The sequence below is a fragment of the Vicia villosa genome, linkage group LG3 (genome assembly GCF_029867415.1).
Source record: "Vicia villosa cultivar HV-30 ecotype Madison, WI linkage group LG3, Vvil1.0, whole genome shotgun sequence".
NCBI classification, from domain to species: domain Eukaryota; kingdom Viridiplantae; phylum Streptophyta; class Magnoliopsida; order Fabales; family Fabaceae; genus Vicia; species Vicia villosa.
In genome coordinates, this window is record NC_081182.1 from 73,934,674 (window position 1) to 73,989,486 (window position 54,813).

General features: G+C 34.4%; 2 protein-coding genes across 7 annotated transcripts; one reads left to right on the forward strand and one right to left on the reverse strand.

Annotated features, from left to right (window-relative positions):
- Window positions 1–33,223: 33,223 nt before the first annotated feature.
- Window positions 33,224–36,050, forward strand: LOC131661891 (uncharacterized). 5 transcript variants are annotated; one of them, XM_058931543.1, is made up of 5 exons: window positions 33,224–33,583; window positions 33,666–33,800; window positions 34,140–34,989; window positions 35,070–35,600; window positions 35,786–36,050. In XM_058931543.1, coding segments are annotated over exons 2-5 (1,491 nt in total). In that variant the 5' UTR covers window positions 33,224–33,583; window positions 33,666–33,798; the 3' UTR covers window positions 35,894–36,050. The 5 variants fall into 5 exon arrangements, with proteins under 5 accessions (XP_058787526.1, XP_058787527.1, XP_058787525.1 ...); XM_058931544.1 differs by having other exon boundaries at window positions 33,224–33,577; XM_058931542.1 differs by having other exon boundaries at window positions 33,224–33,544.
- A 935-nt stretch (window positions 36,051–36,985) lies between these two features.
- Window positions 36,986–45,385, reverse strand: LOC131661890 (ARF guanine-nucleotide exchange factor GNOM-like). Of its 2 annotated transcripts, XM_058931541.1 has the most exons (4): window positions 45,113–45,385; window positions 44,696–44,784; window positions 43,526–44,294; window positions 36,986–41,189 (listed from the first exon to the last, which is right to left on the reverse strand). In XM_058931541.1, exons 3-4 carry the CDS (start codon window positions 44,264–44,266, stop codon window positions 37,509–37,511), a joined length of 4,422 nt encoding a protein of 1,473 aa, XP_058787524.1. In that variant the 5' UTR covers window positions 44,267–44,294; window positions 44,696–44,784; window positions 45,113–45,385; the 3' UTR covers window positions 36,986–37,508. The 2 variants fall into 2 exon arrangements, with proteins under 2 accessions (XP_058787524.1, XP_058787523.1); XM_058931540.1 differs by lacking the exon at window positions 44,696–44,784.
- Window positions 45,386–54,813: the final 9,428 nt, after the last annotated feature.

Genomic DNA, 54,813 nt, shown 5'->3' on the forward strand with positions numbered 1-54,813 from the left:
ATTTAAAATACTTTTTGAATATGCATATTCGAAGACATCCTTGCATATTGGATATGCATATCTGAACTCACTCTTTTTTAAAGATTTTTTATTTTAACGTTAGATTTAAAATATTAGGTGTTTATGTGCATATTCAAAAAACCTCAAAGAAATTGAGAAATTTGGGATATTGGTTAATTCGCATATGTATCTCCGAATTAACCCATATCCCAAATTTCTTTTTATTTTATTTTAAGAGGATATTTATTTATAATATAATTAAAGTGAGTTATTATTAATAAAGAATAACTTAAATATAAATTGTTATAAAAAAGAAATAAAATTTTAATTTTGTAATAATTTATTTGTCACAAATTTTTTTAAATTATAAAAGTAATTATTTTTTAAATGACTATAACATTATGCATCTTAATTAATGAAATTATCATGTTAAAAATGTCCTCCTTTTAACATTATAATTATTAATTTATATTAGTTTTTTTAATTAATTTTACATGAAAATAATGTGTTGATTTAAATATTTAATATGTTGATATTATTATTATATACGAATTATAATGATATGTATTTAATTATATATTTTGATTTTAATACAATTAATGATACTATTAACTATATTAATTCATCTTGATTTTAATTTTTAATAAATATTAAATTATTTCGGATATGTATATCCAAAAAAATTTAATACAAAAAATTGAATTATTTCGGATACAATGAGAGTTTCCCTTCCATAATGAGAGTTTCAATTACATTATTTAATGAATAATACAATTACACAGTTTTCCAATTCAAACCATTACAGTTACGATTTGAATCAAAGATTAGAGATTCAAGATGAACTTCACAATTCATCTTCAATATAAATAGAAAGAAAAAAAAACATTGTAAACTTGGTAATTAACGAAAGTGTGATATATCACATTTTTAAAGAAATTTATTTTTAGTTTTTGTGCATAAATGATAAACATTTTTATAATAATAGTATCCCGTTTGTTTTAACTTTCTTTTAAAATAATTTTTATATTATTATATATTAGAGTAATGCTATTTAGTAGGAAGGAAATTGAAGAAGAAATGCAAGAATGAAGACATGTTACTATATTATAGGAAAATTTTTATTTTATTTTTAATTTAATTTTCTTTTTAATAGGAATCATGGGGTGGTAGTGTTAATGAATGGTTGAGATTTATTCTTGTTTTTATGTTTTTTTTAACAATTAGTATTTTCCTATACATTTTGTTAAAACAAAATTATAATTTTTTTTTAAAAAAGTGTTCAAATAAAAGTTAATTTAAATAATTATTTCTAAAATGTTATTTTAAATATTAAATCATTTTTCTATAATATTTTTTGGATATCAATTTTTTTAAATCATTTAAATTTGAAATTATTTAAAATAACTTTTGATAAAAATCATCTTTTAGATATATATTCTTGAAAATATTATGATTTTAACTATACTTTAATCTTCAATAATATATATTTCTATTATAGAATATTAAAATTAGTATTTCAATTTATAAAAAAACAAATATAATTTTTTAAAATATTTTTAATATATTTTTATAAAAACCATTTTTAAAAAATACAAAAAAAAAATTATCTTCTAAAACTTAAACAAACGGATCCAATATTATGCATACATGTCTTTCTTTTTTAGTAAAAAAAAATAGAAAATTTAAATTAGTTACGATATGATATTTTACCATAAATTAGACATGATTGTGAGTACGGCTTAAAATGGATCGAGTTGAGTCGAATTCTTCTCGGCTCGACTTGTTAAAAATTGGTCCGGCTCAAATATTTGTTCAAGTTCGTCACAATTTTTTCAGTTCAAATTCGAATCATTAGAAGTTCACAAACAACTTGGTTCAACTTGTTAGATTTATCTCGTTAGGTTCAACTCGCTTACTTCACACACTTAAAAGTCATATTTTTAAGTTTATTTTATTTATACAAGCGTCCAGACGGGCACTCCCGTGCCCGTCATCTGTCCGCTTTTTTTAATGCGCATAGTAGGGGACAATAATTACATGTACATTTTTTATGAGGGTTTTATTTTACATCGCATTATAAAAATAGAGTTATAACACACAATTATAGCAAACATTATGTTTAAATATTTTTGTGTTAACGTATGGAATAGTATTGGGTAACGTATCTCTCTCTTTCTCTCCACCTCTCTCTGTCTCTCTCTCCCTCTCTCTATCTACATCTCCATCTCTCTCTCCCTCCTCATCTTCATTTCTCTCTATCTCTCCCTCCCTCCATCTCTCTCCATCTCTATCTCTTTTCATCTCCCTCTGCCTATCTCTCTCTCTCCCACTCTCCATCTCCATCTCCATATCCATCTCTCTCCCTCTCTCTCTCTCCATCTTCATCTCCATCTCTCTCCACCTCCCTCGCCCACTCTCTCTCTCCATCTCCATCTCTCTCTCCTTCTCTCTTTCTCTCTCCCTCTGCCTCTCTCTATCTCTCTCCATCTCCATCTCTCTCCATCTCCATCTCTCTCTCTCTAACTCCATCTCTCTTCACTCTCTCCATCTCCATCCTTTCTCCCTCTCTCTCTCTATCTCTCTCTAACATTGTAGAATACAAAATAATTATAGTTATTTATCGATTTCAATAAAAATTAAATATGAATGCATCCAATAATATTTGTGTTCAAACTGGCATATTTGTTCCCATTTGTTGCCTTTTTTTAGTTTGCTCATGCGTCAAAACACGAACGGGTATTTTTATGTAAAATTTATCATATGCATTCCCGTACTCATCTGTTTGTCACTTTATAGCGCACACATCCAAATCTCTCTCTCTCTCTATCTCTCTCTCTTATTTTTTTTATTGGTCTCTGTTTAATGCACTAACATATGAATTGTTAGTGTCCGTTCACAAACAATCTCTCTTCAAACTGGTATTTCCGTGCCCGTTTGTCCGCTTTCTTAGTATACACGCGTCAAAATATAAACAAATATTTTTTATTAAACTTTAATTTAAATTTAAATTATTTGTATGATAAATTATGTGATATGCACATTTATTATGTTTGTTTCCTTTTTTTCCATGAACCTAAGAAGATATAAAATACATCATTCTTAATTCTAGTTTTGAATTAAATTGTATGTTAACTTAAATTAGTATGTATTAGAGATATTAGTTAGATAGCTTTTCAGTTACAGTTAGAATTAACACTGTTAAATAATATCCACTCAGTTTGTGTGTGGTTGTTAACCGTTAAGTGTGATAACGGAAACTGTGTTGTATATAAACAAGGCTTCAGCTCCTTGAAATGCTAATTTGAAAATCATTTCTCATCTTATTTCCCTTCCATCTATTCCACTGCACTTCATCTTCACGGAGTGAAGAATGATGCAAAGATTAAACTCTAACATGGTATCATTCGCTTGTTACGATCTTCCGCGCTTCTCTAATCTCTAGATTTAGTTCGTTCTCTTGTTGTGTTCTTGGATCTAGTTCTTGAAGCTCATCAATGGAGTCTGATGGAATTCCGGATTCGGTACTCAAATCGCAAGAATTCTCCACCGGTGGCGCTGCAACCAAATCCACCAACTCCTTTGGACCGAAACTCTCAATTAAGCTTCAAGACAACAACTATCTCCTATGGAATCAACAAGTGGATGGAGTTATTCTTTCCCAGAAGATGCATAAGCTTGTGGTGAATTCGGTGATTCCGCAAAAGTACAAGACGGCTCAAGATCGTGTTACAGGTACGATTTCTGAAGAATATGAACACTGGATTGTGCAAGATCAAGCTCTCTTCATCTGGTTATTATCTCAATCTCTGAATCTGTGTTACCTAGGGTTCTTGCGTATAAACACGCCTTTGAGGTTTGGGACAAAATTCATCAGCATTTCAATGCTCAGATGAAAGCTAGAGTTCGCCAATTGCGCGTTGAACTCAAATCCACCAAGAAAGGAACCAAATCTGTTACTAAATATGTGCTGCGAATCAAAGCTATTGTGAATTCTCTTCTAGTAGTTGGTGATTCAACAAATGAACAATATCAGGTTGACTCTATCTTGCAAGGGCTTCTAGAGGAATATAATCCCTTTGTTATGCAAATGTATGGCTGTCCCACACCTCCCACCCTATGTGATGTTGAAGCATTGTTGTATGTGCAAGAAGCACAATTGGACAAATTTTGTGAGGAGCTAGCTGCATCGACCATAGATGCGAATGCGGCTCATATAATTCATGAAACACATGGCTCCGGAGGAGCTTATTCAGGCAATAGAGGCAGAGGACGCTTTCAACACTGTCATGGTCAAGTTCGAGGCGGAGTTGCTGCTGGAAATCGACCAACTTGTCAGTTATGTGGCAAGTATGGTCATGAGGTCTCCACCTGCTGGCATAGGTTTGATGAGAATAATATGCCTCCAAGTGCCAACAATAATGTACCTACAAACTCTGCACAAACTACTACTAAGCAAGAAGATTCATCTGCTGCTTCTCAAAACACTCAAGTTGTGGTAATGATGGCTACCACCGGGCTTTCGATTGGGTATACTACAGAGTACAACTTACCCTCAGAGTTAGAATCTCAAGCTTGGTTTGCGGATTCAGGTGCCTCTCATCACCTAACTCCCTTTGCTCACTTGTTACAAAATTGTAAGCCATATGTAGGCACTAGTAAGGTGTATGTTTGGAAATGGTCAAACTCCAACCATAGCATTTGTAGGATCCACACACTTGCACTCCAGTCTACGCCCCGCACATAAATTAATCCTCACCAATATTCTACATGTTCCTTTTATCACTAGAAACTTGTTGTCAGTCTCAAAGTTTGCTAAGGACAATAATGTTAATTTTCAGTTCCTACCTGACAAATGCTATATAATTTCTCAGGCTTCTAAACAAATACTTGCTGAAGGAATCCTTGATGCCTGTGGCTTGTACTACTTTTCTCAGTTGCATTTGGAGCCTCAAAAGTTTTCAAACCAAAATAAAAGCTTGAGTCTTCAATCGGGTATCCATAGTTATGTTGTTTCTCATTCTAATGTCAATAAGGTAGCTGTGTGTAATACTAGTACTCTATGGCATCAAAGGCTTGGCCATGCCAATTTTAGTTCTGTTGCTGCTATACTCAAATTGTATAATATTTCTTCATCCAATAAAAATCATCCTTTTTGTTCTGCATGTAATCTTGGTAAAGCACATAGATTAAATGCTCCACTCACACACAGAGTCTATCACAAGCCTTTTGACATGATATACATTGATTTATGTGGCCCTTCTCGATGTCCATCTAGATCAGGTTACAGATACTACATAGCATTTGTTGATGGTCACTCCAAATACACTTGGATTTACTTACTCAAGAAAAAGTCTGATGCTTTTCAAGCCTTTAGGCTCTTTCATGTTTTTGTCCAAACACAATTTTTGACCATTATCAAAGTTGTTCAATTAGACTTTGGAGGTGAGTTTCGACCCTTCACCAAGTTCTTAACAGAATTAGGAATCTCATATAGACTCACCTGTCCTCACACCTCACACCAAAATGGCTTAGTTGAGAGAAAACATAGACAGATAGTAGAAATGGGACTTACCTTGCTTGCTCATGCTTCCCTCCCTATTTCCTACTGGGACTATAGTTTTACAACTTCTGTCCATATCATTAACAGGATCCCTTCATCCTCTTTACTCCAAGCTAACTCACCCTTTCATGCCTTGTATGCCAAAAACCCTGATTATACTACCATGAAGGTCTTTGGATGCTCATGTTATCCCCTACTCAGACCTTATAATAAGCATAAACTTCAATTTAGAAGCCAGAAGCGTATTTATCTTGGAGTATCCCCCTAACACAAAGGTTTCAGGTGCTTGAGTCAGGATGGTAGAATTTACATCTCAAAAGATGTCACATTTAATGAACAACTTTTTCTAGGTTCAGGTTCTAAAACTCTAGCATACCCTACTAGAAGTCTGTCTAGTCCAGGCTTTTCATCCCATATGCCTTTATTGTCTGCTCCACTAGTGAATCACACAGTCCCTAATGAGCTGGAACTAGCTGACAACCCTATCTCCAACACAGACACAAATAATTTAGTGGATAACACCATTGTCATGTTGAGTAATGACTAGCATCAAACTACTCCTCAGTCTCCTCTGACTGCTCAACAGTCTGCTGTACCACAGACTGCCTCTAGGCACAGTTCTCAAAGTGTTGGTGATAGGTCTAGTAGTCCTGGTGTTCCTACACATTCAGACCGTCATGTTCTTTCTTCCCCTGAACTTGTTCAATTTTCCAACTTGTCTCCTCTACAGACTACTGCCAACAACTCTCATGAGTCTAATTCTACTGGCCATATAAGTGTTCCTCCTAATACTCACCAGCTTATGTCACAGCCTGCTCGTAATACACAGGATCTGAATACTACATTAGCAAACTCCTCTCAAGATGTAGATAACACCACTCAGTCCTCTTTGTCTCCTTCCATAAGCAGTAACATATCTCCTCCTCATCTTCTCCTTAACTCTCATCCTATGCTGATAAGGGCCAAGACTGGTAAGTCTAAACCCAAAGTGTTCTTAGCTTATACTGAGACTGAACCCTCTAGCATTAAACAAGCCTTGTCCAAGCCATAATGGGTTAAGGCCATGACAAAAGAATACAATGCTCTTCTGGCCAATCACACTTGGTCCTTGACTACTCTTCCTCTTAATAGACAGGCAGTTGGGTGTAAATGGGTGTTCAAAATTAAGGAAAATTCAGATGGAAGTATCAGCAAGTATAAAGCCAGGCTTGTAGCCAAAGGCTTCCATCAAGAACAAGGATTTGACTACACTGAAACATTCTCTCCAGTTGTGAAACCTGCCACTGTTAGAGTCATCCTAACTCTTGCTATCACATACAAGTGGGACAATCAACAAATAGATGTTAATAATGCTTTCTTGAATGGGACTCTTCATGATGATGTCTATATGAGTCAACCCCCAGGCTTTGTGAATACTGATAAATATCTTGTGTGTAAAGTTCACAAAGCCATCTATGGCCTTAAACAAACCCCAAGGGCTTGGTATGAAAAACTTACACAGGCACTCTTACAGTTTGGCTTCACATCCTCTAAATATAATACCTATTTATATGTTTACTCTAAACATGGCACAACTATGTATGCTCTGGTTTATGTTGATGACATTCTTATTACTGGTTCTAATGCCACTCTCATTCAAACTGTGATCACTAATTTACATAATGTCTTTCCTTCAAAGAGGTTGGGTACACCTAGCTATTTTCTTGGCATAGAAGTCAGGTTTTACAGTGATGGTTCCTTGTTCCTCAACCAGTCCAAATACATTCAGGATCTGCTAGCAAGAGCTAAGATGTCTAATGCAAATGGAGTTCCTACTCCTATGTTAAGCAACTGTAAGCTGAGTAAACACGGTAAGGATTATTTTTCTGACCCTCACTTGTATAGATCAGTCATGGGTGCATTGCAGTATGTGACATTAACCAGGCCAGACATTGCTTTCAGTGTGAACAAAGCTTGTTAATACATGGCCAGTCCCTTAAAATCTCACTGGGCTGCTGTTAGGAGGCTACTCCGATATCTGGGTGGTACAACTAAACTTGGATTCAAGTTATCTCCATCTCTTTCTGCCTCTAAGTTCTCTCTGCGAGCCTGAAGTGACTCTAATTGGGCTAGCGACCCTGATGACCGCAGGTCAACATCTGGCTCCTGCATATGTTTCGGTCCCAACTTAATCTCGTGGAGCTCTAAGAAAAAATCACTTGTTGCACGCTCAAGCACAGAAGCTGAGAATCGTGCCCTAGCACATTCTACCTCTGAACTTCTTTGGTTAGAATCACTTCTCTCTGAGCTATGTATTCCCTTTCACACACCAGCACTCCTATGTGACAACCTAAGTGTTGTTATACTTTCACATAATCCTGTTCTGCATGCTCACACTAAACATATAGAACTGGATATTCATTTTGTACGAGAACGTGTTGTTGCTGGAAAAATGTTGATCAAGCATATTCCTGCTGCTTTCCAAATTGCACATACACTAACCAAGCCGCTTGGTACTAGTGCTTTTCAGGATCTCCGGGGCAAACTCAAGGTTGTGAGCTACACTCCCCAATCTTCAGTTTGGAGGGGGCTGTTAGAGATATTAGTTAGATAGTTTTTCAGTTGCAGTTAGAATTAACACTGTTAACTAATATCCACTCAGTTTGTGTGTGTGGTTGTTAACCGTTAAGTGTGATAACGGAAACTGTATTGCATATAAACAAGGCTTCAGCTCCTTGTAATGCTAATGTGAAAATCATTTCTCATCTTATTTCTCTTCCATCTTTTCCACTGTACTTCATCTTCACATAGTGAAGAATGATGCAAAGATTAAACTCTAACAGTATGTATTATGTGATATGCGAAAAAAATGGCTCCTTTAGTTTAGACCGATGTTAAAAAATTATAGAATTAATTATTTTATCTATCTACATACACGACTTATAGTTTGTAGGCAAAATAATAAACTTATATATATATATATATATATATATATATATATATATATATATATATATATATATATATATATATATATATATATATATATATATATATATATATATCATATGAGAATGTGAGAATGAATATGAACCATTGGATTTTAAAATAAATGATGGAGATTATGTATGAATTTTTTTTCTCTCTTCTACATCATTTATTTTAATAATGGAGGAGAGAGAAAAAAAGATTCACACATAATCTCCACCATTTATTTTAAAATCCAATGGTTCAAATTCATTATTACGTTCTCATATAAAAAAGACATTTTCATATATATATATATATATATATATATATATATATATATATATATATATATATATATATATATATATATATATATATATATATATATATATATATATATATATATATATATATATATATATATGCATAACTTATAGTTTGTAGGCATTTGTAATATTTATTTAATTTTGATTTATAAACTTTCTGCGAAAATTATAAACCAAGTAAAATAATCATAGAATTGAATTAAAAAGGAAAGAAAATAATATGATTAAACAACACTTGATTGCTCATATGAATGGAATCGTATAGTTTTCTTTGACAAATTAATCAAATTTTAAAGAAGAGAAGAATGAATTTGGCATGGGGAAAAATGCCAAAAATAGATTGAATCATTTTGATATAAGAAAAGAATATTAAGTCATCATCATTTTCTTCTCTTCTTGTCTAATGTATCTCTTTATTTGCTCCAATTAATGCAAACCCTACTATATATTGTTATGACATAGAATTTTAAAACATATAAAAGAAACCAAATGATTGTAATTGATTCAATTAAAATTATCTTCATTTATTTGTTAAATGAATCTCTTTTTACTTAGTTGTAAGAATTTACTGAATTTTCTCCAAAAGTTAAATACAGTATCAGTCATGATTTTTTTTAGTGTTTATGCAAATTAATTTTTTTTTCAAAGAAGAGTATTTGGCAAAGGATTCAATTAATGTGTGGAGTAAAACATAACACAGACAGAATAAAAAACAGTACCATAATGAATGTAAGTATGATGAGTATCTAAATATGAAAGAATGAAAACTGTGCCTCTATGAGTTTGAAAATATTGATATGAAACAACGTTTGAGAGAGAAATTGCTTACCAGTGCCATGAAAGATGAAAGAAGGAAGTTCTTTATTCATGTTTGCATTGTTTCACAATGAAAATGCTTTGTTATTTATCAATTTACTATTACCGGTAGAAAAATATTCCCAAGATGATAACTATTTGGTAGTTAATGTTCAGTTTACATGAATATATTGGTTTCTCCTCTCCTCTTTCTATTCTGTGGGCAGTTATTCTGAATGTTATATTTTTAGTAAATGTAAGAATTACTTTAAGGGTAATTTTGGAACAAAAATAGGCCTGCCCAAACTCATGTATCCCCTATATATATAGTTATAGATTTATGTTGAATCACATCAAAGCATCTAAATCACGATTGAACCATGAACTCACAAGTCATGAATACTTTCTAGTGTAAAGGAAGTCTCATAAAGTTTAATTTATTATTTAGGGAAAATACCCTTTTTCGTCCTTTAATTTTGTCTCGGAGTCCATTATGGTCCCTTAACTTTTAAAAAGTTCAATTCAATCCCTTAAGTTTAAAAAATGGAGCACGTAGGTCCTTTCCGTCTATTTACTGCAAATAGACGTTTGGATCTGCACACGTGGCACATGTGGCATCTGAGTTGTCATTTTCTCTTGAGCACCTTATTCTTCCCTATGTATTCGTTGTTTTTTTTCCAGATTTTATCTTCCATGAATTCTATTTTCTTCAACCCAACCAACACACTCATGAAACAACCCAAAAAATTATTCAAAAAATTCATCAAACCCACAATATTCTTTAACTTTAAAACTCAAAAAATTTGTATTTCCATTAACCCATATAGCATATTAACTTTATTATAATCAATTAAAGAAAACATACAAACCCAGAGGAATAAAGATGCCGAAAAGAGGTTTAGAGATGAGTGGTTTTGGTTCTGGTGTTGGTGGGTTTAAGAATAACTCAAGTATGCAAGAACTAACCCTAAGCTATTTGTGTAGAAATAAAAAATTGAGTCTTGCTGATAAAGAGCTTCATGGTGACAGTTTTCTGAATTCGTTTGATAGAATGAGTCATAAGGGTAAAGACGTTATGGTTTCTGAGCATTCAAACCAAGATGGGAAATGGGTTGAGAGAGATTTTATGAGTTTGAGTGAAACAAGAGAGGATTCTTCAAAGAGATATGTCGAAGAAGAAGAAGATGTTGAAAGAGAAAGAGAGAGTGTTAGGGATAAGAAACCTAAGATTGAGACATTGAATTTCTCTTGCTTTACCTGATGTGTCAATGAATCCTTCAGAAAAACAAAATCTTTCTCATCTGGGATGATGCCGGAGGGGGTTTGACCGTTTGAAACTGCATTGAACATTTAGTACTTGGAAAATATTGTAGTTTTGAACTATTAAAAATGTGTAGGCAAAATTGGGGAAGAAGATGAAGATCATTAATCTAAATCCAGAAAATATTTAAGTGATGGATTTTTCCGTCGCTAAGCCACGTGGAATTCCACATCAGCGCCACATGGTGTTATAGATTGACTTTGACTAACAGAATGGACGGAAAGGACAAACGTGGTCCAGTTTGCAAAGTTAAAGGATTGAATTGAACTTTTTAAAAGTTAAGGACCATAATGGACCCCGAGGCAAAGTTAAGGGACGAAAAAGGGTATTTTCCCTATTATTTATATAATAAATCAAATTTAGTTTTAACTTTTCATCTGCATTAGTTGATCAATATCTACTTAAGACATGTTTTTTTTTAAATGAAATTATATTGATGCAAAAGAAGATTGATACAAAACAATAGGGGTGACAACCACCAAACCCTATCAAGAGGCACTAAACCTAAAGAATGGCAAGCCAAGCCAATTCTTAACAAAATCTGCTTGTATACAAGTAGGTATTGAATAATAATAAGTTAAATCAGTTAAACCAAGGCCTAAGTTAGCAAAAGCATCATCACAACTGTTGTCTTCCCTATAAAAATGGGAAAGAAAAAAGTTCCAATTAGATACTATATTTATACAGTTAATCCACCGATTCCTTATATGCCAAGGAACCAAAAAAGGAGACTTGAAAGTCTTAACAACCGTTGTTGAATCGGTTTCCAACCAAAGATAATTCCAATTATTCTCATAGGCGAACTTAATTGCAAACATCGCACCAGAAAGTTGGGCAATGAGAGAAGTGGAAGTACCTAACCCGATGGCAAAAGCACCAAGAAAGCCACCATCACTATTGCGCACAATACCCCCACAAGTAGAATTCCCATTCGGAGGAATCGAGACACCATCACAGTTAATTTTAATCCAATTCAAAGGTGGAGGATTCCAAATAACCTCAATAATTCTCGGAGCACGAGGAGGCCGGATAGCAACCCGGAAACTCTTTAGAGTCATAAACTCCTGCATATCAATAAAAGATCCAATCGCGATACTGGAAGCCAACGAAACCGCATCTATAATACTAGAAAGAGATAAAGAAATACTAACTCCAAGATTTTGGAATCTCACCTTGTTGCGAGCTTGCCAAATTGTGTTAAGAACAAAAATCAGTGCGACACAATGTAAAGCTTTACACTGCCCACAGTTCCGCTTGCTAAGCAAATTTTTCACATCATCTCAACCTTTAATTGAACCATGGGAATGAAACATCTGAGTAACCCAAACCCAAAGGCGAGAAGCGAAGTTGCAGATGAAAAATAAGTGATGCGAAGATTCTTCCTCCTTACATAAATCACACTGCGACGGAAAGCCAAAATTCCTCCGTTTCCATTGATCATCAGTAGCAATTTTGTTATGAAGCAATTTCCAAACCATTCAAGATTTTGAAGGTGGTATAGTTTTAGCCCAAATCCAACGCCACCATTCCGAAATAATTCCTTTAGGCCTCTTGAAATCATAACTGATTTTAGGAGAAAGATCCCCATTGGGAGAGTGCTTCCAAACTCTAGAATTTGCCTAACTAACGTGGGGAATGTGGGAATTACGAATACTCAATTGAATCGATAGAGGAATAGGCGAAACCAATTTTGAAAAATCCCAATCACCATCGACGATAATACTGCTCACCTTTTGATCGACCAAGCCCATCGGATCAACCGCCTCTAGGTGAAGCGGATCGCCGCACCAATTGTCAAACGAAAGATTAATGGATTCACCATTCCCTAAGCACCAGGCACAATTGTCGAAAACAGTATGAAGCTCAGATTTTAGACTAGCCCAAAGAGAAGAAAAGATATGATGATTTATGAATTTTCCTTTTCTCAAAGTTCTATTTCTCAGCAACACTGCCTAAGATTCTGAGGAGTTAACCAAATCCCAAGCAAGCTTCAAATTGAATGCTTCATTCAGCTTGACAAGGGAACGAAGACTAATACCTCCTTCGGCTGATGAAGCACACATCTTCTTCCAAGACACAGTGATAACCTTACTTTTAGCGGGATCCCCACTCCAAATAAATCGTTTGATCGCCCGCTCGATGTCTCTTATAAGAGAAATAGGCCACTTATAAATGTACATAGAATGCGTTAACATGCTTTGAATGATGGACTTGAGCTCCACTCTGCCGGAAAAAAAGAGCAACGAGCCTTTCCAAGAGGAAAACTTGTTCATAACTTTATCCACAATGGGCCACAAAAATACCGCTTTTGGTTTGCCTTTAAAAATTGGTACCCCGAGGTAGACAAAGGGAGTTGCACCAATTTGAAAGCACGACATCTTTGACAGAATATTGAGCCTAGAAGCTGACATAGCCCACCAAAGATAATCGACTTGCTGCAATTAACATGTTGGCCAGAGATCGCAGCATAATCGTTCAGAGTAGAAATGAGAACTTTGATATTGGAAATTTTGCCTTTACAAAAGAGGAAAACGTCATCAGCGTACAGGATGTGTGAAGTAACAGTAACACTGTAAGGCACATTGGAAAGCTCAAGTAACTTCGAAGAAACCAAAAAATTATCTTTCTATTCAAGACTTATTCCGCAAGACAGAAAAGTAACGGAGAGAGCGGGTCCCCTTGGTGGACACCGCGAGAGCAAGAGAAATACCCTTTAAGACTACCATTGATATTCACCGAGAGCTGGGCAGAGTGCATAATGCTATTAATCCAAGAACAGAATTTAGCATTGAAACCAAAATTATGCAACACTTTAAGCAAGAAATCCCACCGTAGAGTGTCAAAAGCTTTCGAGATGTCCACTTTGAGAGCGATATTACCACACCAAGCCTTAGAATCAAGTAAGTTAAATGCCTCAAATGCTAACCCAATGCAGTCCTGAATCTTTCTATCGTGAATAAAATTGCGTTGCTACTTAGAAACCAACAGTGGCATGATGGCTGCAAACATGTCCGTGAGCACTTTAGAAATAATTTTAAACTTGAAATTGGCCACAGAAATCGGACGAAATAGATCAAGCGAGTTTACCCCTTTGATTTTGGGAATGAGGATAATAGAATTAGCATTAAAACCCGGAAGCACCCATCCAGTAGAGAAAAACTGAAGCACCGCATGTGAGACGTCTTTCTTGATTATATCCCAATAGGTCTGAAAGAAAGTCGCTCCAAAACCATCTGGACCGGGAGCATTGTCCTTATTCAGACTAAAAACATCCACAGAGATTTCCTCAATAGATGGAATGTTGGTTAGAATTCCATTAGTTGCCACATCAACCAGAGGAGGAATGTTGTGATCCACCATAGAGAAATCCTGCACAAAAGACAAGTTAGCATAAAAAAGGTTTTCAAAGTATTGGATAGTGTGATTGGCAATCTCATAAGGGTCTGTGATTGGAGTGTCACCGGACATCAACAGGGAGATGGGCCTGAACTTTTGCTTAATTTTGGAGATTCTGTGAAAATACACCGTGTTGCGATCCCCCTCTAAGCTCCACTTAATTTTGGACTTACTACGTTAGTACTGTTCTTCCATAGCAAGGGCCTTAGAAAGCATGATTTAAGCATCAACTTCCCTAACCTTGAGAGGGTCGTTTAACCCATCCACCTGAATGTTGTTTTGAATATTCATAAGATTTTCTTCCTCAAGTTTGACATTTTTAATTATGTTCCCAACAAAATGTTTGTTCCAATCTTTAAGATCTCTTTTCAGAAATTTTAACTTGTTGGAGAGAATAACCATAGGGCACCCGACAAACTTCCGAGCCTAAGCAGAAATAACAACCTATTTACAGCCATCATGAAGAGACCAGGAGCTCAGAAACTTGAATTGCGAAGTTGTACGCGCAAAATTAACGTGGAATTCCAACATAAGAGAATGATGATCCGAACAGATCTTGGGGAGGGAAGAAACAACAATGAAATTATAAAGATCAATCCAACTCGGGTTCCCAATGCAACAATCCAGCCTTCTTTCGACCAAGAACTGCGGTTCCCGTTTGTTAGACCAAGTGAACTCAGCACCCAAAGTAGGAAAATGAAAAAGAGAATTGCAATTAGTCCAATCTCGAAAATCCTGAATAGGCCTATTCGCCGGACTAAGCTTACCTCTGTGCTCATGAGCACCCATTATAGCATTGAAATCACCAAAAAAAACCAGGGAAGAGGATGGAGCATTTGAAGATCAGAGAGCACACTCCAAAGCTCCTTCCTTTTGTAAAGGTTTGTATTAGCATAAACCGCAACAATCGATAAAACTTTCTTATTCAAACAAATCATAAAGGCAACGAATTGATGAGATCTAGACAGGACTATAGGATCATACTCCTCCTTACAGATACACCAAAGAAACGACATATCCAAATCATTTGTGGAGAAAAGCTTGAAACCAAGACGGGAAAACCAGTGATTGGACAGCTTATCAAAATCAATTATTGGTTCGGCTATTAAAACAAAATCAGGGTTGTGATTCTTCAGAATTTGCTTCAGGGCTAAACGAGAAAGGGTGTTAGCCATACCCCTGATGTTCCAGAAAAGACACTTCAGAAGGAAGGCTTCTTTGGCCCAGCTTAAGACCAAGAGGAGTGTTTTTTCTTAACTTTTAATACTTTCTTCTCTTTTAGACATGTAACTGCAGATGTAAACGTGCCATTAGGCTCTGGAAGTTCCGCAAGAGTATCCCAGGAACTTTGTAAAAATCCTTCATTATTGTGATCCTGAATGTTTTGAGTTGCATCCACGAAAGCCGAGAGAGTTGACCCTGAATCCTCTGATACCTGCACCACATAATTTTGAGAATATGTTTGACCAATGCCACTGACAGTATTCTTCGCACCTGCAATCCCGACACTAGAACTAATATGATTGACAGATTCCAATATGTTTGCTCCAACAAGCCTAGAGGCAACCTCATCTTGAACAATTGGTTCCAATAGAGGTTTACTAACAACCGGTCTAGCATCATCATCAATAATAATAGGTTCTAAAATTGCTCCACCAACCGTGGATGGGATATCAACGACAGGCCTCACAGCTTTCCTATGACTAACCTTCACCCAATGCTCACCATTGTTTGCTGCAGCCTCAGGTTGATTTATCTCAGCTTTCTGTGTCCTAATTTCATGATTCTTCATGTTTCCATTAAACTGAGGTAAACGAAGCATCTTGCAATCCTGCACAACATGTCCCAATTTTTTGCAGTGCCCGTAAAAAGCTGGTAAATTCTCATATTCAATGTCAGAGAAAAACGCAAAACCTTCGCGCTCAACCAAGACATTATGGTTCAGGGGAACAGACAGATACATATCAATGAGCACCCTCACGAAATGACCGAAAGTTCTATTCATACGAGATTTGGCAGAGGCAGAATCAATGCAAATAGGAGTACCTACACAACTTGCAGTCGCAAATAAGATTCGAGGTCGCCAATATTCTTGCGAAAGTCCAAAGAAACACACCCAAACTTGAGCAGAGGTGTTACTTTGAAGAGCTAGGTTAAAATCTCAGGTCCACGCAAACAGTTTCAAAGAACCAGGATTGAGGTTGATGGAACCAGAGGTTCGAACGCGCCGCATATCCTTTGTATCTGAGAAAGTGAATTCATAATAGCATTTGCCCAGAGAAAGAACTCCCTAACTTTTCACATCAGTCCACAACGCAGAAAGTTTCGAGCAAAGAGCGACCATCGTAAGCGGCGTAACACCTTTTAGCCATAGTTCCATGGAGGTTGTCTTTGCATTCTTCTAGACCTGCTTTGTATTCATCTTTCGGAATGGTTATTGATGGCCTGTCTCCTTTGATAATAGATGGAGGGAACCGAGAGGAGGGGATATCGCAGACTCCCTTTAAGACTTGAGCAAGAGATTTTAGAGTGTCTTTTTTTTTATTCTCAGTGGAGGAGAAAGGAATGACATCTTGTATTTTCCTGGCACCGCAACCGATATGTTTCGGAGTGTTTCGGAGTATTAACTGAGACTTCAGGAAAAAGGGAGGAGATGTCCATGGTTAAGAAAATCGCACAAAATCACGCAAAAGGGATTAGGGTTCCTCCATTTTCCAAGTTCGATGAGAGTTCAAAACTTCCAGAATAATTATTTAAGTAACCAAATTTAAATCCCCTACTTAAGACATGTTCAAACATTTATATATTCTACAAAATGAATTTTTATATAATTTTTTTATTTTATTTTATTAGTTTATATTATAAAAATTCATTTTGTAGAATATATAAATGTTTACAACTCTCTTAGAATACAAGGTACACCCTCCGGTCACATTTATAAGCAAAAAAAAATGGTTTTCACGATTATTAAGAAATTCAATTAAGTGTAGTTAACTTTTTATATTTTGGAGAAAACATTGATTAAATTTACTATAATATCCTCTTTATTAAATTTAATGAAGTATTGGAAAATGAAATATAGGGGTATCTTAGGAATTACAGCATTAAATGATTTAGTAATAATTGATTTTTGCTTATAATAGTGACCAAGAATTAGACCATTTTTTTTGCTTATAATAGTGACCGGAGGGTGTATCAAATATATGATCCAGTCCGCCAATTTACTTTCTGAGCCCTCAGCCTCTATATTTAAATACAGACCACTCCCACAACACTAAGTTGGTTTGGTTCAAAACTATGTCCAGACACTTTATTTCACCCTTAAATAAAATTTCATTCAATCAATGGGAGAGGATTTTATCCGATGGAGTTTTCACTAGAGAGTATCTAGTATACATCTCCACCATTCACTAGAGTGATTTTCTCTCAAATTAAATAAATTGTAAATAAATCAAGAGCTCAGATTTCCCTGGAGAAAATGTACGCCGTAGAGAATCTATTCCCTCAACCAATAAAGACATCTCGACAAATTCATAAGATAATGAATACATTTTATAGTTTATTATTTTTTTTATAAAAAACATTGATCCGACAATGTTGCCTAAAATTGGTAAAAAAAGTATTTAAATATGACACATGATTGATTAGAACCAACAAGGAATCAAATTAACTCTAAAATAGTTTAAAATTTCATTCAACAATTAAATTGTTAAACTAGATTTATCAATTAAATGAGTTAAATATGAGTAAAAATTAAATTTGTTAATTAAATAAACTAAATTTGAACCAGTGTTTTAAAAACCGGACAGGACCGGCCGGTTGAACCGGTTGAACCAGGAACCGGCCAGGTAACTGGTCTGGTTCGATTGTTGGATCGTATATGTTATTGAACCGGCGTGAACCTGTCAAAACCGGTGTAAACCGGTAAAATCGGAAAAACCGGTAGTTTAAATGCATTTTTAATTTTTTTATTTTAAAAACTTAAAACAACATCATTTTAATTAATTTAATAAAAAGTTAAAAGAAAAAAATAGAAAATAAAAATAAAAATAAACACGTTTTGGATGCGGTTGATTCTGTTGCCGATGATTTTGATATTGAAGAAGGAAATACCAACATTGAAATAATTTTTTCTTCTTTGAAATTAAATTTAGTAGACAATGAAGTTATTTATTATAATTTATTCCATTAAATTATGTTACGATTAAATTTGTTTGCAAATATATACTTTGTAATTTTTTACTATTTTATTATGTGTGATACCTATGTTTAAAATTTGAATTTAAATTATGAACTTGTGAATTTATTTAGGATATGATATTTTTTTAAAATTTAAGTGCCATTTATATATTGTAGAGATAGAATCATCATGTTCGACATGTTTTATACCTATATAATTTTGTTATAACGACCGGTCTATTCAACCGAGTTATCTGGATCCAGTTTAGTCGTGCGGTTCGACCAGTGACCCAGTGGTTCGACCAACAAACCAGTGACCCACAGTACCTTCACCGGTTTGATGTCCGGTCCGGTTTTTAAAACATTGATTTGAACTATACATAATTTGACTCATTAGATCAATGAGTCAACTCGATTATATATAAGATGAATTATATTGTCTTTAAGATAATAAGTTTAAGTATTTACTCTAAATCTTATTTTTTTAATCTAACGATTTTAATTGATAATTTATATTTTTAAGTAAACAAAATATTTCTAAAAATAATTATACAAATAAAATCAACATCGTATACATTTCAATCTTATAATTTTTATTTTATTTAAAAAATATATATTAATTTAAAACTAACGGGATACCTGCACGTTCGTACGGGTACAATTCTTATATGTTTAATTGTAAATAGAAGTGTAAAAAATAAAATAAAAAAATATTTGTGCAATATGAAAAAAAGAGTAGCTAAAAAAGGTTTAATGTAAAAAAAACAGGGAAAAAAAGATAAATGTTGTCGAGTGTAAAAAATTATTCAATATTTAGATTAATAATAAAATTGTTCCCGTTTATAACAATAGTATTTTTTTTATCTATACAAATATTTTAATCAACAGTATATTTTTTTCGTATATAAATATTATTTTTGTTTTGAAATTATTTATGAAAATATTTGAATAATGGCTAAGTTGTTTTCGTGTATACAAATATTTGAATTAACAATATATTTTTGTCCGTATATAAATATTATTTTTTTAACATCATTTATAAAAATATTATTTTAATTTAATAATTTTTATTTTGACAATATTTATAAAAATATTTGAAACATATTTTGTTTCTTTAGTCATATAATAATGTCAAATAATAGTGATAAATATTTGTGCATTATTTTTTTTATTTTTTTATATGTGATGATGTACACAATTATTACATATAGTTATTAATTTTACATAAATATGAAGATACCAACATAAATATTCTACTTAACTAAAAAAAATTAAACAAACACTGCTTTTTAAAAAATTTGTAACATACATAAATAGTTTTTAAGACAATACTATCGAGTGCATCAGGGACACTGGTTAAGAGTTTAAAAAGATGTCTTTTATTATTAATACTTGTATTCATTACATTAAAAATAGAAATAATTGGCTTCTTTTAAGTAACAAAATGTAAGTTTTATTAGAAATATTTGTATTTAATGAATTGAAAATAAAAATGATTAATTTATTTAGACAATATTTTTTTTATTTGGAAACCTTAAAGAGTGCCCCGGACTGGACACTCGTTAACATGACCCTAATTTTTAATCATAATACTTAGTTCTTATCATAATTTCAAATTTTAATATTATTAATTACATTTTAATATGTATATGTTATTGTAATTAATATATTATATTTTTTAAAAATAGTGTACATGTGTTACTGTGTTAGTCCTAATATGAATAAAAGTATAGGTATTAAATTACATATTTAAATTAAAGACAACTAATTAATATACAAAATAAATTAAAGACAAGCAATTAATTTAAAAAATATTACTTCAGTGATTACATTACAATTTTTTAGTTCAATAGATACAGAAAATATTTTTAATAATCTAATGATGTAAAAATTAATTTAAATTAAAATAAATAAATAATTTTATTAAAATATAAATAATAAGATATGCTCAACATAGACATCATAAATAAAAGATCCAATTTATTAAAATAGACGTCATAAATAATTTTATTAAAATTTGAATTATGAGATATGTTCAACATATAAATAAATTTCTATGCAAATATAGACATCATATGTAATGATATAAATAGGGAAATTACAATTTACAAGTCTATAAAAATTTATATACCTAAGTCCAACTTTATAGGAAGGCTAAAATACGTAGAAATAAAGTAAAAGATACATAATTTTTTTTTTCAAAAAAAGATTGGATTGATAAAGTAGTGACCTCTCAAAATCGTGGACGGGATCAAACTCATATGTCCAACAACAATATCAATGTCTATACACACTGACATATTTGCATTGTTAGATGTATATATAAAAGCAAGTAATGATATAAAAACACTTATACAACAAGAATTTTTTGTAAATAATCTTAAAATTTTCACCACCCCACCTTAGATGTACTCTTTCATGCTAGAAAATTTGAAGTAGTAGTTTTCTCCATCCATTTCTAACAGTGCAGGAATATTGAATTTAGGATCAATTAGGCCACTTTCCATCTTCAGAGACTGTGTTGATGATAATAAGACATAAGAAGTAAACTTTCAACCACTATCCAGTTTAACCATAAAAAATAAAGAACTACTAAAATTATAAACTTAAACATAACAAAGTTATCAGCTAACATTCACACATTTAAAGGTCAACAATGAAAATTTGTAAATTAGAACATAAAGAACAAAAAGATTCTTGAAATCAATCTAATATCTTGGTATCTCAACATAAAAAAAGAAAATGATTACCTTGTATTTTTCCCCCATCTCATTAAAGTCAAATCCTCACACTCTCATTAAAACTTCACCCTTACTGAGGTCATTACACATTGCACAGGACTCTCATTAAAACTTCACTTTACTGAGGTCATTGCACAAGAGCAACATTTTTAGAAAAAATAATATCTGCAACATCATGGTTAAGAAAAAACAGCTTCAATTCTGTTTACTGAATCAATTTTCTTTCTAACAACTGAAACTTATTTTCTCATTGAATCTGCAAGTGCTTCAAGCTCCTGAAATTCCTAAAATAACAACAAAAAAAAAGAATTTCTTCAATATGCTCATATAAAAAAAAACGAAATTACAGTCACACATAAATACTGTAACAAAACATAAAAGTATATGAAAATAATATCAAAAAGGGTTTTCGAAATCCAAATTTGAATGAAACTGAAAAGTTAAATTTCAAGAGTTAAAAAATGAGATATAAATTATATATACCTCACGAATTGTAGCAATACATTTGGTTTCCTCTTTAACACGACCTATCTGAAACAAAACTTTCTCTCTCATTTCTATCTTATTCTTTTAAATTTCTTCCTTTTTAGACAAATGTTTCTTCTTCTAAAACCATTTCCATCATAGAAAAGCAGTGTATGTTCTCTCTCCAAACATTCTCCAAACCTATTTCCATCACATAAAAGTAGTCTATATTCTCTCTCCAAACCCTCTCTCCAAAACCATTGTTCCATAAGTTCTGTAAAGAAAAACAATCAAAAGAAGATGAATGAAAAATATATTTGATGATGAATGAAAAAGCGATTTGAAAGAAATCCATATATTATTGATATCTTCAAACATTCATTAATAAAAACCCAAAAATATCGTCAAACCTAGAAACGTTCAGATAAACAACTCTAAACATGAATCCACAAAATGATCTGTAAAATAAGATTAATAACAGCGAAGAAGAAAAATACTGCAATAGAATAGAAGTTAAAACATGAAGAAAAAAACCATAAAGTTAATACAAACCAGAATAAATTTGTCTTTATAATAAAATATGTAGTAAAGTAGGAATAATTGTTGTGTTTTTATTTCATGTGATTTGCATTACATATATACACGAACTAGAACCCAACATGGTGAAATAGCCAGTAGTGGATCGACGAGTTGTAGGACAATCGACCAAATCAGAGTCTGCATATCCAACTAAATTAATGGAGCTAGTTGTTGAGAGAAATAAGCCTTTGCCAACACTCCCTTTAAGATATCGAAGAACGCGTGTGGCTGCATCCATATGAGAGGTACATGGAGATTGCATGAATCGACTGAGATTGTTAACATCATATTGAATATCAGGTCGTGTCACTGTGAGATATAATAGACGATCAATGAGGAGAAGATAGAGTGTCGGATCAGGAAGAGGACTTCCGTCATTGGGCCGTAGACGAAGGTGTTGTTCCATAGGAAAATTTGATAGTCGGCAACCAGTCATACCAGAGTCAGATAAAATGTCAAGTGTATATTTTCTTTGACATAAGAATATTCCCTTTTTAGAATGGGATACTTCAATGCCTAAAAAATAGGAAATATATCCAAGGTCTTTGGTGGAGAAATACTGAGCAACGAATCGTTTTATATCTAAGATGGCATCTTTATTGTTTCCAGTGATGATGATGTCATCAATATAAACAAGGACATGGTCGTTTGATCACAATTGTAAGTGAACAGACTATAATCAGAAATTGATTGACAAAAACCTTTTTGAATAAGAGTGGTGGAGAATTTTGAGAACCATTGGCGAGAAGCTTGTTTAAGACTATAAATTGATTTGTTTAATTTGCAGATACATGGTTTCTTTTTATGAGATAATCCAGGCGGTAATTTCATATAAACTTCTTCATTGAGATCTCCTTGAAGGAATGCATTGGTGACATCAAGTTGATGTAATTCCCAATTTTTAATGGCAGCAATGGAGAGAAGAAGTCGAACCGTGACTAATTTGGTGACTGGTGAAAAGGTATCATGATAATCAATACCTCGAACTTGAGTGTAGCCTTTGGCTACTAATCGGGCCTTATACCTCTCAATGGTACCATCAGAGTGACATTTTATTTTGTAAACCCAATTACATATTTTCTTTCTGGGAGTGAACATACAATCCAACTGTTATTCGATTCAAGGGCTTGAATTTCTTTAGCCATATCTTCACGCCATTCAGCTGATTGCATGGCTTGAGAATAAGATTTTGGTTCTTTTTTTCAATGAGATTGATGAGAAAAACTCAATGATAATTACTTAGATTTGATAATGATAAATAATTTTCCAAAAGGAAAACTAATTTTTGATGTGACATTATTAATTTTAGTGACGTAATCCTTGAGGTGAACTGAAGGAGTACGAATACGTTGAGGATGAAGAATATTTGAAGGATTAAATTATGTAAAAGGATTATTTGGAAGAGTTTCTACAGAAATTGATGGAAGATTGGATGAGGTATCATCGAGGGAAAAGTCACAATTGTGTCATTTGGATTATCATTGTGATTATTTCTCGGAGGGCTATTAGGTTGAGTTGGTAAAGTGGAAGACGTGTCGTCAAATTCATAATCAAGAATTTGAGTGTTGATGCTTATGGTATTATTAAAGGGAGGAGAGTGAAGATCTTGATAAGGAAATACAGTTTCATGAAACTGAACATCGCGAGAGACATGTATTTGACGAGTTTTCATGTGATATATGCGATATCCTTTTTTATTAAAAGGGTAACCAACAAAAATAACAGGTTTGGACCGCTCATCAAATTTATGTTGAATGTTCATATTTTTAGCAAAACATAGACATCGAAACATACTAAGTGATGAGTATGAAGGAGGAGAACCAACTAAAATTTAATGAGGAGATTTATATTTTAGGATAGGAGTAGGGAGTTTGTTTATAAGGTATGCTCAGTAAGAACACATTCACCCCAAAATGAAAGAGGTAAGTTCGCTTGAAAGCGCAACGCTCTTGCAACATTAAGAAGGTGTCGATGTTTTCGTTCCACTACTCCATTTTGTTGAGGAGTTGCAACACAACTGCGTTGATGAATGATGCCATGATCATGAAACCATGTTTGCATCTGTGTGGACAAGAATTCTGAAACGTTGTCGGAACAAATGGTTTGAAGTTGGGGAAGAAAGATGTCCCCATTACCAGAGTTGATTTGATTTGATTGATTTTAGTGTTAAATTGACGATTTATTTGAGTAAAAAATGAACTGACATTGTGAATGTTTCAGATTTATGTTGCATTAGATACAACCAAGTACATCGTGAATAGTCATCGATAATTTTTAGGAAATAACGTGATCCATTATTGGATGGTATAGAGAATGGACCCCAAATGTCAACATGAATGAAGTCAAAGCAATGAGATGAATAAGTAGTTCTTAAGGAAAAAGGTAAACATGGTTGTTTCGCACGCGGACAGGTTTCACAAATAAAGTCTTTATTTGCATTAATATTTGGAGAATTTTCAATAATGAAATTAAAATGAGACAACGATGGATGACCTAGGCGTGAATGCCATAGGTCAAACTTATTACAATGCTTAGAACTAAAAAAAGAGCTTGATGGATGACTAAGGCAACAGTGATCCTTGTCATGATTATTTGATATTGATGCATCATTTAGATAGAATAGTCCATTCTAAGCACTACCTTGACCAATCATCTTCTTTGTTGCCCGGTCCTGAAAAATGCAACCAGAAGATGAGAAAATTGCATCACAATTTATCGATTTTGTTAATTGTGAGATAGATAATAGGTTATATTTGAATGTCGGAATGTGAAAACATTCATAAGTGTAAGTGATGGTGAACGATTAATAGTTCCTATGTGTTTTACATGTGCTTGAGAATCATCAGGCAATTGAACCGAGATATGAGTATGAACAGGAGAATATGAAGAAAATAAAGAAAGAGATATACATATGTGGTTTGAAGCATCAGAATCAATAATCCATGAAAAAGGAATACAAGTAAATGATGTACATGTGAAGTTCACCGATGGTCCCACAGTCTCTTCTTTAGCTAAGAGAGATAGGAGTTTTTGATATTGTGCACTTGAAAGTTGATTAGCGAAAGAGGATGATGATGGTTTTGATTTCTTTTGTGGCTAATTTGGAAAACCATGAATCTGATATCAAGTAGCAATAGTGTGACCATTCTTAGTGCAGTGTTCACAGTAAAGACGCCGGCGTTTTCCTTGAGTGTGACATGGCACTTTAGAGGTATGGAGCACAGCTGATTCTTCAGTGGGGAGAGGGCGAAAATTGATCTCTTGTTGTTTTTCTTCCTGACGAACTAGATTATAGATACGTTGAATTGATGGAAATGGATCCATCAGAAGAGTTTGACTGCAGATAGCCGAAAAACAGTCATGAACTCCTTGAAGGAATTCCATGGCACGATCTTGATTCTGCTAATCAAGAATACTTTTAGCATTACCCCAGATACAAGGATTGTCAGGAGCAATACAATTGAGTTCATCCCAAAGAGATTTGAGCTGAGTGAAATAAAGAGAGACAAACATGCCTTCTTGTTTGAGGGCAGGAATTGAATGTTTCAATTGATATATTTTATGAGCATTTGATTGAGAGAATCGGTCTTTTAGATTGGACTAGATTTGTGCTGCAAATTTCAGCGTACAAAATGCTGGGACGAGTCTCGGTTGAAACCGAGTTAAGAATCCAACTTGCAACCAGATCGTTGCAACATTTCCATTTAGGAATGTCTTATTTCTTCTTCAGATTGGTAAGTGACCCGTCAACAAAATCTAACTTATTTTTGGCACGAAGTGCTATTGTTACTGCACGTCTCCATGAACCATAGTTATCACCAGTAAGTAAAGGGGTAGCAAGAACAATTAAAGGATTATCTGAATGGTGAATAACACAAGGATTTGTGTTTAGGTTTGTTCTAGAGTGATCAGTGATGGGCAGATTTTCAGGCATGGTGACAGATAAAAATAAGGGTGTCGATGAAGAAGAAAAAAACAAAGTGAGGGATATTAACCAGAAAAATAATGATACCATATAAGAAAATATGTAGTAAAGTAGGAATAATTGTTGTGTTTTTATTTCATGTGATTTGCATTACATATATACACGAACTATATAAACGAAAAATGGATACAAGGATATATGCATTGAAAACCTAGTCTATATTTGGCCTATAATAAAAACCTATTAATATAATTGATAACAATTTCCATAAGAAGAGATACAATTGATGAAATTTGTCTGCTGTATTTTTGGTATTCATTAATTGTATAATCTATTCATAACAGTCTTCAAGGCTTGAAGTTGGAAGAAAGAGAGATGAAGCATTTTCCAGAAACAGAGAGAGGAAGAAGAAAGAGAGATGAAGCATTTTCCAAAAAGAGAGATGAAGAAGAAAGAGAGAGAAGTTTGAAAAATAGAAAAAGATCTTCATTACTTTTGATGCATAAAGGAAACCAAAAGATGGAAAAGATTTAAAAAGGATTGTGTTTTCAAAATGGTAAGTACTGATTAGATAAAAAAAGTGGGAAAATTAAGAGTTATTTAGTTACTTTATTGAAAATAGTGGTTGAATATGGATCATTGTTGTATTTGGGAAAAAGATTAAAAAAAAAAACTTTTACCCTCAAAAGAATGATGTGGCATAAAAAGAAGATAGGTTAGTTTTGTAAAAACCAAAACAACTTTTTTTTATATTATAGATGTCATATATATATATATATATATATATATATATATATATATATATATATATATATATATATATATATATATATATATATATATATATATATATATATATATATATATATATATATATATATATATATATATATATATATATATATATATATATATAAGGGATACATGAGTTTAGGCTGGCCTATTTTTGTTCCAAAACTACCCTTAAAGTATCTTACATTTACTAAAAATATAACATTCAGAATAACTGCCCACACAATAGAAAGAGGAGAGGAGAAACCAATATATTCATGTAAACTGGACATTAACTACCAAATAGTTATCATCTTGGGAACATTTTTCTACCGGTAATAGTAAATTGATAAATAACAAAGCATTTTCATTGTGAAACAATGCAAACATGAACAAAGAACTTCCTTCTTTCATCTTTCATGGCACTGGTAAGCACCTCTCTCTCAAACACTGTTTCATATCAATATTTTCAAACTCATTGTGGCACAGTTTTCATTCTTTTATATTTAGATACTCATCATACTTACATTCATTATGGTACTGTTTTTTATTCTGTCTGTGTCATGTTTTACTCCACACATTAATTGAACCCTTTTCCAAATACTCTTCTTTGCCAAATATTTTTCAAACTTCATACACTTATACATTTCAGCTTTCGGATTATTATAATGCGGACAAAACTTCACTAATTCCTCCAACCTAGAAGCATACTGAATCACATTCAAATTCCCTTACTTCAACTCAAGGAATTCAATCTCTTTCTTACCACGCACATCTTCAGGAAAGTACTTCCCCAAAAAAGCAGTTCTGAACATAGTCTAAGTGATCTCTGTACCCCGTAATCTTCATCCTATTACGTGCATTATTCCATCAATCTTCAACTTCTTCCTCCAGCATATAAGTACCAAACTGTACCTTTTGCTCCTTTGAGCAAGTCATCACCCTAAAGATCTTCTCAATCCCTTTGAGCCACATCTGTGCACCATCAAGATCATGCCTTCCCTTGAAGATCGACGAATTGTTTCGCTGAAACCTCCCCAGGTCATGTAAATCATCATTATGTCCACCATTTTGATTATTAGGAGGTTCTGCGCCATTGCTTGAGCCAAAGATTCCAAAGCCTCAGCAATAGCATTATTATTTCTTCCACCAGCCATAACTCTCCATATGGTCAACCAACATTAGAAGAAACAACATATCAATAGTGTCCACACACTAATCAATTAACAGGAAATAAACATCATATAAAAACCTAGCCGGACGGATCGACTTGCTATGATATAAACTATGTAACACCCTACTTACCGACTCAACAAATTAAATCAAATAAACATACATATTAGAGGAATCTCCAAGTAGGATGTTACTCATGATAAAACCATCATCCAAACTGAACCATTTATTTATAGTCAAATCATTCAATACGTAGCAGATTTTTTATAAAGTATTATGGCATTAAAAGCCTCAACAACAAACTTGAAATTAAACATGGTTCATCTACAAAATAAAGGAAAGATATGCAACATAACAAAAATAAATAATAGCTTGTTCCCCTCGTGTTACATATCAAAGGGACTCCACTAATAGACTCATTCAACAAGTAACTTAAAGAGGCAAAACATCGTCCTCAACCAAAAGCTTCTACTCGGATACCTGATTGTTTGTACTCCGAAGGAGCACAACAACACAAAAAGGGGTGAGAATACGTTCAAATGATTAACGGTGCATAAACAATCATAGTAGTTCATTACATATAGGTTATCATAGGGATTAACTATTCATCATAACCACAAACATTCATAATCCACTTACAACAAAATCATATGCATTTATTCATACAATGCACCTCATAGCACATCAATGACTCTTATGCATGCGGTACCGACTTCAATAATGGTTCCATCTGCTGAACCCATGGGCCCCACATCGAGCTTGGTACGTTCACAATTTCCCTCGCCGAGACTCATAACATGCCTCTTTCAATAACAACAACGATATAGGATGCATAAATGAATGAATGCATCATCACAATAGTCCAACAACAATTAATTGTATTACACCGAACCGTGCAATTCATGTACAACTACTACAGGGTAGTTCCCACGCCGAAACTATATATCTCAACTCATCATGTTATCGTTATATGTATAACAACTCAACTCATAATCACATCAACATCATCACAACAATTACGCAATTCATTAACTAAACATAAGAGCAATTAACTTCACAAACATATTATCCATGAGAATCATGCCTAAAATAATTCACTTATCACTATCATGTTATAGCTCTTAGTGTAAGCTTCTCAACACTTCAAATGACACTTCATTTGGATACACGGTTAAAAAGCTATGAAGTAAAACGTTAGTGCATGGCATGGTTCAAAACAAAATTCTTTTTTTTTCAAAAGTGATACATTGATAATCGATTGACATAAGTGACAACCGATTGACATAAGTGACAACTGATTATCACAAGTGAAAATTTCCCCTGGAACCTAAAAAATCATGTTTTGATGACATGTTAGCCGATTGACATTTTTAACAATCGGTTGTCACAGTGTAATTTTCTCAAAATTCACATTAGTACAATCAGTTATCATCTGGAACAACCGGTTGTCATTGTGTGTTTTTCCAAAAACCCCAGTTTCTCTGTTACGTGACAGTACCCAATTTCCAATCGCTCAGTGTCATATCAGACCCAATTACAGACTTTTAATTTACTTCAATTCATGATCTATCAACACTATTACACCTACTTTATTCTATAGATCATAAACATATCAAGTTTTTTTTCATGGATTATTCAAACAATTTCATCACCTAGGGACAACTCAATTCACCATGAAACTCATGAATTCCACTCCACAACAACCACAAATCAATGTAATTCAATAGGTATATTCAACAACATTTCACAACAATTTAATCAAAACATACAACCACATATTCATCATTAATTATCATCATATTCATCAGAGTCAAAGAACATCAAATTCCTAATGGAGGCTAAGGGACACCTCCCTACCCTTTCATGATATAGCGCCTTAGATAAACAATCCTCCTTACTTGATTATTCCAGCAAAGATGAAAAAATCCTTGAACTTTTTCTCCTATGCCTTTCTTCTCCTTCCTCTTGTCCTAGCCCTTTTTTGTTTCTCTTCTAAGTTTTCACAACTAACCCTTTTCCACTTCTCTTTTTTTATAATAAATATATTTCTCTTAATTATGTTTTCTCCCTTCTACCCCCAACTCATCCTCACAATTTACCAGCTTTCCCTTAATTTCTCTACACACTTTATTTTATTTTAATATTTTAACATATATTCACTTAATTAAATAATTACTCTTATTATTTAATTGTCACGATAACTCTAAAAATTTCCAACCCATCAAGACACACAAAATCACACATAATTCGTAAATAATTCGATAAAAATAAATAATTGAAAATGGGGTGTTACAGTAAGGATATTATGCAAGTGGAGAACCTTCTATAAGATCTGTTCACGACGAGTGTTCAGGGGGGTAAAGCTCTCCCCTGCCTTTCCTGCTCACTTGAATGTAGTTTTGTCCTTAATGGGAGAGGTATAGTTAATATTCCTTAGGTGTTGTGGACCTTCAGCGCTAGAAACACGCTCCTTAAGGTCTCACACCTTTTTCTAAGTGTTGCTTTCCTCTCCTTTTATGTAGAATTTCCCTTAGTGACTACTTCTTCTAATAAAATTGTTGGCTTCTGGGCAAGAAACTTATTAAATTGTACTGCTTTAATACCATTCTAGAACGCCCCCACAAACATTTCTTGATTTTGGAGGAAGACCCTTATGGTAGCCTCGTTGAAACAGGCGAGGTATTCCTTCTACGACTCTGGTGGTGGACACCTTCTTGTGTCGACTGGCTATGAACTGGTGCATGATATTCTTCACCAACTCTTGATAATTGGTGAAGGAAGCATGGGGAAATCTCATATACCATCGCAAGGCTCTGTCCTTGAAGGTTCCAGACAATAATTTGCATTTAAGGAGTTAGACGCTCTTATGATGGTCATATGTGTATTGATGGAGTTGACGTGCTCATAAGGATCACTGTATCCATCAAAATTCGTCAATGAGGGAGGCTTGAAACCTTCAGAGATAGGTGTTCCCCATATTTTGTTTGAGAAAGGCTAGGGATCTAGCACTTCCATCTCCTTGGGAGGGTTAGTCTTTTGTTGGCGTTATTAAATGTTAAGGACGTTGTCCTCCAAACTCTAAATATGACAAAATACATCTCCGCAATGGTGCTGGCATCACTAGTATCTCTGGTGTCTTCCAGTGTACGGGATGGTGCTCTCCTGTTAACCATTGTTGGAAATAGCTAGGCATAGAAGTGGAGGTGGCAGTGGATATCGAAATGGGAATCATAATGGAAGGTGTGGCCCATATTAGTTTTATCGGGGCCCTACGGTGTGCGTCAGTGTACTTATCAAAAAGTACAAAAGAGCGTGGTATCCCTACGCGTGTAAGGGATAACCAGATGCCTTTGTAATTTTTGGTGGTTAGGGTTTGCTCACGGTGGTGAGAGACCCTGTTTGGTGGTGTTTTTGGCTATGGAGAGAGCAATCTCACGTGAGGCGAGAAGCTCTCTATTATGTGTATATACTGAGGGTGTCATGATTTGTCTTCACCCTCTATAGGCAAGGTATTTATAAAGGCTCATGGGCCTAAAGTTCAGAAAAATCCTAAGAGGTAGTAATTGTTTGTCCTTGATTGGGGGATTGTTAACTGCCTATTTTCTAGGGAGTGGTATGACTCTGTTCATGTGGTTAGTAGCGGAATAACTGTCTTGTACATATCTCCATGGAAGGCAGGCTCTCATGCCACATAAATATCACGCTTGGGAAATGCTTCACGAGGCGGGGACCCGTGTGATGCCCTTATTTGGGACCCTTACAAATATATCACTAAAAAGCTTGAGAAGACTTGATTTCATATTATATGAGCCTAATGACCAAGTTTTTCGCATATTCGAAGTGAAATCTAAAAAAGCCTTTACCTAACATAATGACTTTCCAAGACCCAAGGTCCGACCAAGATGCATGTACTTTCTACACGAGTTCATGTGTTGTTTGTGGCTTCTCTTCTTTCCCCATAACCAAACCCTTGTGATATTCTTCTTGAGTGAATCTGATACCTATTGTGTCTCCCTTCATGGATGGATTGGGTAGTTGCGAAAACCAAATTTCATCATCTACGTTATGCAAAGCTCGGAGAAACGATTTTTCCTTCATAAGTATTTTGTTAACCGCGAGCTAGTTGATCGAAATCAAGGCATCTGATTATTCATGCACTTCCAAACACATAAAAATAGTTTCTTCATATTATCAAGACAAAAATCCTAACAGCGAAACCCTACCGGAAAAACCCTCGTCATTTTTTTAATATTTATTTTTTCAAAATTCCTCTTGAACCTTATAACTTAGAGTAATATATGATCTTTATTGTAAATCATTTCTAATTGAGATCTAGAGTCTCAAAAGTAAAACTTTATTTTTAGAGGTTGCACTCTTGGAAGGTTGGAGAGGTAGTACAACAATATTCAAAGCTTGACCTACATAGTAGAAAATATTATTTGTTGGTGGCCCAATCAAGAAAAAAGAGAAAATAAAACTTCCATGAGTACGTGGTTTGAATGATTGTGCGATATTTTATAGACTTGTGACTTACAAGTCGTGTCGTGCGTGGTGGGACACATTGACCTAAAAAATAGGTGGTGGCAGAAAGCCACCCAATGAACTCCCACCAAGTATCACTCTCACCATTACTGCTTGGACCACCCACCTTATTTTATGGGCCACTAAACTCTAATCACATATCTTTTCACATCAATTAATTCATTAATTAATCCAAAGTGCAACATTTTTAGTCTATGTTTTAATGCAGATCATGTGTGATGTTTCAAAATTCAAAATTTGTTTTTGAGGTAGATGGAGTATATACTATATAGCACGGTCGATGGTGGATGTTGAAATTAAAAAACATAGATTAAATGGCTTAATGTAAATTGACACTTGGACATGATTATGACCACTGATACAAAAAGCAACTTCCATCTGTCGGAATATCTTAACACTCTGTTATAACTGGTGGACATTATTAAACAATTAATTAATACTAGATTAATATTATGGATTAAATAATATTAACAAAAATGAGAAAAACAAACAAACAAAACTTTTTTTCAATGAAACTTCCTTCATCTTTTATTGTTGTGGAAATTTCTGATACTAAACCTTATGTCTCATAAATAAAAGTGTAGTACCAATAAATTATGCTATATATTCTTCTCTCACCATAGACTGTGTTCAATGATTACTTAGATCAATTTAAGGATTCTGAAACACAACAAAATTTACCAGAAAGATTAAAAAAAAAAAAAGGAAAATTAGAAAGAGAAAGTGGAAAATATTTCTGAAAAAAATGCAGAATATACCTAATTCTGCATATGGAGTACGCTGATCACACACCCATTTTTTGTACTCTTGATCTTCATCATCGTAATCGTCTTCTTTTTCATATTCTTCATCTGGGTCATTGTAATTTTCATTCTTTCTGTTAAAGTTTATACCTTTTTTCTGGGAATTTTCTTATAAAAGTTTTGTTTTTTTTACATTGCAGAGACAGAGAAGGTTACAATCAAAAAGATCATAGCTTGTACGCAAAGAGGACAGGCAGAATCATCATCATCATCATCTAATAATAAAGCAAAACAAAAAGGAAAATATTCTAATTTGGTTGTTGCTAAGGTACGATGTAAGACTCTGATTGTTTTTTCTATCTTTTTGCCGTGATTGTTGGAAATTTAGTCCTGTGTCTCTCTCATGCCTCATATGTCTATTTTTGTGCACCTTTCTTTTTATGATAAATTGTTGAGCTTTTTGCCATGTTTAAGCAAAATCCATGATTGTTTAACTTCCTGTTTTGGCTTGCATACAGATTATGATTGACTAAAGGTATCTTAGTTTGGCTTGTTGTGGCTAGTGGTTTAGATATTTTACAACCAAAACATAATTTAACTTCAGCTAGTTAATAAGAGTTGTTTGGTGCATCCACTGATAAAGATTCTTTTGTTTCAATTTTCAAATGTAACAGGGCAAAGAAGAAGATGATGATGATTCCGGATCGGTTAGAGACTTGTCATGATCCTCTTAGAATAACAAGATTAACTTTTATACCAGAAAAACTTGGTGATCTAGTTTCAATGGCAATAAAGATTGGCATACTGGTCTGTCTTATAGGATCCATAGCACTTGCTATCCATTCAACATTCGCTAAACCGGACCGGTGGTTTCCGTTACCGGAGCATTTGCATATTATACAGAATGATTCGATCATTGAAATCGACGTTGAAACAACAAACATCTCACATATTGTATTCGGCATTGCTGGCTCATCGAACACGTGGCATAGCCGTAGCAACTATGGGAAGCTTTGGTGGAATTCAAACACTTGTAGAGGTTATGTTTGGCTTGACAAGAGACCGAGGAATTTGAAGGCGGATGATGAGTTAATTCCATATAAAATCTCAAAGGGATGGGCCAAGTTCAAGCACACGCACTCTGCGTCTGCTGTTCGGATAGCTCGGATAGTTTATGACAGCTTTAGACTCGGTTTGCCAAATGTTAGGTGGTTTGTAATGGGAGACGATGATACAGTGTTTTTTCCGGAGAATTTAGCTACTGTGTTGGGAAAATATGATCACAATCAGTTGTATTATATTGGTGGAAATTCTGAGAGTGTGGAACAAGATGTGATGCATTCTTTTGATATGGCTTTTGGTGGTGGTGGTATTGCAATTAGTTATGCATTAGCAGCTAGACTAGCCAATATTATGGATTCTTGTCTTCATAGATACTTTTATTTTTATGGTTCTGATCAAAGAGTTTGGGCTTGTATAAAAGAATTAGGAGTATCTCTTACCCGAGAAAGCGGATTCCATCAGGTATACATTCACATTAATTACGCTATAAAGTTTTCTTTATCGGTAAGAAATTTACCATTGTTATGATCTTTTTGTTTCAGTTTGACGTTCAAGGGAATCCATATGGTATTTTAGCCGCGCACCCTTTGGCGCCACTTGTGTCGCTCCATCACCTAGATCGATTGAACTCATTGTTTCCGAACCAAACTCAAATGAGTTCATTGAGAAAGCTCATCGGTGCATACCAGCTTGACCCTGCAAGGATAGTGCAGCAAAGTATTTGTTATGATCATAGCCGAAAATGGTCGATATCTATTTCATGGGGCTACTCAATACAAATCTATTCATTGTTGGTGAGTGCAGCAGATTTGCAGATGCCCTTGCAAACGTTTAAAACATGGAGAACTTGGAGCGACGGTCCTTTCACGTTTAATACTCGATGGATAAACCCTGATGTATGTGAGCAGCCATCTATATTTTTCCTGGATCGGGTTAAAAAGGTGGGCACCGGAAGTGTAATGACCTATAAGAGATCTGTTGACCAGGAAGCAAAGAAGTGCAACAGAGCAGATGGAGAACTTCGGAGAATTAAAGTTTCTGCCTTGAGGCTGAATTCAGAATATTGGAAGAATGTACTATCCTCTCTCTCTCTCAAATAGTCTCACAAGTATTTACGTCAATAGATAACGTCAATATAAACAACCTCACAACCAAAACAAAAACATCATTAGATTTTGAAATTCTTATTGAAATTTTTTGTATTGATGTTTAAGTATAGATTTTAATTTGATAATTTGATTTGACTGTTGTAAATCAGGTACCGCGTAGGCATTGCTGCCAATTTATGAATGGTGGAAGCATAAAGGATGGCAATGTGCATATCAGAATCAGGAAGTGCAGACCTCAAGAAACAATTTCTACTTAGAAATCAGTTGTTTTTGTTGGGCGGTATAGATTAATATAAAAGTTGAGTGAGTTTTGTAAGATTGGTCACTAAAATTTTCACCTATGTACATATGTAATTGTCAAAATGATTACATAATCTCAACTTTTAATAAATGAATGTCTCGGGGAGTTTTACACTTGTATGTCTTGAAGTAGATATTATAGAAACATGTACTGTTTTTCTCTTCACTTCCATATTCTTGCTTTCTTTTTTCATTTAGGCACACGTTTTAAAACTGTTTTAAAACTATGAACGATCTTGTATGTGCTCAGTTACTATGATTTGTGAACATGTTGTTTAATGGTGGAACAGAATGCATGGAGTCTCAGTTTCTCTAAATTTTCTTATCACATTAAGAATGGATTTGAAGATTGTGAGGCCCGACAGTTCATATTACAATCACTTTCTCTCACTCCTTTTCAAATGGAATGTATTATGATTTTTGACCGCGTAGGACATGAAGATATAATGAGAAACCTTAATTGAATGCTAGGATTATAATTGTTTGATCACAATAGATAGAATATGGAAGATCTCCTCTTTCTTGGCTGTTATATGGTGTGAGCTTGGAGTGCTTAATTGATTTAAGAGATGGGTAAGCAGCAAACTTGATTAACATGTTTTGAGACCAAAAAGAAAATATGGAAACAAGCCAGTCCACATAATCCATTAAGGAGGTGAATGCCATTATGCATAATGACATGCCTAGACCAAATTTTGACACCAAAAAGAGGAAATGCAAATCGCTATGCAACTACTAATACATCATAAAGGCACAAATCCAACAATCAATATATTTCAAAAACATTACATTATGTGTCAGGGTTTATCACACTCTGGCAAATATATGAATGCATGCAAAACTAATTTATGTCATACCCCTGCAGTAAAGAGAATTCAGGTTCTGTACAAAATAGTTTTGGAAACTAAGGGTTAACTATCCCTGACTTAGCCCCATGGATAGAAAGGGAGCCCAATAGTTCCCGCTAGAGAGCTGAAATCTTTCTGAATTTGTAATAAATATATTAATCTAAGTTTCAGGAACAGGTGTTAGGATTTGAATCAGGAAACTGAAAAATGCTACACTTGTTTTATTTCAATATGAACTGAACTCCTTTATATACATATACAGTGTCTCATATCAGGTAGTACACTCACGGTTACAACACAATTAACTACTTAACAAACTAAAAAACCTGATTCAAATAACTTTTAACAACAATAAGCTTCTATGGAAGGCGGGATAAAGTGGAGATGCCAGACAAACAGGTGAAAATGTGATTTCAGTTACAACACAGTTAACTATTTATCAACAAACTAACAAACCTGATTTAAGTGACATTTAAGAGCAAACTTCTATGAATGCGGGAAACTGGAAATGCCAGACCGTAAATGGAGATGTGATTTTAGATTTTAGACAGACTTAAAAATCTTCGCCTGGGAATTCTCGTAATACATCTGCATCTACCATTAGCAAAACAAAATTAACAAGTGAATATGATTCACAGTATTTTGAATAATCACTACTTTAGGGATCATGTGTATTGAATATGAGCAGAAAAAGCCATTCAAATGGAAACAACATTGTATCTCATTAACCAACAAAACCAGTATCTTCAAGGCTTGTGGTTCCACTTGAAGGAACGGAAACCTTTTCTTCAGGTGCCAAACCTCCTACTGATTCACCCTGTTTGTGCTGCAAATGTTCAGAATCCTGCTCAGGGAATACCTCAAGTTGCAACGAAAGTGAAATGTTGTTCACATGAAGCCAAGTTAATTCCCAAAGACTATCACCACCCAATGCACTCCTCTGGGCCAGTATACCTCTCATTTTCATAGAAAGCAAAGAGCTTTTAAGCAGGTCGGGCACTGTTTCTTGAAGCTTCTCACTTCTTTTCCCCCTAACTTTCACCTTCATATATTTTTCCATTCTGGTCAGTACACCTAACCATAGCTTGCAGAAGGTTGTTAATTGTGATAAAACAGGGAGTGATTGAAGAAAAACTTTGGACAGGAGCTTTACTGCTAAGATAAGGGTGCCCTCCATATTGCGGTAGTCCTTCTGAGAGTGTCCCTGTGAAATCTCAAGAAGATCATCAAGCACGGTGAAGATCACAAGATCGAAACAGTCTAACCACTTACCATATGGGAGATAAATGTCATCTGCTCCTGTCAAGCACTTCTGCAAAGATAATAAAGCATGATTTCTAACCTCCTCTCTCTGGTCTAAACACACTTTCCTTAAACCCTGTCCTAATATCAACCACATGTCTCCAATATCCTTAGACAACTTAGACATTTGCTCCTCCTCCATTGTCTCCTTGGCCTCGCTAGTCCACCGGGACAAGCAGTTGACTGACCCTGTCATTAGATCTAGTGCCCGCACAGATCGCTCAGCTTGGCCAACACGAGACTCAGCAAACTGCCTTGCAGTATCTACGCAGAGAACATAATTAGCTGGAAGCAAGTGGGCACCATCTGACATAATGAAAAGAAGTGTATCAAATCCAGCCTCAGATGCTTCAATATGCCTAGCAGTGATGGAAAGTAGTGATGTAATTGTACGCCATCCTAACTGGGATCTTATGTGAGAAGCATTTGCCTTCACAAGGCGGCTGACTTCCTGAGTAATCTGTTCACAGTAAGCATCAGCAACCCGGGCATCAAGCTTTAAGACAAGTTGTAACGATCTCAAAAGTTCGTCGGCAATGTTTTCCTTGTATGGGAGCAATCGCTGGCAAATCCTTAGGAGTCCAAACACAGCCTTTTCTACTAAGGCACAGGGCATTACAGTTGACTGAACAATATTGGATATGTGGTCATATACACCCGGCCAAAGAATCCCTATTCTATCCCTGTTATTCAAAGTGATTGCAATCAGCAACTCCAGGCAGAAAACTGCTGTATCTTCATCCTCTGGCGTGCTGTTCACTTTTTGAGGTCGACCTGCAGCCCAAATGAGCGCTTTTGCAAGCTGTTCGAGAGATTTAGCTTGCAGAAATTTACTCTCAGTAAATATGCTGTCAATGTGACACTTCTGTATTGTTTGAAGAGTGCGCTGATGAGCAGCAAGTTGTTGTTCAGTAGGTTGTGATCTTGGCTCCTCGGTGTCAAGAGATAAGAGTTGACTAAACCTACCCATCAATCCTGAGGATCTCCTTGGTGTGCCAATCGATTGCATATGAGCTGAAGATAAAGAGTTCACAATAGGCTTGCCGTGCACAGTTTCAGCAGAAAGCTCTGAATCGTCAGCTGCATCACTGGCAACACGGGCAGGAAGAAGACCTAGCTTGTGCAATCTTAAAATGCAATCCAGAATATTTCTCCAACCTGTGCGTATGTAATCACCATACCTGTTTGCAATAGTGAACACTGTTACAGTTGCCATTCTTGCTTTCATGTCATCTCCAAAGGCAAGGACTGGTTCCTCAACCAACGATGGGTTTAAAAGTGTAGTGAACTTACAAAGTGACACTACAAGATCATCAAGAACATCTTCAAGATGATGGCAAGCAGAAATCTTAGCAATAGCTAAGAATCCGTCCATACATGTTTGGTATACCTCTTCATGTTCGGCGTGATCGAATACAACAGAGATAGCAGCAATAGTTGGCCCTGACATTATGGCAAACATATCATGATCAAGGTAAGCCTTGGAACCAGATACAATAAATGGAGCAGTTTTCTTTGACTTATGCATTAGATCGATCCATCGACTTGGTGTCATTTCAGGAAACCCAACACCTTGTTCAGGGGTTGTACGGATTTCATTCTTACAAATTGAATGATAAAGTTCTGATAGGAATTCTCGAGGAAGATCATTGCCTCCATTTATATGCCTATTATTCCTGATAAAATCCTCTTCTGTCATCTTCTTTTTAACCTGCACGTTGTGCTGGTCTGTATTAAGCATTATCATTGAGTATGATAACACAAGAGCAGCATCCTTGTTAGCTAGGATATGTGGTGACTGTTCATAGTATCTCTCAGAGAAAGCTTCAAGCACCCTATGTATCTTTTGTGACTCTCCAGGCAATCTGAAAGTCTCCAGAAATAAACGAAGGGCTGTATCTAAGTTCATATCCTGGAAATCAAATGTTCCAGCAAATTCATGAAGAACCTGAACACAAAATTCGTCATGATTTCCAAGAAAATCACCAACAAGATTCTTATCCAACCCAGCAGTGTATCTGAAAAAGCAAGCAACACTTTGGGGATCAAGTTTGTCAGGCAAGAGATGTGTTCCCTGGAGAAACTCCAAACCTTTCTTAGGATCACGATTGAAGTGGTCAGCACCAATCATCAATCTTCTCTTTATGTACTTTCTGCGGCGGGTGAAAGTAACCCAATGATTTGGATCACCATAATTTTCACATTTAACCATCCAGAATGGAATATACTCTTCAAGATTCACAGGAGAATATTCTGAGTTAGCAGATCCATTGGTTATCCTTTCAGCCATTCCCTGTATAACAGCAATAAGACCATCCAAAGCAAGAATATGCATGGCAGACAATGGACAGTTCACAGGAAATGCACTTCTTGACAATAAATTAGCGAGGTCTTCAAAGACATTGCTGCAAGTTATGTCGCTATCAAAGTTAGCATACATATCAACCATAAATGTCTTTTGCCTGCAGAAGTCGACAAGGGCTTCCATGGCTACCTCTTGCTGCTGGTATGAAGCCCCATATCTGCTTTGTGCAAGTCTCAAAATGACACAAGAAAAAAATGCTTCTAGCTGCAATTTGAGTTCTGTACGAAGATGATGATAAAGATTGAGAACAATGCTACACACCATTGAAAGTATGAGCGGACTCATTGACAAACCAAATTGCATCAGATTATGAAAAAGTTCATCCTGAATTAAGCTTAGCAACCTTGGGTGACGGTGAATAGAAGGCCCTCCAAGTTCTATAGCCGAATTGATTAAAGTTAAAGCAAAAAGGGGTACGTCTTCATCAAATGCTATAGTGTTTGATCTAGGACCCAATTCCGAATTCTCAATAACGTTCAGCAAAGAACACAAAAAGTGAAATATTTCCACCATGCAAGGAACACCGTATGGTTCAGTCATGAGATGCACATCATATGATGCACCTTCCTTGCCAGTAAGAGCTATCGCTGAGTTTTCATCCATCATAGTTACAGTCACAGCACTTGCAGCATTTGAAGCAAAGTTTGTGGGTTGCGGCTGATTATCATATTCAGAACTCATGCTGCCATTCTCCAACTTTCTACTTCCGAAAGCGTACTCGTTATTTAGGCTTCCAGTCTGCACAACAAACAACAAATACAAATTTCATATAGATATGGTATTGTGAATACTAAGTTCATGACAACCCAAATAGAGACTGATTCAGAGGGAAGCATGTGTGGCTGAATCCCCCTCCACAAACATTCCTATCAGTTTTCTTATGGAACATTATAAGTAATAATACTACAATAATTTTAAAACAATATCCACATTTCATAAGTGATTCTCTTTATAAACTAGGTAATTTCTTCTAGTGTTTTCTACTTTACATATTCATGTATTTACTTTAAATTATAATACTATAATAATATAGAAAATGATGCAATATCATTTTAAATATTTTATTTTCTGGTTTTTTACAAATTCAGTTTTTACAATATGATTTTATATATATTGACACAAACACACATATAGTTGAATGCACGAATTTTACGACGACTATTTCTAGAGTTCCTTAACATGTGCCCTAAGAGCTCTATAGAAATAGTCGTCGTAAAAGTTCCGCACTCAACTATAAGTGTCATAAGTCGTGCATTCAACTCTATATAGAAATGATAGCATTTTCCATTTTATTTAAGTTTTAATAAAAATAATAAATGAATTTTGTCAAAAAAAATAAAAATAAAAATAATAAATGAACTATAACTGCCATAAAATTTAATTCATAGTCTTTTAGGTTCATCCCTGTAGCCGGAAATGCAATTTAAAGGTAAAACCATTAACAGTTCCCTGTAATGTCTGAAATTTTGACTATCTAAGTGTCATAATCAGTAACCTCTGAAGCATGGGTACTTCTAACATGTTGAAGTACACATACCATATTTGTGGTACTTTATTATTCCGTTTCGAGTAACATTTTGGTTTTTTCATTCATTATTATATAATATCCCAAGTATTTTAGTTTCTTTATTATTGAATTGAACACAACTTTTGACTTTTTAAACTTTTATTGTGATGTTTTGTTTTGAATTAAACAATTTGGTTCTCTAGTGATGTATTTTATAGAAAAAATCTTAATTTTTATTGTCATGCATACCCAAGGTTGTCAAGATCGGGATCTTGCATAAGATCGAGAGGGGATAACAAGATCATAAAACATAAAATCGGAATTAAGATCAGAAGATTCTACCCAATTATTTTTGTAAGATCAAGAGGGGTGGCAAGATCGTAACAAAAATCGTAAGATACTACTAAAACGAAAAAATAATACTATACATGTGAAGTATTTTTACATAATATTTTGGTAGGTAAGTTTATTTGTGGGAAAATAACCTTTTATCATATTCTTTAGATAGACATGTAAGATTGAGTTTTTATACTTTCACCTAACTCATCCTTACAAACTGGCTTGTAGGGTGAGGATTGCCCCCACTTATTTGGACTCTTAACACCCCCTCTCACGCCCAGTATTGAACGTCTCACGCCCAGTATTGAACGTCTGGAGCGTGGAACTAAATGGTGGGTGGCCCGATAGCGGAAACCTAATAGTATGTGGCCCAACAGATCTTAAACCAGGCTTTGATATCATCTTAGAGTTTGACCTAACTCATCCTTATAAACCAGCTTGTAGGGTGAGGATTGCCCCCACTTATTCGAACTCTTAACATACTTTATTACCATTTATCTTATCACGGGAATTTGGAAGACATTAGGAACATATTTGGTCCATTGCTTGGTTTATGATAAGTCTAATTTAAAACAAATCCTACCGCTGATATGCTTATTCTCTAAACCCTAAATCTAAAACTTCGTCATTTCAAAGGGTACCATACCCATACCTATACCTATGCATCATAGTCAGTAACTGTTCATAAAGACACAAAGACGTGCTCTTTCCTAATACTAACCATACAGAGAAAGACTGTCCACAAAGACACAAAGACGTGCTCTTTCCTAATACTAACCATACAGAGAAAGACGCTAAAGATAGTTAACATACTTTCTTCTTGTTGGGGGGCAGAGGAAAAGGGAAGTGTGTCAAGTCCATTTAGATGTTCAAATAGTCAGCAGGTAAAAGACTATTAGTGGAATATAACTCTAAAAAATCCCTTGCTAAATCTTTATTGCATATAATAAAATGACTAAAATTATAATATAAAGGGTTATTTAAATATTTTTTAATCTGATTCCTATAGAATAGAATTGGCCAAATTTGATTTTAGTCTATTTAAAAACTTAGGGATTAATATCAAAATTTTCAATTCTATAGGGATCAACAACAAAAAATTAAACCCAATTTGAATAGGGAGTCGACAATATTCTGTCCGCAGAATTGAGAACCAAACTGTATTTGTACCAGCTAGGAGAATAATAATGGAAAAAACCTTGAAATAATGGTAACACTATCCTCTTACCTCCTGTTTCAAATTAGAGCTTCCATTAACTAATGCATGGTCTGTGTTGTCAACATCTTGAAGGTGAGAAAAAATACACCTAACAAGTTCATGCATTGTGTACCGTGATATCTGCTGCAAAGACTCACCTTTGTTTCCAGCTTGATGAACTATACGGAAACAAGTATTCACTATGGTGCAAACATGTTGGTTACTCAGCATTACAGACGCTTTACTTTTCATACACGCTAGAAGAACTTGTAGTATCTTTATTAAAACAACTTCTTCAGAAGAAGTATCAGTGACCTCAAATCTGCAGCTAGTGACAGCATCAACCACCAAGTGAATGGCATCCTCAACGTTGACAGTATTATGATCAATCACATCAAGAGTCAAGATCTTGTAAACAGATGACAAAGAAACACCTGTAATTGCTGCACCAGTTTCATCAGACCGAATCACATCTAGAAAAGGCTGTAGATACAGTGTGGGGTTGATAGACTGCCACTGATGGTGATTCCATGAAAAAATTTGCCTCCTTAATGCCTTAAAAGACTGAATAAGAGAGTGTTCCAGATGATCATCGCCTGACATATAACGACTTCCCCATCTTACATTTCTTCTCATTACTGCCAAAACAGCACCGATTTCTGAATTTATCATGCACGATAAAGTTGTTCTACTGGGACAGGCAGCATCACATTCTTCTGGTTCCTCCTCCTCTATTGAGTTGATACCCGTTTGCAGCTTTAGACGTCCCATTTTAGCCTTTGTAGAGTAGACCAAAAATCTGGTAGACGTTCAACAACACAATGGAATGCTGAGATCTTGAACAAAAGTCTTTTAAGAGACAAAAATATCAAGGTTTTCCACAAATCAAATAACTTACGAGTAACTACTACGTATAGACAATTCAAACAAATTCTACAAATACGTCCAATCATAATTCACCATCTTGTTACAATAACTACATATTGACAGTTATACCATTTAACAAAAACGTCAAATCATGAATCATCATTTAGACATAATGCGCTTAGGTTTTAAGCAATATATAATAACATAACAAAATAGTGAAATAAGTTTCGACGCGTATAAAACAATTTTAATATTAAACTAATAGCTTATACTCAACACAAAATGTCAAACATTCATTAAATAAGTTTCCTATAAAGTCAAAAGAGAGTAAACCTATGTTATGAGACGCGGCGCAGCAGATTTAGCATGCAACCGAAGAATCACACACCGAGTGGAACTATGATCTGCTGCAACACAATTCTCTGGTGCAAACAATGCAAAACAAATTTGCAAATAGGTTATCAAAAGTGTAAACCGGTTTACACAAACGTCAAATCATGAACCATCAATTTGGCACAATGCAGTTAGACTCGAAAACTATTTTACTTTGTCTGCTATTAAACTCATAACTTAAACTAAGCACAAGTTATCAAACATTCATTGAACAAGTCTTCTTTGAAGTCCAAAGAGAGTCCTGAGGTGTGAATCTCCGCGATTTCGCAGGAAATCGCCGAGCGCAGTGGAGCTTTGATCTGCTTGACGCGATCGAAGCCGAAGAAGAAAAATAAAAGAGGGGGAAAAAGGAGATACCTGGAGGGACTGTGTTACTGTTTCCGGTGGCCGACGATAAACTCCGGCTGGGTTTTCCGGCCAGTAGTTGAGATCAGTGAGAGTTGAATCCAAGTTGTTTCTGATTCAACGCTGCATTTTGTTTTGAATTGATTTGATGGAGTTGATGGATTTTGTTGTTTTTAGGGTTTTAAAATTGTTAATAGTAGAAAAATGAGAAAGAAAGTGAATTGAAGTTGGGATTACTCAGTCTGAAGTTGGGAGTTTTTTCTTTCTTGCCTTTTTCTCTTTCCTTTTCCATTTCATAATAAATAGAAACCTATCTGTTTTTTTTTTATTTTGACAAAATCTTTTTGATTTTTACGTATCTTCAAAGTATTTAGTTCTAAGTATTTTTTGGACAGGTACTGTAATTGTTATTAACTATTATTTTGTTAAAAAAAGTAAAAGTATTAGTATTATTTTGTCAAGAAAAAAGTCTTTATTAATCATTATTATTATTAATATATTTTTATTTAACCATAATACTGATTCTTATGCAATTGCTCACTTCTTCGATAGCTACTAGCATTTCTATAAAAACATCACCAAAACACATAAAAAAAATATAGGAATTTTAAAATGTAAGTCAACTGATAAATATCAATGTAATTAAGTTGTATACAATAATTTGTATCTGAGTAGAAGATTTTAGATTATGTGAAAGTTTATAATTGTATTTAGGGCCCGTTTGTTTTGGCTTTTTTTAAAAATGATTTTTATAGTGTTATCAAATTTTGCGAAAATTTTTTTTACAAAAAAACTTTTTATAAAAGCTTCAAATGAAAAATCTGTTTGAATAGTTATTCTTAAAATGTGATTTTAGGTATTTCATTTATTTATGGAGAAAAAATTTGAATATCAAAATTTCAAAAAATCACTTAATTTTGAAGCTATTTCAAATAGATTTTCATAAAAATCATTTTTGAAATACTACTTTTTGAAAAAATTATGATTTTGACTAAGTTTTGGTCTTCAATTATGTATGTTTATGTTATGAGATGTCAAATTAAGTGTTTCATTTTAGAAAAAACGAATATAAAAAAATTTGTAATATTTTGAAAAACGGTTTTAGAAAATCTATTTTCAAAAATACAAAGAAAAAAATCCATTTTTTTAAAGCTGAAACAAACTGGCCCTTAATGAGTTTAATTTTATAGATGTGCTTACTAAGTATTGGTATATTATTTACTAGTGAATGCTAACTTTAAAATAAGAACAATAATAACAGATAAGTTTTATCCCACCAAGTATTTGTATATTATTTACTAACGAATTCTAACTTTAAAATAAGAACAATTATAGCAATCAAGTCTTGTCTGACTAAGTGAGATTGGATATATATGTATATATATATATATATATATATATATATATATATATATATATATATATATATTAACTTTCGTCATAATATTCTATTAAATAGCATATTTTTATCCAAATCGTTAATCTCAAGATTATTCTTAATAACTTATCTTATAGTCTTTATAGATCTGTATCTTCTACTAGTTGTTTGACTTCTCTAAATCTTATCTACTGGGACTTTTTCTTTTATGAGCAACACACCTTTGTGAGAGACACACCACGTATTAAACCAAAACCTTAAGGTGATAGGTGAGTGGTTATCTCACTTATAAATGCTCAAGTCTCCACTTTTCTAATCAAAGTGGGACTTCCCCGCACTTAGTTTTCTCAACATTTCCAATTCACACATGTTATTCTCAACATATAGGTGTTACCCTAACACTCTCTATAATATTTTCATTTTTAATTCTATCATGTCTAGTCTTACCACACATCCAACGCAATATCATCATCTCTGCTACATTTACTTTATTTTCCTATTGATTCTTAACTGTCCAACATTCACTCTCGTACAACATCATGGGTATTACCGCATTTCGATCAAACCTTCCCTCTAGTTTGAGTTATATCTTTGCGCCACATAAAACCTCTAAAGTCTTCCTCAATTTTAGCCACACAACTTAAACTTGATGGTTTATATCTCTTTTTATTTCTCCATCATTTTGTATTATAGAGACAAGATATTTAAATCGTGTGACTTAATGGTCTTCAATTTTTACCTCTAGGTTAGAAACGCTTCTTCTTTTGTTGAACTTACATTCCATATATTTTGTCTTACTTTTGTTTAGGAGAAAACCATACATTTCTAAATTTTGTCTTCAACCTCTCATTTAAATCCTCTTTAGAATCTCCAAGTAGGACTATATCATCTAAAAAAACATGCATCTCAGTGCTAGCTGGCTCTTGGATGTGTTTTGTGACATCCAAAATTAAGGTAAAAAGATATGCGTTTATGGTTGAACCTTGATGTAAATCTATTGTAATGGGGAAATCGTTTATCTCTCTACCATATGTCTATACACTAGTCGATGCCCCTTCATACATATCTTGGATAGCTCAAATATATATGCAATCCTAACTCCTATCTTCTCTAGGACATTAAATCAAATTAATTCTTAGTGACTTGAGTCTCTTTTTTAATCTTCGTTCAATCACTCTTTCCCATTACTTCATGGTATGGCTCATAAGTTTAATCTCCCTATAATTTGCACAATTTTGTATTTTGTTGTTATATATTGGAACTAAAGTGATTCTTCTTCATTCATATGACAATTACTTTGACCTCATAACTTCGAAAGAAGGAGTCGAAGTTTAATGTATACACATAATCGGTGGAAAAAATTTTACATTGTTAATATCACTACTACAAATAATACATTTTATGACGAGACTTTCACCTCACTTAAAAAACCCAAAGTGTAAACCATAAACGCGTCATATTTTATTTTATATTTTAAAAAAATATCATATATTCCCTCAGTTGAGCTGGAAACCGACGAGTAAAGTATTTAGAGGACACGCCTTCCAATCCCAACAACTACATTTTAACACCTTTTGATTTGTTAAATTTTTTATGACTTATTACCTCGATTTTGCTGAAAATCGAGGGATAAAGTATTTAGAGAACACGTCTTCGGATCCCAGCAACTATATTTTATCACCTTTTAATTTAAAAGAATTTTAGGACCTATTATCTTGATTTTGCTTAAAAACGACGGGTAAAGTAGCTAGAAGATACGTCTTCGAATTCCAAGAACTACATTTTATTACGTTTTAATTTTTAAATTTTTTTATGACTTATTACCTCGGTTTTATTGAGAACTGGGGGGTGAAGTATCATATTTTTTTATTTATGATCAATTTAATGAAAAAGTTAAGTAATGAATCTTTGTCGTCCATTTATAAAGTAACAATGGTTAAGACATTGTCAACTCATCAATCCACATCAAACATTAGCGATTTGCATGAAACTCTAACTAGCCAATCAAAACGTGAATTCTACAACTATTCATCTTAGATGCAAAGTGCTGAAATTTAAACTTAACATATTGAAAACAATGATAATGAAAAGAAGAGCAGGAAAATATTTTAAAGTTGATTTTTTAATGTTTATTCTTTTCGTCTAATTAGGAAAGTATGAAAGTGACTTATTAATGTTAGTTGTAGTTGTATAAAGTAAAATGGTTAATATTATTGTTGTTGTTGTTGAAATTTAGTATTTTACAATTCTATTAATTATGTTTATTTATTTATTGTTGTTGTTGTTATTATTCTTGTTGAGATTTAATGTTTAAAAAATCTATTAATTTTTTTATGATGCATCTAAGTTGTGTTAATATTTTAGATCTATGTTAAATTATGTTATGTATTATGTGTATGTGATAATAAAGATCTATGTTAAAGTTATGTCTTGTAATATGAATTTGTGACACCATATTGGTGAATTCAAATTTCAATATCCGAACAAGCCCCTTAGACATTATTGGCTATGTATTATGTGTATATGTGATAACAAATGGGTGAATCGGAATTTCAATATTCAAACATACCCTTTGGAACTGTATTGGATGTGTATTACGTGATACAGTAGGGGTGAATCAAGATTTCAATCTTCCGACATAATCTTTACTTGCTTTTGACGTGGTTCTGATATTGAGTTTGTAGTGTTATGGTGCATTCGTATTTCAAACTCCAGACAACATGAAAGGAGTACTTTTTAATTTTCACGATGGAAGGAACAATTCTCAATTTTAAAATGGTACTTCAACTCGAGTGTAACTATTCTAATAGACTATTTTAATAGTGACGTGTATCTCTTGTGAAGTCAAAAATCAGTTTCTAAATAATGAGAATTGCTGAAGGAGCCCTAAGATATGCTACCACACTCCCGTGAAAAATAAAAAATAACTCTAGATTTTGGAGATGCATCTCCAAATGCACCCCAAACACAAAAAATTCATTTGTTTTTAAGCCACGTCCCAATGTTATGACTAAATTTATTTCGAAAATGCATTTCGAAATATTTCTAGAAAATTTTTGTTACCTAAAGCTAAAATGTAAGAAAATGTATTATAATCTATGAGAAGATAACCATGTAAGAAAAGTTAAAAAAACCTAATACTCCAAGTGTCGTGTTTGCATCTCAAACATTCTCGGACCAAGATCATCTACATTTAATTTTGCATACCTTTGATGTCATTCTCTCTATCTCTCTCTAAAGTATGTTTTTTCTCATCTAAATCTAGTATCAAAATACTCTAAAGGCACCAAAAATAATAATTAGGATACTACTATAACATCAGGTAGAAAGTATCATAGGGTATCTGTGTCGGGTGTGTGCAACGCCAATACTTTTCTATTTTTGTGAATCAGGGATTACTCTTATCTCTTATCTGAATATGTTTTGTACTTTGTCTCAATTGGCTCTCTAAAAACAAACTCTACTCCGTCCTTTGATCATTGCCAAGGTTGAGACGCTGATACTCATTACTAAATTAATTGTTTCAAGCAAAGTCACTAGTTAGACTCGCCCAGAATTTTCAATAGGTTCCGCAAAATACATTTTCGGAGACACTCCGAAAATACATTTTTTGAAATAAATTTAATCATAAAATTAAATTGAGGAGTGAGTAAAAAAGAAATGAATTGTATGTGGATGAGATGCGATTAGCAGATAGGGTTCGACAGGTCGAACGATTAAAAGCTGAAAAGGCCAGAGCAAATAAGAGTTATAAAAAAGATAGGGGGCTTATGTCGAAGATGAAGATGAAGAATTAGAAACCTTCAATGACTCATATGATTTTGAGGAATTTGAAGTAGATCTGGCTGAATTAAAAGAGGCACCTCTATACTCTTATAGAATGCTCACACCTTCGAATGGCAAGAACCCTGTCGAAGTAGAAAAGAATGACAAATTTCCTAAATAAACACACATTTGATGTTTGCCAAGTGTGATGAAATTTTGATTTACTGGTAAAAGGTGGCCAAATGATAGTGCCTCCTAATACTAAGATTCCTTCGTTAGAACAACGGAAGAAAAGAGGTTTCTGTAAATATCATGGTTTTCTTGGCCATAAAACCTCACAATGTTTTCTTTTCAAGGATCTCATCCAGAATGCTATTAAGGATGGACGTTTGAAGTTTGCTGACAAAGTCAAAGGCCATATGAAGGTTGATGCTGATCCCCTTCATGTTGCAGATACCAACTACACTGAACCTGTGGAGATCAATATGGTGGATATGGTCGAAGTTGGAAACAATGAAGCCAGGAAAGTGGAAAATGTCTTAACTGAAAAGCTGGCTACTGAAATCCTAACTAACAACGTTGCCTTCAACACTGATGTCAAAGGTCTCCCTGTAGAAAATCTGAACCAAAGGCTACTGAAGGCCTTGTAGGAAAGATGAATGAGGCTATTAAGGGCCTTAGAGTGAGACTTGAGAAAGTGAGGATTTCTGATGTTCCTGCTTTAGGGGTTAACATGGTGGACCTGAACCAACCAGCGCCAGAAATGTAGGAACTAGAAAGGTGCCTTATGATGGAGAAGGAGAAAGTGAGTTATGGTTACCCAAAGGCCAATGGAAGTCTTCGAGAATATCTCTAGAGGTGCCACAAGAGGAACTCAAAGAAAATCCTGGTGTGCCCCAGATGCTGCATTGTCCTAAGTTGAAGGGTTGTTGAAAACTATGAGAGAGCCCAACGTGTCAAAACTCAAAGGAATTGGAGACAGGAGAGCCAATTGATGAAAGTCTACCCAAGGCCAGGAGAAAGTCTTTTGGGTTTTCTGGTGCGTTGCTACAAGTATGAAACAGAGGTTCTCATGTGCCCCAGGTGTGGGCAGTGTATGACAAAGAAATGGTCGAAATGTTCGAGAGGATTCCTTTTACTGTTGGATGGGATCACCAAGGAAGTAACCCCAACATGTATGTTGTAACGCCCCAGATTGCTTTCGGGATGATCGACTGACCCCACAAACCAAGAACGGTCTTTTTAGCATGCTTTGACCGCACTCTATGCTTTTCGAGAACCTTCCCAGAAGGTCACCCATCCTAATATTGCTCCAAGTCAAGCACACTTAACTGTGGAGTTCTTATGGAATGAGCTACCTAAAAGAAGATGTATCTTGTTGGTATAGGTAGTACCTGCACGGCTTCAAGATCCCTTTCATTCCGATGTGACGACCACCCTTGCCCCCTTCGGCCTCAGGTGTTACATGCGGTGCAACCACCTATCGCATTCTTCGGTCTCGGGTGTTACATGCCCACCAGCTTCCGCATGGTTCGTCCTCGAACCACATCGTTCTGGGAGAGGTCTGGCTCTGATACCATTTTGTAACGCCTCAGATTGCTTTCGGGATGATCGAATGACCCCACAAACCAACACGGGTCTTTTCAGCATGCTTTGACCTCACTCACACGCTTTCCGAGAAACTTCCCAGAAGGTCACCCATCCCAATATTGCTCAAAGTCAAGCACGCTTAACTGTGGAGTTCTTATGGAATGAGCTACCGAAAAGAAGATGCATCTTGTTGGTATAGGTAACACCTATCAATCCTTATATGCACTCCTTCAACCATGCAGTCTCATACCTACACGGCTTCAAGATCCCTCTTATTCCGATGTGGCAACCACCATTGCCCCCTTCGGCCTCAGGTGTTACATGCGGTGCAACCACCCCTCGCCTTCTTCGGCCTCGGGTGTTACATATGTCTTCGATAAAAGAGGAATGTACAGGAGGCAGGATAGCCCTCCCCCTGAGGTAAAAAGAGTCACCTTCAAACTCCCCAATGATGTGCCTACCGATAGGTGGACTTAAGTTGGTGCAGAAAGAGGAAAATGGAGAAGTTTCGACCAAGGAGGAAGGACTGCAATGGCGTACAGAAAATAATTCCAAGCGTCGAAAAGGGAGGCCTATAGGTTGGAAAACTACAAAGGGAAAAACCCAATGTCGAGATCTCAGTGGGGGAGACACCAGAGGATTGAGAAAGCTGAAAGAGAACTGAAGTCGAAGGGTGTGGGAGAATCCAGTAAAAAGGGCTTCGAGCGGGAAAGATTTAAATTTGAACTTGCGTCTGTTCACCAGAAGAACATGTGGTATCATCAAAAGATCCTTTTGTTTGAAAAATCGAACATGGCGCTCATCTGTGTAGAGACCGTTAAGGTCGAATCATTATAAATAGGAATCTTAGGTTTTAAGATTTGTGTGTTTTTCATATTGTATACAAAAATCACTTAAATACTCGAAGTACCAGAGCGAGAGAAAAGAGTCTGTTTATCATGTATGTATGAAAACACCATTGTTTTCTTTTCTTTAAAGTTATTTACAATTTCATCAATTTCAGTCTTTCGCCAATTACCCCTTTCTATATTTTAAAACAGCCTTTTACATTTCTGTCGAGTTTTTATTTTCTGCACTTTATAATTCTTGCAAACCTTTAAGATTCAACCTTTGCATTTTACCCTGTATATTATAGTTGAAGGCTTATTCTTTGTACTTAGACAATACTTAGTTTCCTTTACAAACAAATCTTGTTTCCCTAGATAAGTCAGAATCATGCTCACTCATAAAATGAACTTAGAGAAAACTAAAACTTTGAGACACATGTCCTAGGATCAATCTAGTCGATCATGTAAGTTACCAAATTACAAAGTTCGGAGGACTAGCGGTTGTTTGTCAGAAATTACTGGTAAACACATATATGATGCAATGCCTGCAAGTTGAAGAAACAAAATGCATAAAACTCCTGTTGGAAAACAAATAAGAACAAATGATATCAATGCAATATAGATGATGAAAAAAAAATCAATACAGAAAAGTAGGAGGAAAGCAGATAAAGTTTCTATCCTTTTTCACCTACAATAAAACTGATCATATACGTTGATTGAGGCTTGAAGCTAAACATTTTCCAGTCCTGATTATCTATCTTCTAAAGTGAAACATCAGTTATCAACATACATAAGTTTTATAATGAGACTCAAGATAGGGGAGGGCTCATACCTATGTAAACAATCTTGAAAATCAACAGAACATTTCAGAATTTACATAAAAATCATATGTCATGGTTTTAAAAAGTGTCTATGTAAGAAATCTTAACCCTATTTTAAATATCAGTAGGAAAAAAATAATCAAATTTACAAATAAAAACACAAAAGCTTATGCATAAGAACATCCCGGACATACCATCATCATCGCGTGAAGAATCTTGCACATTTTTTTAGCAAAATCACTTTACTTCCTAACTAATATGAAATTGTGTGCATGACAATTCTGAGACAACTGCCCAACTCAGTCGATTACGCACTTCAATTTGCAGGTCAATTTTTTGGACTCATGCCCCAGCTTCCCACTTCAGAATCAGAGATACCAATTTCGTTTTCAGGAAAAGTAGCGTTACCAGGAAAAGTAGTTTCCTGTTATAAAGACAACAAAAACAAACAAATATTGACACAAACACAATCCAATCAAAATAGGAAGAAGATTAAGAAAAACATTCACAAACAAAATTAAAGCATGACCACTAAGCTCCTTTCACAAAGAAGTCCTATCATAACAAAACAAATAAAATATGGAACTTACTAATATCATTGTCAAGTGAATTTTTAGTCGTAAAAAATGTAGATTTTATCTCATAAAACGCGATTCAAATTCATACAATCAGCTTATAAGAAAATCGGTCGATGTTGAACTGATAGATATGGCAAATAAGAAACTCCACGAACGAATACAAACACAAACACGAGAAATCATAAACGTGAACACAAATAACCAACCATCAAAATAGAAAAAAGAGACGAGAGGGAATATGTTTCACCTAGATGCACCCGAGGGAGAAGAATGAGACGAGGGGGAAGAGCTATTTAGTCTGAAAGGGGCACATAGCAACCTTTCCGACGTCGTCACACATCAAGATGACCGGTGGTGCAAAAAAAAATACCTCCGACGACTCAAAACAACACCTCCGACAAGAGTAAGCTAGTGAATCCGTTAACGATTCGTGATTACGTTTTGGACGACTTTTTTTCACCACATCACAGAGAGAAACAAAGCTGGTAAGAGAGAAGAGGGGAAAAGTTTTGAAAGTGGAGAGCTTAGGAAATTTCTTTTGTTAGGATTGGGAGAAGATGAAGATGGATGAGTTGATAAACAGGGAAAAAGATAGAGAGAAAATTTTAGGGTTTATTTTTATGTGTTTTCAATTTTCACAAAACAGATCTGAAAAGAGGAGAATAGAAAAAAGTGAAATTTGAAATTTGACATTTGAAAGTGTGTCAGTAATAGTGTGACACTTGACAAAAGTCTTAATTTTCATTGGATAATG

Coding starts and splice junctions, on each gene's coding strand:
- LOC131661890 (XM_058931540.1), bottom strand. CDS start 44,266: ATGGGACGTCTAAAGCTGCAAACGGGTATCAACTCAATAGAGGAGGAG. Junction 41,190..43,525: donor GCTCTAATTTGAAACAGGAG/GTAAGAGGATAG, acceptor TTTGTTGTGCAG/ACTGGAAGCCTAAATAACGA.
- LOC131661891 (XM_058931543.1), top strand. Junction 34,990..35,069: donor GAGAAAGCGGATTCCATCAG/GTATACATTCAC, acceptor TTTTTGTTTCAG/TTTGACGTTCAAGGGAATCC. Junction 35,601..35,785: donor ATTCAGAATATTGGAAGAAT/GTACTATCCTCT, acceptor GTTGTAAATCAG/GTACCGCGTAGGCATTGCTG.